At 35.9% G+C, this 62,844-nt stretch overlaps 4 protein-coding genes across 4 annotated transcripts; 1 reads left to right on the top strand and 3 right to left on the bottom strand.

Annotated features, from left to right (window-relative positions):
- The first annotated feature begins 25,106 nt into the window (after positions 1-25,106).
- On the top strand, positions 25,107-32,557 carry LOC142613010 (auxin response factor 5). The gene is made up of 14 exons (XM_075785193.1): positions 25,107-25,614; positions 25,835-25,947; positions 27,288-27,386; positions 27,498-27,554; positions 27,696-27,848; positions 27,959-28,043; positions 28,287-28,377; positions 28,984-29,148; positions 29,258-29,380; positions 29,631-29,706; positions 29,859-29,994; positions 30,072-31,384; positions 31,816-32,006; positions 32,122-32,557. The coding sequence occupies exons 1-14, from the start codon at positions 25,494-25,496 to the stop codon at positions 32,261-32,263; spliced, it is 2,865 nt and encodes a 954-aa protein (XP_075641308.1). The 5' UTR covers positions 25,107-25,493; the 3' UTR covers positions 32,264-32,557.
- A 2,939-nt stretch (positions 32,558-35,496) lies between these two features.
- LOC142624508 (putative methyltransferase At1g29790) lies at positions 35,497-37,284 on the bottom strand. The gene has a single exon (XM_075798092.1). The coding sequence runs from the start codon at positions 37,162-37,164 to the stop codon at positions 35,899-35,901; it is 1,266 nt and encodes a 421-aa protein (XP_075654207.1). The 5' UTR covers positions 37,165-37,284; the 3' UTR covers positions 35,497-35,898.
- A 4,537-nt stretch (positions 37,285-41,821) lies between these two features.
- On the bottom strand, positions 41,822-44,053 carry LOC142608896 (ribonuclease 3-like protein 3). The gene is made up of 3 exons (XM_075780573.1): positions 43,706-44,053; positions 42,671-42,814; positions 41,822-42,151 (listed from the first exon to the last, which is right to left on the bottom strand). Exons 1-3 carry the CDS (start codon positions 44,051-44,053, stop codon positions 41,822-41,824), a joined length of 822 nt encoding a protein of 273 aa, XP_075636688.1.
- An 11,289-nt stretch (positions 44,054-55,342) lies between these two features.
- On the bottom strand, positions 55,343-60,064 carry LOC142615734 (putative pre-mRNA-splicing factor ATP-dependent RNA helicase DEAH5). The gene is made up of 2 exons (XM_075788532.1): positions 56,493-60,064; positions 55,343-55,864 (listed from the first exon to the last, which is right to left on the bottom strand). The coding sequence occupies exons 1-2, from the start codon at positions 59,735-59,737 to the stop codon at positions 55,471-55,473; spliced, it is 3,639 nt and encodes a 1,212-aa protein (XP_075644647.1). The 5' UTR covers positions 59,738-60,064; the 3' UTR covers positions 55,343-55,470.
- Between the last annotated feature and the right edge of the window lie 2,780 nt (positions 60,065-62,844).

The following is a 62,844-nucleotide window of genomic DNA, read 5'->3' as shown; positions in this document are numbered from 1 at the left end:
AAAGAATTATTTGGAGTTTTTTTTGGCCATTAGTACATGACCTTGCAATTGAGCATCATCATTGATTAGATATTTTTATACTCTTAACAAATTTTCAGATTAGATATTTTTATACTCTTAACAAATTTTCAATTATAATAATAAAATCATCAATTTAGTGATATATATATATATATATATATATATATATATATATATATATATATATATCTGGGGAGTAAAAGGACCCAAGTGGGCCTTTGGGCTCTAGCAAGGAGGGCCGATCTGTTCATAAGCTAGGAATTTGTTAGTACTATGAATCGGCCCATATGCCGAGGGTCCGAAGATACAACCGAGGGTGAGTTCCTCCTCGGACCGTTCCAAGAGGACTCGGAGATTCACTACAAAGGTCAAGACAGACATGGAAAGATCGGTTAAAAGTCCCCGAACCTTCTAGATGCACTAGTGTTAAAGAAAATATCAAGAGCAAGGCCGCCGCCACCTCCGCATTAAAGACTTCGCACCTACCTCCCTGGCCGCATTAATGGGGAAGTGACCCATGAACAGTAGGGCTGAAACTTCTAGTCACTGTCCAAAAAGCATCAGGGAAGAAAGTATTTAAAGGGGGTGAAGGCCAAAGAGAGGGGGGTTCGGTAACGAATAAAGAAATTAAGAATTGTAACACTTAAAGAAAGAAAGAGAAATAATACAGAAGTAGTCCTCGGCTCACGTCCGAGGAGGTCTATTTGCAATTATCATTTATTATTTACAAGTGTTTGTAACTTTTAGCCTGTTATCAAGTTCTCAGTACTTCTAACCTAGGTTTCAAGCCCACACTCTACAAGTTTCATTTTTTAAGGCTCATTGGGCCTGAGGCCGTAGTTGTCTTTGGGTCCAGGTGCAATTGTGCACTTACAATTGGCGCCGTCTATGGGAATCTAGTTAAAAAGGAGCTGGGATACGATGGAAGGCCTAGGTTCTCACCATGCAGAATCACAGGGATCACAACCAGAGGATCATTTCGAGCGTCTTGAGCGTCAATGGGATCGTGAGGGAAGTGTCCATACAGAATACCCCAGGGCTAGCCATACTCAGGGCGGGGGTAGCACCACCCACGAGGATGGTGCTAAAGCCATGCAGAAGGAGATTAGTCATTTGAAAAGAAAGCTGCGCCGCGCCAGACGTAAGCCTTCACCGTCCTCATCTAATCCTTCTTCAGAGGAAGCCCGGGGAGGTAGTTATAGCTCAAGGTCATGCTCACCCCCCAGCACAATGTCCTCTTGTGAGGAGGACGACCACCACCTCAGACGCAAGTTAAGCTTCCTTAGGGGCTTAGGGAACGATGCTACGTAGCTCGGCGTTGCACCAACTCTCCAAATCTCCATTTTCACGGAGGATTGAGAAAGGGAAACTTCCAGAGATTCACCCAAACTTACCTTCACCATCTACAATGGCCGGATCGATCCGTGGAGCACGTGAGTCACTTTAACCCGCAGGATGGCGTGCACCCTCTTAACGAGGCTCGATGTGTAAAGTTTTCCTCTCTAGTTTCGACCTCTTATGAGGTGGTTCAACGGCCTTAAATCGGGGACTATAGGTTCGTTTGGGGAGCTCACTAGAGCATTCGCTTCGCGGTTCATTACGTGTAGCAGAGTACCTCGGCCATTGGACTCGCTGCTATCCATGACCATGAGGGAAGGGGAGACGTTGAAAGCGTACTCCGACCGTTACTGGGAGATGTTTAATGAAAAAGATGGTGACTTTGATGAGGTGGCGCTCAATACCTTTAAGGTAGGTCTTCCTACTGATCACGACTTGAGAAAGTTTTTGACCAAAAAGCTCGTCCGCAGCGTACGTCGCCTCATGGACCGTATTGACGAGTACAAGAGAGTGGAGGAAGACCAGCAGCAAGGAAAGGGTAAGGAGAAGGTTATCCCGCAGGAGAGAAGGGATTTCAGGTCGGACAGGTACCACAACAACAAGCCGAGGAGAGATTACGTTGGGCAGTCCGCCTAAGAAGACTGTGCCGTGAACACCGTGTTCCGAGAACCAAGACATCGCTGCCGGAGAAAGTTCGTAAGGAGCCGTTCTTCCCAGATGGCTCCGGTAAGATGGCAAGTGAGACTCGTGAAGAGGAATCAGAACCTCTTTGTCGTTACCATCAGATGTGGGCCACACTACCGAGAATTGTCTGGACCCTTTGGAACCACTTAGAGCAAATCGGTCGGTGAAGGAATACTAAAGCAAAGACTTGTGTCAACCCGCGGTGGACAGGGGCCAACTGCCTCCAACACGAGGAACGGTTCATCTCGGCGGTAGGAACAATCAATGTTATTTTTTTGCTGCACTGGCAGACCGCTCGGGTCCCACATGTGGTGATGAGCCACATCCTCGTGCCGAGTTGAGGAGTCAGGCTGCAGGCCGAAGAGGTTGAAGCTGAATTTTCCCGTCTTGGGATTTTTCGAGGAGGATAAGGTGGGGACTATCCAACCCCATGACGATGCTCTTGTAGTTACTCTTAGGATAATGAATTATGATGTGAGGAGGGTGATGATAGATCAGGGCAGCGGTGCAGATATCATGTACCCTGATTTATTTAAGGGGTTAAGGTTGAAGATGGAAGATCTTACTCCTTATGACTCGCCACTTATAAGCTTCGAAGGGAGAGCCGTTATGCCGAAGGGGCAGATCCGTTTGCCCGTTCAATCCGGCTCAGAAACGGTTGAGGTGGATTTCATTGTAGTCGACGTCTACTCCCCATATACAGCCATCCTCGCCAAGCCATGGCTGCACGCTCTGGGGGCCGTCTCCTCAACCTTGCATGTTAAGGTTAAGTTCCCCTCTGGGGAATATGTTGAGGAAATTCTCGGCAGCCAATCGGTGGCCAGGCAATGCATATCGGCCGCAGTGCTTCATCAGACAGAAGCCGAGTCATCAGCTTTGCCCATCCAAGAATCATAGCAATTAACAGCTCCTGATGCACCTGTAGTGGTGACAGGAGAGGAGGCTCATTGTGAGGAGTTAGAGAAGTTTTTGATAGTCGATGATCCAAAGAGGTTCTTCCAAGTCGGCATACGCTTGCCGCACCAGGAGAAGATGGAGTTGTTGGAATTTCTGAAAGACAATATCGATGTTTTTGCGTGGGACCCTTATGAGGCCCCCGGCGTGGACCCGATCTTTATTTGTCATCATTTAAACGTCAACCCTGCTATTGTTCCGAGATGGCAGCCACCTCGGTGTTCTTCCAAAGAACATTCCGAGGCCGTCAAGCAAGAGGTGCTCAAACTCAAGAGGGCTAGGGCTATTAAAGAAGTTTTCTACCCCAAATGGTTGGCGCATACGATTGTGGTTAAAAAGAAGAATGGAACGTGGAGAGTATGTGTGGACTTCACAAATTTGAACAGGGCCTGCCCCAAGGATTCGTTCCCAATGCCGCGTATTGATCAACTGGTGGATGCCACTGTCGGACATCCTCGGATGAGTTTTTTGGACGCCTTCCAGGGTTACCATCAGATTCCCTTGGCGTTGGAGGATCAAGAGAAGACTGCTTTCATTACTCCAACGGAGAACTACCACTATAAGGTCATGCCATTTGGGTTGAAAAATGCTGGGGCTACTTACCAAAGAATGATGACCAGGATGTTCGAACAGCAACTGGGGAAGACTATTGAAGTATATGTGGATGATATGGTGGTGAAGAGTAAAACAATACCTTCACACGTGAAAGATCTGGCCGATACCTTCCAGATGCTAAGAAAGTACAAGCTGCGCCTTAACGCCTCAAAGTGCTCTTTTGGCGTGGGGTCTAGAAAGTTCTTGGGATATATGATTACTCATAGAGGCATGGGAGGTAAACCCGCGCAGGGTTAAGGCTATTCAGGATTTGCAAATCGCCTCGAAACCCAAAAGAAATCCGTAAATTGACCGGGATGATTGCCGCATTGAATGATTTATATCCTGGCCACCGACCGGTGTCGTCCTTTCTTCCAATTGTTGAACAAGTGGAAAGGGTTTCATTGGACCGAGGATTGCGTGTTAGCTTTCCAACAGCCTTAAGCAATATCTTTCTCGGCCACCCATTCCTCGTCTCGCCCGAGGCGGACGAGGTTCTGTTTGCTTATCTGGCAGTGGCCGCCCACGCGGTCAGCCTGGTCCTCATAAGGAATGAAAGCGGGGTGCAAAGACCGGTCTACTATGTTAGTAAGTCTTTGAATGAGGCCGAGGTGCGTTACCTACTCTTGGAGAAAGCACTTCTGGCCATAGTTCATTCCACGCGGAAGCTTCCTCATTATTTTCAGTCCTACACGGTGGTGGTCCTGACCCAATTGCCTCTCAAGGCGGTGTTACGCAGCGCCAATTACTCTGGCAGGGTGGCAAAGTGGGGAACCATTCTGGGAGCCTTTGACGTTAAATACAAGCCCCGTACCTCGGTGAAGGGCCAGGTCCTCGCTGACTTGGTGGCAGAGTTTACTGAACCATTACTAGAAGAAACTCTAAAAGAAGCACACATGGATGGGAAATCAGTTGGTGTGATCACAGCCACAGTGCCTTCGACTTGGAAAATGTATGTGGATAGGGCAGCTAATCAAAGAGGGTTTGGTGTCGGACTTGTCCTGATATCCCCTGAGGGAATTATCTTCGAAAAATCTCAAAGACTGTCATTCTCGGCTACTAATAATGAAACCGAGTACGAAGCAGTCTTGGTGGGCATGAACATGTTACATAAGATGGGTGGAAAGGAAGTCCATACGTTCTCGGACTCTTAGTTAGTGGTCGGCCAGGTCACGGGGACCATGGAGGCTAGGGACCCAAGAATGCAGGAATATTTGGCCCAGGTTAAGCGTCAGCAAGCTGAATTTGACTCCTTCGTCTTAGCTCACATCTCTAGGAGTGGAAAGACCCATACCGATTCTTTGGCTACGTTAGCAATGTCCTCGGCTCAGGGTTTGCCCAGGATTATCCTTGTGGAGGATTTGCTAGAGCCAACTCTTACTGCTGTCAATGCGGCTCGCATCCATCTAATAAGGCTTGGACCTAGTTGGATGGACCCGGTCGTATCTTTTCTTAAGAACGACATCCTTCCTGAGGACAAGTCTGAAGCAGAAAAGGTGCGTCGAAAGGCCCCATGTTTCTGGTTGTCCGAGGATCAGAAACTGTACAAACGATCCTTCTCGGGACTGTACTTGTTGTGTGTACACCCATAATCAACGGAAACGCTTTTGGAAGAATTGCATGAAGGGATTTGTGGAAGCCACATTGGGGGAAGGTCCTTAGCCCATAGAGCCCTGACTCAGGGTTATTGGTGGCCTAATATGCAAAGGGAGGCTCAGGACTATGCCAGAAAGTGTGATCAATGCCAGAGGTTCGCCCCTAATATTCATCAACCTAGAGGGGCTCTAAACCCTCTCTCGCCTCTGGCCTTTCTGCACGTGGGGATTGGACATAGTGGGGCCATTTTCGAGGGCTGCAGGAAATAAAAGATGGCTTCTCGTGGGGACAGACTATTTCACTAAATGGGTTGAGGCCGAGCCCTTAGCAAATATCAGAGACGTTGATTCCAAGAAATTTGTCTGGAAAAACATCGTCACTAGATTTGGTATACCACACACCCTTATTTCAGATAATGGCGTTCAATTCGACAGCAAGGCTTTTAGGAAATACTGTGGTGACATGGGCATCATAAATAGATACTCCACCCCAGCTTATCCTCAGGGAAATGGGCAAGCCGAGGCCGTTAACAAGGTCATAGTTAGTGGGCTCAAGAAAAGGTTGGACGATGTGAAAGGCAGATGGGTAGAAGAACTCCCACGTGTTCTGTGGACGTATCGGACTACACCGCGCAGGTCCACGGGAGAAACACCATTCTCTATGATTTATGGAGCCGAGACGGTTATACCTCTGGAATATGGTTTTCCCACCCTGAAGATGAGTTCTTTTAGCCCGGAGAATAACGATGGACTCCTGGAGAAAGGTCTTGATTTACTTGAGGAACGACGTGAGGCAGCTATGGTCCAAATGACTTATTATCAACAGAAACTAAAACGGGGATATGATGCTCACGTGAAGCTAAGGCCACTCGCACCTGGAGATCTTGTACTAAGAAAAGTAGTGGGCACTTCTAAGAACCCATCTTGGGGTAAGCTAGGACCAAACTGGGAAGGCCTCTATCGCATTGTTTCAGTAGCTGGCATAGGGTCATATCGGCTAGCTGACCTAGATGAAAGAATTGTACCACGCCCATGGAATGTAAATAACCTTAGAAGGTATTATTATTAATAAAATGTGGTTTTGTTAGTTAACATTTCAAAGTTATAAGTACCTCTGGGGCTTTGGTAAGCATTATTCTTAAGAGTCAAACAAACTTGGTTAAGTGTAGTCCCCTTGACCACAAACCTTGTGGAAATTGATATTTTATCATTTGTTAAACAGCAACCTTAGTTATGCCTGTCCCTGATCTTCTACTTTGGGGAAATTAACATTTGAACTTACTATTCTTAAGAGTCAAACAAACTTGGTTAAGTGTAGTCCTCGGACCACAAATCTTGTGAAAATTGATATCTTATCATTTGTTAACAGAACCTTAGTTTTATGCCGGTCCCTGACCTCCTACTTTGGGGAAATTAACATTTGGAGTTACTATTCTTAAGAGTCAAACAGAAACTTGGTTAAGTGTAGTCCTCGGACCACAAACCTTGTGGAAATTGATATCTTATCATTTGTTAAACAGAACCTTAGTTATGCCGGGTCCTCGGACCTTCTACTTTGGGGAAATTAACATTTGAACTTACCACTCTTAAGAATCAAACAGAAACTTGGTTAAGTGTAGTCCTCGGACCACAAACCTTGTGGAAATTGATATCTTATCATTTGTTAAACAAAACCTTAGTTATGCCGGATCCTTAGACCTCCTACTTTGGGGAAATTAACATTTGAAGTTACTATTCTTAATATCTTGTCACTGTTCTTATTCTTATCACACGTTTTGTGGAAATCAGTATCTTACCATTCGTTAATTTGATCTTGAGTTCTATGTCTTTAAGTGTTGAACAAATTTTTGTAAGGAATGGTCCTCAGACCTTACATCCTACTGAAAGTAATACCTCAAATTACAAAAGTTCAAACCATCAAATTAGTTTTTTAACTAAGGCATTGTTTAAAATCCAAACTAAGTTAATCTCTGTCAGGTTCTTAAGTACTCTACTTTGCAAAGCAAATATGCGCATGGCTGTCTGGAGGTTATAATTGTGCGACTCCTGGGGTTAGATTTGTCTCTTCTGTTCCTCTTTAAACTATGTATTAATAAGAACTTCTATGACAAGCACAAAAAGAATAAAGTAAAGCAAAAACAACATGAATGAAAGTTGGATGGAACTGTTCTTTATTAATTATATACATAAAAAAAGGGGGGGTACAGAAAGTTCCTATACTAGGCCCTAAACTAGGGAAGGGGGGTCTTGGAGGAAGCTCGCCGCTTGCCACCAAGAGCTCTTCCAGGTTCAGCCAAAGGTGGACAAGGCTTGTTTCCCTTTGTCCGTTGAAGGAATGAGGGGCTCCACGTTTTGAATCGCTCCTTCTCGGCACCACCACACTCGTCCTTCTCTTACGGGAACCTTCAGTTGTAGGATCAGGAACAAGTTCTTGCACCACATGAGGAAGGGCAGGAGAGGCAAGGAATGTGAGGGTCTTCAATTTCCCGTATGTCTAGGGGAAGCCAAATGCTTCCTTAGCAGCTCCTAAGCTTAAGGAACCCCCGTCGCGTTCATGGCCTCTCCCCAGACCTGCTGACAGTACTCTCGGCACAAGGCCGTAAAAGCCTCTGTCAGCTGTTCTTGCGTTCTAGTCACCCCTCTTGATAGCTGGCCTTCTTCGCGGCCTCTAGTGCGTGCTTGTGGGTGTGAGCCTCCTCCTTCGCCCGCGTAAGCTCCTTTTCCAAGTCAAAGCGTGCCTGTTGGACTTGGGCGAGCTCGTCATCCTTTTGGCGGAGAAGCTTACGCTGCCCCTCCACTTGGGTTTCCATCGTCTTCAAGTTGGCCTTGTCACCATCTCTCTCTCTTTTCAAGTCGGCCAGCTGTGACGTGATCTTCCCATTCTCTGCTAAGGCCTGGCTTAGGGACCTTTCTGCCTCTTGCCTTAGCTCTTGCTCCATCCCAGCGCGCTTCCGAGAATCCTCCACGAACTTCTCGGCTGCGAAAACTTCTTGGATGGACTGCAAAGATGTCAGGAGGTTAAATACGGTAAAGTGTTTACAAATAAATATAAAGTACGAGTGCGAGGTGGAACTTACTAGAGCTAAACCCCTTTTTAATGAAAGGAACAGCTGAGGCTGACCCATCTTCTCCAAGGTTTCCATGTCCTTGGGCAGCAGAAGAGGACGCTCCAGCACCTCGGCCAAATGGTGGGCGTGGCCTTGTTGGACTGCCCTAATGCTGGAGTGGCAGGGAATTGGTGCGCCGTCCAGCCTCAAGTCAAGAGACCAGGTAGCTGGTGCTCGGCGCACCTCGGCCACGTCTTTGATTTCCCCACTTTCAACTGAGCGGGCGCGCCCTTTGCCCTTGTCCAGCTTCTGCTACTGGGCCGGCGACGGCTGCTGTTTTAGCTTCTTTGGCTTTTCGCCACTAGCCCCCTCGGCATCCACTTTTCTTTTCTTCTTAGAATCATCGGTGGGAGGTTTGGGCTCAGCTGGAGGAGGGGGTGGTGGCAAGGCAGGGGGAACTTGGGACCCTCTCGTTCCCTTATTAGCCACTCTCGCGCCTCTCGCGGTCATGAGGCCCTTAAGCTCGTCCATATCTTCCTCAACGGAGCTGTCTTCTGGACGTGCTATCACTAGGCCCTTGATCCCAGAGATCTCGGCAGGCTCCTTGTCCTCGTCGGAAAGAACAACGAACGGGTTTCCACGAGGTCGTGGGGTGTCCTCGAGTTGAAATTGATCTATCTCCTCGTCCAATGTGTTCGAAGAAGACACCTGCTCCTCTGGGACGATAGTTGCCTGAGAGTGTGTAGCGAGAGGGATCGCAGCAATTGGTTGTGAGTACAGTATGGTGTGGGGGGCGTCAGGAAGGTCGTGGTCGGCCAGGAAACGCGGTCTAGCTACGTGAATCCTCCTACGCCGCCGGTCACCGGCAATAATGGTGTTCTCTATCTCCTGGAAGTCTGAGGATATCGGATCGTAGCCTAGTATCAGATGAGCCGCTCTAAGTTGTAAATCTTCGCTGATGAATACCTCGGAGCGTAGCACGCGGTTCAAATCTGCAACGTTGCAGTGGCTTAAGCGTGGGCGCACGAGTTGCTTATCTACAAAGAAAAACATCAAAATAAACAAACATGGTCAGATTCGTAAAACATGTAATAAATTAAAGTTGGACGCTCAAGTAAATGCAAATGCACATTTCTAGATGTTAGAGGGAGGTATGTGGTGGGAAGTTAAATCCTAAGGTGTCGCACCTGGATCCCCCCACTCAACTGGGCAGTGGGGGCCGTCGTGCCAGTTGCCAGAGACGATGAGGTAGTCATCTTTCATGCCTTTATTGGATTGGGCAGACAGAAGATTAACCTACCGACACTAGAACGGGATTTGATGTAATAACCTACCTTGGTAAGTTTATGGCACTCGTACATGAAAACAACGTTGTGCCAGGTAAGGTTGAGACCCATTTGCTCATTTAGAGCGTCGACGCTACCTAAAACTCTAAAAACGTTTGGAGCGCACTAATAGCGACACAACTGGTGGTTGGGGAGGTACTCCCTGGTTACGGGTTTCATTGGGAGGGTCATCCCACCTTCTACGAAGGCGACCATTGGGATGATGACCTCTCCGGTTTTTCTAGAATCGGCCATGGCTTCCGCCGGGCAGTATTTTAAACCTACGTCGTTGGGAATATGATGCTTGGCTCTAAAACCTTCCATCCCAGCGGCGGTATCAACTAGACACTTAAACTTTCCCATCAGAAAGGAACGAAAGGCTAAGTTCTAAGAGGGAGAACGGTTATAAGGGGAGCCGAGGACAGGGTCCGAGGAGAAAGGGTTAAGAAAAAAAGGAATAAGAACTTACAAATTTCAAGTTGTGCGAATTTCCACGGATTTCTGCAGATAAAAGGTGATTACTGATGTTTTGATGGGATTAGCCTCTGAAGAAATAAATGAAGGCGCAGGTTCCCGAAGCGTCACGACGTGCGGGAAGCGGCCTCGAAATTGTATTTGTCCCGCCCAAGTTTTCATGGAGTAACAAGGACCGTTGGATGCTCATCTCACCGTTGAACGTGGGAGACAAGATGTAACTTACGGTAATAAATGCGCGTGTTTTTGAAAATAAAACCGCCAAGTGGCACCCTCTAGAACGCGAAACGGTCTCCACACGTGCAATTATTTACAAAACTTGTGGGGAAAATTCTCGTTGGATCAAAACCCTATTTTTCTCCTCAGATGCTGAAAAATAGAGTTTTGAGGGGCTATTGTGGGGAGTAAAAGGACCCAAGTGGGCATGTGGGTCTTTGGGCTCTAGCAAGGAGGGCCGATCTGTTCATAAGCTAGGAATTTGTTAGTACTATGAATCGGCCCATATGCCGAGGGTCCGAAGATACAGCCGAGGGTCAGTTCCTCCTCGGACCGTTCCAAGAGGACTCGGAGATTCACTACAAAGGTCAAGGCACTCGAAAGACTGTTGGTTAAAAGCGGAGGCCCTGGAACCTTCTAGATGCACTAGTGTTAAAAGAAAATATCAAGAGCAAAGGCTCGCCACCTCCGCATTAAAGACTCGTACCTACCTCCTGGCCGCATTAATGCCAAGTGACCCTCTCGAAGAGGGCTGAAACTTCTAGTCACTGTCCAAAAAGTATCAGGGAATGAAGTATTTAAGGGTGGTGAAGGCCAAAGAGAGGGGGGTTCGGTAACGAAGAAAGAAATTAAGAATTGTAACCTTTAAAGAAAGAAAGAGAAATAATACAGAAGTAGTCATCGGCTCACGTCCGAGGAGGTCTATTTGCAATTATCGTTTATTATTTACAAGTGTTTGTAACTTTTAGCATGTTATCAAGTTCTCAGACTTTAACCTGTAGGTTTCAAAGCCCACTCTAGTTTCATTATTTAGTTATTTGGCCTGAGCCCGTAGTTGTCTTTGGGTCCAGGTGCAATTGTGCACTTACAATATATATATATAATAGAGTTGTTTATTCTTAACTCAATTTTGGATCTTCAAGAGATGGATGAATCTTTTTAGAATTGATGATTTTTTTTTTGTTAGTAACAAATTTTATATGCAAAAATTCACAAATTATTAAAAACTACAGCTAGAAATGGAACTTCGCAATTATTAGCATAATATAGTTCGACATCTTGACTTCAAAAAATTGATAACTATTTTTGAATAATGTCTAGCTAGTAAGAACTAGAAAATCAAAAGCCTACTAATTAATTTATGAAGTTATAAAGTGGTTGTAATTATCCTTCCAGCACATATATATTTTCACATCCGGTGCACCTCTAGTTATAAAGGACTAGAAAATCAATAGTCTCTGTACGTCTCGCGCACATGATACATGCTTCTAATATGGTGGGACTAAAATTCTTCCTTTCTTTATTTTATTTTTCACCTTTAGATTAAAGGTCCATGATTTTTATTTGACTTTTTCTTTTGGATAAACATTTTGTTTTTGGATTTTTTTAATAGGATAAACATACTTTTATTTGACCTGCAGAGCAATTGCAGCAATGAAGCTAAATAGTTATTTTAGCTCCACTCAAACACAAAAAATTCTCCTGCAGCAATAGAGGTAAAGCAAAAAAATTTAGCTAAATACATGAGCACTGTAACTGAGAGTTATAAATAAAAATAAAAATTTATTCACCTTTCAAATTAAATTGTGGTTGAATATTTTTTGGGTAGTGAGATATATTATTTTATTGTAGTAGATATATTATTTTATTGTGATGTTTATATTATTTTATTGTGTTGAAAGCTTAAATAGATTCACTCTTACAGCATGTTTTGTAAAATGAGTAGGTAAAATAGATAAAGTAACTTTTTGTGGAGCTAAGAGCATCCACAGCAGTTGAGCTAAAAATTTAGCAATTTAACTCCACCAAAAGTTACTTTATCTCTTTTACCTACACACATACTACAGCAGTGGATCTATTTTAGCTTTCAACATAATAAAATAATATAAACATCACAATAAAATAATACATCTCACTACAATAAAAACACCACAATAAAAAGGTAATGTGAACACAAAATAAAAAATTAATTTTTTTTTAGCTCTCATGAACAGTGCACATCTATCTATAGATGTGTACTGTAGCAATGAGCTAAACAAATATAGATTTAGCTCCACTGTTGCATGCTTCTTTATGGTGTTTTGGTGGAGCTAAAATAGCTATATAGCTATTTAGCTCCACTGCTGCAAGTGCTCTAAATTGCTAAAATTTTAGTTCTATTGCTGTGGATGTTCTAAATATAGTATATAATAGCTATATGTTTTATATGGCAATAGGAAGCACAATCGTCTGAAAAAAAAAATAAAAAATTAATTGCAAAATTAAATAAATTCGCCAAACTCGGTAGCGACCAAGTAAGTACATACGTGGAATAACTATAATGCAAGTAGATCTGGGCAATAGTGATAAACATTCAATTACAATTAGTGACACGGTTACATAAACAACTGCGGTAAAATGTGTATGAATTGTGTGATACTAAAAATTATTATATCTTTTTTATATAGTTTTAACTTTAAACTTATAGTGTTCGCTTTTGATAATTGTGCTTTTTATCATGAGATCAAGATGGGGGTGGCAATTCGTGTTCACGTGTCAGGTCCATGTCATGTCAACTCATGAGTATTCGACTATATGGGTTAACCCTAACCCGACATGTTTATTAAACAAGTCAGGACTCCTCAACCCTAACACAATCAATTTATTAAATGGGTTAGTTGTGTCGATCTGTTTATCAAATTTTATCAAAACGAAAAAAAAAACTAGTTTCAGTATTAACCAAATTGATATGAATTCTGCAAACTAAACAAATAAATATTTTTAATATAAAATTTAGAACTGGTAATTGCATTAGAAATAATAATTTAAAACTAAAACATATCTCAATATCACAAATAATCAACCATAATATGTCAAATAAAATAAACCACAACAACTAATAAGTTTATATACCTAGAGTTTGAAGCAGTGGCGACGCCACTCAGAAGCAAGGGTGTTCCTAGGAACACCCTGGCTTGAATTTTTTTTATTTTTATATATATAATAATTTAATTTTTTTTATTTGTTTACCATTTAAAAAAAAACAGGAACACCCTAAAGCAATATCAGGAACACCCTCCAAATTTTTATGCCAAACAAATTTTGAACTAAAAGGCATGCAGAGGCAGGGATGTGTGCACACATGAGGTGTGTGCTTACGCACAGTGGGGTGTGTGCTAGACTCCTAATAGTTAGTAAAAAAAATGAATGAAGCAACTAAACACCAATAATTAATAATTTAATTAACCAATACATTATAAAAGACAAACAAATTAAATTATGTTAGGCTAAACAAAAATTAATAATTTTATAATTTAATAATTAATGAAACAACAATACAACAAATTATAGTTTATAAAAGACAAACAAATTTATGAAACAACTAAACAACAATAATTAATAATTTTATTAATATTTCAAATGAACTTATAGTTTATTGTACCGGTACCTTTGTTCATTAATTTATTTTCTTTTTATTTTTTTTATTTTTTTTTTTATTTTGAGGTTTTTCGATGTGCAGAATGCAATTTTGTTTTGGTTTTAAGAATTTTTTTTTAAGTACAAACTTTATACTTGCCAAATTTTGAATTGCGGCCAGTATTTACCGAAATGTCCCGAAACACCTGAAATTGACCGAAATGACCCAAAATTTTTTCAAAGTGGAATAGGAATACCCTGAACAAAATTCCTGGAGACGCCACTAGTTTGAAGGGTATATTGATGAAATGTTATTTAATTAAACAGGTCAAACGAGTTTCATGTGATGGACATTAATCCAAACCATTTATTAAATGTGTTAGTTGTGAGAACCCGAATATAACACGAATCTATTAAGCCTCAATTTATAATTTACTAATTTCGTATTGTGTCGGATTCATGAATTTTGTCCAATTTTGCCACAACTAAATTAAAATGCCAATCAATTTTTAATATGGATGAAAATCAAATATCAAATCTCTTATTTAATTGTTAGAGACTTTTTTAGTTGTCGGGTTACAAATTTTCATATAGGCATCGGCTGTAATTCACCTTGACCCCACGTCGCTACTGCACATTGTTTATTGTCCTGTGTCGGTGTCTCCTACTGTCCTGTGTTGCATTTTCAGCTCATAGTCCCCTGGTACCGTCACCAGTTGAGCGACACTACACTACAATAAGATTGCCCATGGCAGGCTGTATGCCCAACAATAATATATCTTGTTAGGTCCTACCTATTTACTCTAATGGTATAAATACTGGAATCTCGATTATTGAAATTATAAATGACGGTGCACTATGTTTTTTTTTGGATGGGACCGTGCACTATGTTGTTGTTGTTGTTGTTGTTTAAGAAAAATGTACGATGTTATAGTATATTGGTAGTTTTGTTATAAAATCAAAAGGGAGGTAGTAGTTGTAAGAAAATAAAGTTAAAGAGTAATAGAACTTTTGTATTTTAGTAGTCATTAAATTTTCTTTCTTATTGTCAAAAGTACAATGAGTAGTTGTTGTCTTGAAAGTTGAATATCTCTTTTTTTTTTTTTTTTTTTTTTGGTAAACGAAAAAGAAGTGTTTATGGTTGTATTAAACCTCCAGACAGGACACCGCGTCATACATATTCATAAATGCATATGAGAGTCACCTTATTTCTGAGTACACCCCTCACTAAGGATGTCCACCAATAAAAGGCCGTTGGCAGAACTCGAACCCAAGCTTGACAAGCAGGGAAGCAAAGTCCTGACTAACTCAGCCAACCCCCGTTGGCTAAAGTTGAATATCTCACTCTTTACAAAAATGCTCTTATCTATAGCCTTTTGCATCGTTATATATCTCACTTTTTTAGTTGAGTTAATTAAAACTTCCCCTTAAGTCCAGCTATCAATTATCCATATTTAATTTCCAACAAGTTTGATGCTTCAATCCGCTTTAAATTCTTAATTGATGGTTGTCAGGGCTCAAGTTGGACCAATAAAGCTTGAGAAAAGCTAATGGATGCCGACATTGGTTTAAAAAAATATGAGAAAATGAAAATGTAACATTTTTTTTACGACTTTTAAATTTACTGCATGAAATGGTTTATTAACGAGAATCATATTAATGAGTATTAATGGCAATTGTTAATAAAATATTTTATAAAAATTTTATATTATTTTTATGAAAAATTAAAAAAGTTTGTCAATACATTAATTACATTTTTTTATTTTTCATAAAAATTTTCATAAAATGCTTCACTAACAAATGTTTTAAAGGTATTCATTAATTTTTCTTTATTAACAATTATTCTAAAGACATCATTAACTTGACATATAAAGTTTTATATTATAACTTAGGAGTGATCAAACATCACCGCCTTCGGAAAAATACAAATAATTTGTATTATAAAATTGAGCTAAGTTGTGATGAAGTACGTCAATCAAAAAAACCAACCAATTTAAATTTTGTAGTTCTAGGAATAACTCAGGAGAGATATTCCATCGAAAAAAAAAATGAAGAAGAGGAGAAGATACACTTGTAAAAATAAATAATTAAATCATTTACATATAATTTAACAGGTGTAAACGATCAACGGTGTTTAGAAAAGACCAATAATTTGTGAAAAGCATCAAAGGCTAGCTAAAGAAATGAAATAAGTGAGGGATAAAAAAAAAAAAAAAAAGGGCGAGAGACTAGGCAGGGCGAATTTAAGTTCCAAAGTCAGTCATTGGAGAGCGTGCAGCTTGAGAATCCAATTTCCCAGCCTGCGTGCCGACTCGAATTCGGTGTCAGATCTGGACCTTCCGATCGTATTCCCGCATCCACACGAACTCATAAATGCATGCGCGAGCTGCATAATTATCATTATCGGATTCACACCATGTGGAATCAATGGCTTTGCATTATCAAACTCTACCTCACGCACGTCCTTGCGCGCCTAATACGCCAACGACCTGCGGACGCAATTTAACTAGCCTCTCTCCCTCCCAAAGGTTTAACTCCTCATAATGTAGGGTTGTTACAATTTTTTAATCATAAAAGTATTTAGGAATATGCTGATATGTAATACATATATTATTATATAAATTTTATCATTCCATCGATTAGGGTATATCTTAGTAAATTATTTTATGAACTTTTTAGGAAAAAGTGAAAAAATTAATAGACTTTTGATAGTTTTTTCAATTTTTCTTAACAAGTTTTTTAAAATGTATGATTAATATATGCTCTGAGAATGTACATTAACCGGACCTCATGTTATAAGTACATCCAAGTTTATAAATTAATGAGTATTATTTGATATTTATATTATATTAGATGACTGAGTATTACCAATCACACTTATGGCATGTGAATTTATTAGTATTTTGTAGTAAAACGTTGATTACCTTAAGATAGTCAAGTCATATTATTAGGGTTAGTAAAATATATTCAACCTACCCAGAACATGACCTAACAGGCACACATAATTTGACTTTGTCACGCTGATTGCCATCCCTTACTATGTACTGTAAATTACTTATACCATCTTATGATCTCCTATAACATGCATTGTAAATTGCCAGGATATTCGTTAAAGTTAAAAAGAATAACGACTGTGAAACAAATGTCAAAAGGTTTGAGGAGCAAATATATAATTTAATATAAAATATATATTAGGATATGAAATATTGAAGGTGAGAAATGTTAATTACTGGAAATTGTTTAAAAAGTATTCATTTAGAATAAGATAAAAAAAATGACTATTATTATAATAATAATAATAATAATAATGATAGGGAACTGATTTAGCCTATCTTTGTCTCGTCCATACAGGTCGTCCATGACCCACCTACCACTGTAAACACCCTCAGAAACTTGCCTACAATTATCTCGTCCAAGGAAGAAGAGTTCTGGCCGAAGTAAGCACCACCAGTGATACACTCGTCCAGAGTGCCGACAGCCTCGTCCTGAAGGAGTGACTGTTAGACGAGGCAGCCTCTGCGCGTGTACCAAAGCACACCCAACTAAGGAACTCCAGGACGAGGGTATCGTACTTAGGAAAATCTCCGAATAAGATGTGATGATCCCTTATCCCACGCATAACCGCCAGGTATCCGTTGTGAAACAAGAGCATAACTTCCAAACGGTTATGCAAGTTACGTTTGATTTCTACCTCTCATTGGATCCATGAGAAGTTCCAATTTTGATAACCGTCTATAAGAACACTATATAAAGGCTGTTTCAGACAAGGCCAGGGTATGTTCATTTTTTACTCCAAAAAAGTTGGAACTCAGATAACGTAAAGAGAAAAACTAACTTTGCCATCGGAGGATTTTTGGCCGGCAGCCCCGGTCGCCTTTGATTCGCTTTTCTTTCTTTTTCAGGCCGCAGAAAGAACCAGTGGTCCTTTGAAGTCTGAAGCATCCAGCCTACTGATCTTCTTGGCATCATCAAATAATAATAATAATAATATATTTTTTAAAATAATTATCTAGTTACAATTGGGGGAGAAATTTTTTCAGAATCTTGACTCTCCTAGTAAAGGAGAGCGTGCCACGACATTGAGGTACAAAACTTTTCTTTATTATCATATAAAAACTTGATTCAATTTAGACTTTTATTTATTTAAATGTTGTTCATTTAAATTATAATATGAATTCAAATTATAAACATAAAACAACATAAAAAAGTTAAGTCCTGAAAATTCTAAAGAATAACAACTGTGAAACAAATGTCAAAAGGTTTGAGGAACAAATATGTAATTTAATATAAAATATATATTAGGATATGAAATATTGAAGGTGAGAAATGTTAATTATTGGAAATTGTTTAAAAAGTATTCCTTTAGAATAAGATAGAAAATGACTATTATAATAATAATTTATTTTTTAAAATAATTATATGGTTACAATTGGGGGATAGAAATTTTCAAAATCTTGACTCTCCTAGTAAAGGAGAGCATGCCACAACATTGAGGTACAAAACTTTTGTCTATTCTTATATAAAAACTTGATTCAATGGAGTCTTTTATTTATTTGAATGTTGTTCATTTAAATTATAATATGAACTCAAATCATAAACATAAACCAACATAAAAAAGTTAAGACCTGAAAATTCTAAAGAATAACAACTGCGAAACAAATGTCAAAAGGCTTGAGGAGCAAATATGTAATTTAATATAAAATATATATTAGGATATGAAATATTGAAGGAGAGAAATGTTAATTATTGGAAATTGTTTAAAAAGTATTCCTTTAGAATATATAAGATAGAAATTGACTATTATAATAATAATAATATATTTTTAAAAATAATTATATGGTTACAATTGGGGGAGAGAAATTTTTAAAATCTTTACTCTCCTAGTAAAGGAGAGCATGCCACGACATTGAGGTACAAAAAATTTGTCTATTATTATATAAAAACTAGATTCAATGGAGTCTTTTATTTATTTAAATGTTGTTCATTTAAATTATAATATGAACTCAAATTATAAACATAAACCATCATAAAATAGTTAAGTCCTGAAAATTCTAATTGTTTGTTAATATAAAAAGTGAAGTCCCGAAAACACAACCCTAATATCTTTAAAAGATAAGAAGTTTGCCAATATTTAAACTTAGTGCATGCTTGGCAGCATGTTTTTGAATAAACTAACTTTATAGTTACACCTTTAGTATAAAAGCTATTAAAAACTTTATTGTTATCTCTTATTTAATAAATACAGAAAAAAAATAGTTAACACTTTTAACTTTTGGGCTAATTCTAAATAAGTTTAAAATTTTTCAAAATTGATCAACTTGATCTCTAATCAACGTGAGACAAATGACAAAAAATAGTAACAATTTAGAGTTTAAATAAGGTTTAGAGGCAAAATTAGTCAATTTTGGAAAATTTTGAACCCAATTCACATTACCCAAAACTCGGGATGTTAACTGTAACCAATAATTAACCTACCGAAAACTGGGGATGTTAAACTTACACTCAATAGTCAATACTCAACAGCAACCAAATCAGTTCTAACTTCCTTCCTATACTATATATATTGCTGAGAAATTACATTGTCTAACTTGGTCAAAGTCTAATGTCGTTATCATTTTGGCTTTGGAGGCAGATGTGTGGGACCGACAGAAGTAGTTGGTCCAAATTCCAAATTTTCAGCGAACGGTGAGACCGTATTGCCCTCCTTCTAGCATCCACTCATTTTCCTTCTATTTTGTAAAAAAAAAAAATATACTTTTTCTACTTTATACATTCAATTTTACAAAACACTCATATTAGTTTATCTATTTTACATATTTATTTAATAAAATATTCATTCTTTTACCATTTTTTATTATTTTATTCACTGCCTCTCTCTCCCTCTGAGACCCAACCACCATCCTCATCATTACCCCGATCGGCGAACCATTCAATATCAAAGCAGCCCAAGATCAGAAAACCATTCAAGATCAAACCAACCCAAGATCAGAAACACATTCAAGCCGAAACCCACTCAATCCGAAAGCCAAATCATCATCCACCCAACTTGAAACCCACTAATCAAATAACGAGAAATCGATGAGTTGATCGGCGGTGATTTGATTAGGCTTCGTGCAGTAGTAGTTTGATATTGATCAAATGAGAAAAACAGAGAGTGAGATGAGAGTGATCGGCGGCAATTTGATCAAGTTTCGTGTGGTTTGATGTTGATCGGCAGTAGTGGTTTGAAGTTGATCAAACGAGTTCTTCGTGTGGCAGTGGTTTGATGTTGATCAAATGATAAAAACGGAGGGTGAGGTGAGAGGGAGAGAGAGGTGAGAATGAGAGCAACAAAGACAGAGAGAGAAAAAATTACTAGAATATTAAATGCAAGTATTACAGTAATCATGCTTATATGCACGTTTATTGTAGCAATTGTGCATTTATGCACATTTTTACATCCACTAATGTGCCACTAATGTAAATGTTTTTTTGGTCAAAATGTGTAAAATCTAGAGTTTTTTATATTTTGCAAGATTTTGCACCATTGATGTAGATGCTCTCATACCTAATTTGAGGGACTAAAAGTCTAAAACGACAAAATAACTGTTTAAATCGGCGTCAGCTTGGCTTCGCAGTACATGCTAATCTGTAAAAATTGCCCATTCTAAAGTCTAAAACCGATTGATCCAAGGCCTTCTTGGCTGATGTTTAAAGACATATATAATGAGGAGATCTTTCAGATGTTTGAAGATAGCCGCAGACGTGGTCCCACGTGGCCCCATTTATTGGCATTTATCCTGGTCTGCTTAAAATTAATGTCAAGGCTATAGATTCTAATGGGGTAGCTATAGATACACCCCTTTAACTATGTTTTTGTTTGGATATAATAATAGGGAGATGCTGTGAGAGACTAAATTTAGATTATTTACATTTTTAAAATTCTATTTGTTTATTTGTTAAAGTTGATATATATATATATATATATATAATTTTTTGTTCTACATAAAAAAAATGGCTAATATATTTGACATGTCTAATCAGATTGTGATCTACAAAATTTCCTTAATTTCGACTATGAGAATAATAGAAAAAACAAAGAAAGTCACGAGTACAGATTTGGCCTCCTCAATCAAATGACCATTGAAAGTGAAGGAAGCATCATTACTTGTTCAAAGACTTGATGTTATTTTTAGAATCACCCTCAAGAAAAAGAAAGATAGAAGAAAAGCGGATGCCCTGAGCAAAGAACACAACTTCCACAGTTCCACTGTCTTAGAATAACCCTTGTCAGACAACTGCATCTCTTCAAAGTATAATGGTTTTTTTTATATTGAATAGCTCAAGATGATGGATTTTTTTTTTTTTTTTTTGAGAGAGATGAGTAAGGCAGTTCAAATAAAAATTTTCAGTAATTAAACAATTAAAAATGTAGGCAATAAAAAAAAAACATGTTTAGTAAGACATTTCATTTAGTAGTGTTTAAATTACGTTTCTCATTTTAAAGTGTTTAAATATTGAATTTAGAAAACTCCTTTAAACAATTTTTAGTTTTCAAATAGCATTACTCAATAAAACTTTAGTAAATATTTAGAAAAGAATAAAACTCACTTGATAAGACTAACATAATTACAACTCTCTCTCTCTCACATGCACACCTCATCTTTTATTTATTTATTCTTTCTCTCTTTTTCTCCCTCCTCTCTCAAGTGTACTCTTCTAATAAATATTAATAAAATAATTGTACTTATTATAAAATTACATGCATTATCATTACGGCATATTTTCACAACACTTTTTAAAACAAAATTATCACATTATTTTGAATAACAGTACTTAAAAACTCCTACTAAATAGGCCAAGACAGTTGAAGCTGATACTTGATAATAGTATAATTGTATAAATATATAGTATTTCTTCAAAATGAAACTTTAAAAAGGTTGTGTATTACAAATAAACAATAAAGCTTCCCATAATAAAAAAATAAAAAAAAAGCTAAAAAGGAAAAAAAAATTACAGAGCACGACGCATTTACGTAAATGACGCACTGTAATTTTGGGCCATGCGAGTGGAAGTGTGGAACCATAAAACATTGGCCGAAAAAGCAGCTTTCTTTTATCATGTACTTGGCATGATCCATCCAATTGCGGAAAGATCACAGTCTGATCAGGTAGCCTATCTTTCTTCTTCTTCTTCTTCTTCTTCTTCTTCTTCTTTTTTTTTTTTTTTTTTTTTTTTTTTTTTTTTCAGTTGAGTTCTCATTCAAAGTGTTTCCAGCTAAAATGAATGATGTCACTATCTTTTAATGCGTAATTTGGTCTTCTTCTTCTTCTTCTTTTTATTAAAAAATCTGTTCACTCTTGATGGCTCTGTAAAACAACCAGTAAATAATCTGAGGTTTTGCTGCTTTGGAAAATTGATGGAATTGTAAGGAATCAAGTGTATAACAAAATTTGCCCATGATTGATGCCTCTATAAAGTATAATTTGCTAGTGTAAGAATCCTAAAACCCAAGTATTTTTGTAGAATCCATAATCTGACTAGATAAGTACAAGAATAGCCAAATTCCATGCTGATTTTTTTTTTTTTTTAACAATTTGTTTGCGTTACATTTTCTAAATACATGACAATTACTTTCACACCGTCCATTTTTAATATTATTTTAATTCTTCATACTATTGACTTGCCTTATTAAAAAAGAAAAAGGAACGGACTTGGTGAATTGGAGACAAAAATTGTACCATTAGATTTGTTCAAATACATAAAAATATTGCTTTTGATTTTGATTTTATTTTTTGAGAAATGTCAATGAATGTCCTACCGGCATTGGTTTATGAACAATTTTTAGAAACATTTTATATGAAAATGCTAAAACAATGAATTTTTTTACAGCTTTTTATATTGAGAAATGATATGTCTACAACATTTTTACAACAAATCCTAAGTGGCAGGATGTTACTGGTTGTTATTGTTGGGGCAAAAAAGTAATCTTAGTGTTAGGTTCAAATTTGAACCAATAACAACTAACCACCTATGATTTGTTGTAAAAATGTTATGGACGTAACACCTCTCTTTTATATTTCTTATAAAAATGGTGTTAAAACTTTCCTAATATAGTTTATAAACAATTATCCCAAGGACATCCATTAATATAACGGTACTTTAATTGAATTCATGACTTAACACTTATAAATATCATTGATTTATTGGAATTGAGTCCTTCTAATCCATACTAGTAAGCGCATTGATGTCCATTTTCTTCTGTGTTTTTAAAGGTGTATATGGGTTGTCATTCTTCCTTTCTAAGCAAATTTTTTTATTACCAAAAAAAAAAAAAAAACTGTATATCATTGATCCATTTACTCAACAATATTAATGTATTGATCCATTTACTTAACAATATTAATGTATCTCATACGGCTAGTTTGTTACATGCTCATATCTCTAATTGAGGAAGAAGTATCGTAAATTTGAATAAAAAGTAAAACTCATCTTTAATTACTTTGAAGTTATGCACTGTCTGTAACTTTAAAACAACTGCATAGAAACGTTTGCAAATTTTTTTATTATTTAAATTTGACATTAAAAGAATAAAATATTATTATTGATTCATTGAAACTTTGGCAAGTATAGAAGCATGCCAAAGAGCCATGGTAGGAAGTTTGGTATCTATTCCAAGTGGTTAAGAACCCAAACCAAAGCAAAGGAATGTGAAAAATAGAAACTGCGCCGTGACCGCCCAGTCAGCTCTGTAACACGTGTCAGTGAGTTAACGTGTACCTCCTGGTTTTAGTTGTTGTGACTGCACGCGTGCCGAAGGGTCAAATGACTCAAATACCATAGGCAGAAGCTCAGAAAGTTCAGAAATAACTTTAAATTTTTTTTAAAAAAAATTCAAAAATAAAGTAGAAACAGTGTATATAAAAAAAATGCAGAGAAGGTGAAAAAACCTATTTTTTATAACAAATATAATTTACATTATATGATAATATAATAAATACCATTTTTATATTGATGCTTTTTTTTTTTTTGAGGAAGTTTTCAAATTGATGCTTGGTATACGAAAATCTTTTTATTTTATTTTCTTTTTAAATTGATAAGTTACACGTGTATCTAATGAATCTTAAACTTGAGGTTTTACTATTTATTTAATACTTAGCAAGTGAAGATATGCTAGCTGAATTCAAACTCATTGACAAATTTTATTAAATAAGTGTTACAAACTTATGTTTAAGTAATCTTAACGGAAGAATTGATAATTTATTATATTTATCATACGAGAATAAATATAGAATTTCATTTCACATGTCAATACTGATAAGAATGAAATTTATAGAAGGAGAAAATCCGTGGACTCTTCCAATTAGTCCATAAGAATCGAGCATCCATATTCCAAGATCATACAACCCAGCAAAAAAAATTAACAAATGCTCTAAAGACATTGGTTTATAAAATGTCTTTATAAATTTTGTATGAGAAAAGAAAAAAAAAACCTAATTCTTTGACAACGTTTTATATTTTTTCATAAAATAGAAAAAAGTAACTTTTTATGCTCAATTAGATAATTTTTTTCTTTTTACACAGTACGGGTATTGAGAACCTAAGTTTTTTTTTTTTGAGATCAAGAACCTAAGTTTAAATATCCTCCTATCATTGTACTTATCCAAGAATAATGTTACCAATGAAATAAATTTATAATAATTTTCATAATAATTGAAATGTCATTAAAAAAGAAAGAAAGATGTAAGTTTCTAATCACTTATCAATCGTCAATTTTTGTATGAAATTTGTCATTACTTTAGAAAAACCAAAAAATAGAATGAGAATAGAAATACTATCAAATAAGAACGAAAACAACCGTACAAATCCTCGTAATCCACGTAATAAAATAGTGAAATACGCCACACCTTTAACAATCTTTTAAGTATTTCCTGAAAAAGAACAACTCAAAAGTCCTAGCTCCCTCCTTTTTTAAAAATAAAAAGGTTTCTCTCTCTCTCTTTCCCACTGTTTCTTGTACTGTTTTCGTGTTCTCATTGTCTTGCTCTGCTTTTATTACTATTATTATTATCATTTATTTCTTTTATAAAAATTAATTTCTCCCTTATTTTTAAAAATTCCCTTTTTCAGAAATTTTAACTTTTTAAAGCTGCAATGGAATCACTCATAATACAAAAGTGTGTCCACTGTGCAAAGCTTAGCTAGCTGACGATTTTAGAGAGCTTGCAACACTCTTTCCCGTTTTAACCAAACCATAGAGAGAAAGAAAGGACTTGTAGAGAGAGAGAGAGAGAGAGAGAGAGAGAGGCAAAGGAGGAACCAGTGTGATGAGTGTGGGGACTATAGGGTGTGTTCATCGAAAGGTCGGTTTCTTTTGGTGTGTAAAAACAAGCACTCGATTATTATAGAGAAAGGGCCACTGTCTCTCTCTTTCACTCATGCTTTGGTCCGCGTGCTTTGATACAAACTCATGGGCTCTGTTTTTTTTTTTTTTTTTTTAAAGTCTTTTGGGGCTGAGCTCTGAAGCCCCACCTCTTAGATTCACAGTCTCTTTTTGCAGTATTTGTTCCTTGATTTTGGATTCTTGAGTGGCTGGTCTCTTGGCTCTTGCTTTTTTGGCCTGATTGGATGTTTTTGTTTTTTTCTCAGTGTATATGTATTCTCTACTAAATTTTGAGACGTGGGTCAATGGTGATTTCTCACCTTTCTGAAGAAAAGGAGTGAGCGTAATGGGGGACAGGGAAAAAGACTCTAGCTTGGACTTGTTTTAGATGAGAAATGAGAATTTGGGTTCTGGGAATTAAGGGGTTTTGGGATTCGAGGTTGTGGGTGTGTGTGTTGTATTGAGCTTGTAAATGAGGCACACATAAATGGGTTGTGTTGAAGAGAAAGTCAAAGCTGGAGGAAGTGGGTTCATGGGTGGAAGTGGAGCACACACAACATGTCTGCTTGAGGAGATGAAATTGTTGAAAGAAATGCAGGATCAGTCTGGTTTGTTCATTTCTATTAAAAAAAAATCCACCTTCTTTCTTTGGTTTTTTTTGTGTGGAAGTTTTGGTAACTTGGAGTAAATTTAATACACTTCACTAGGCCATTAGTGCCTCTTTTATGGTGTAGTTTTGTTTGTTTTATAATTTGAATGAAATTGCTTTTTGGTAGAATCTTGAAAATGATCAGTTCTTATTAAGGATTTTACTGTTGGGATTTTCAGGGGCCAGGAAGACTATAAACTCTGAGTTATGGCACGCGTGTGCTGGTCCTCTTGTTTCATTGCCTCAGCTGGGGAGTCTAGTGTACTACTTCCCTCAAGGTCACAGCGAGCAGGTTTGCATTTATTTCCTTCGCTTTTTAATGCTACTGACCTTTAACATTTAATCTTTTGCTACAAATTTCTTTTGTCCTGTTTCTACTTTATAGTTTATACTGTTCCACAGTTTTGTTCTATGACTTTTATATTTTTTTGAAATTTCTGTTCCTTTCTATTTTTTGGGGTTTTGGCCAACGTTTGAGTTCCCAGTGCATGAACTTTTGTCTCAGCGATTTCATTGTGACCTTTCTTGTTAAGTACTAGATGCATATCTCTTCAACTGTTATATTAGATCCTAAGTAAGATTCTCAGTGATCAATTTGCCTTTTCCGCCTAGATTTATCATTTTTAAGGGAAACAAAACACCATTTGCAGTAATTGGTCACGTTTTTGGGTCAAATTAGTTTATCTGTATCTGGTTAATACATACAGCTTCCTTGGGAGTCTTTGTAATTAAGGAATTATCTTGCGAGGAAGGTGGTGAGAACAAGTTGGGAGTTTTTTTAGAACAGAGAAATAGAAGCTAAGGAGCGTTTATGAGATGGAGTAATGGAATTTTAAGCAAGTGGGAGAGGATAATCAAAAGGCTGACGGCTAGAGGCAGCCACCTTTCTTCCCCATTAAGTTGTTTCATAGCAAAGTACCTCTGATCCTAGGTAACTAGCTCCTGTTTCACCCTAGGAAGCATGGATATGTCAAAATAGTAGGTGTATCCATATCTGATTTGTACTCGATGCAGATCTGATGCATAAACAGCACAAGATAATGTTTTACACATCTAATTTGTGTAAACGTTATGACTTGAGTGTTTAAAAGACCAGTATTGGCCAAAATGTTTTCTTATGCTGAGTCTACTTTGTAGAATTTAAATGTGAGTGCTATATGGCCTAATAAAAAATGAAATTGGTGAAACGATGTAATGATGCTGTTGCATGGATTGAATGTTATCTCCATACCCTTTTTTAAGCAAATCAAGTGTGCATTCCCGTCAATTATGTCACACCTACACATTTTGGGGTGCTCTAGAGATGTTTGAAACCTAGCCATAAGACTGTCCAGGAGGCAGGTTGCTATATAATGCATAGGCATCTCCTTCAAGTGATAGTACAAATTGTTGATATTGATTGTAAAGTCAGTGCATTATAATTTAACTACTGCACCTTTTAATGGAGAAATTTGTATATTTAAGGTTTTTTTATCATAAAAAGAAAGATCTCAAATATAATATAAGAAGTGTGGTGGGAGCTTTTTGTAAGTGATTTTCCTGATAAATATTGGCAGCAATTTCAGCGCTGAGTTTTGCTGTTTATCTCATTGTAATTAATATAAGTAACGTACATTTTGTTTCTTGGAACAGGTAGCTGCTTCCACCAAACGGACAGTAACGTCACAAATTCCCAACTATCCGAATCTTCCATCTCAATTGATGTGCCAACTTCAAAATGTTACATTGCATGTATGTATTTGTCAGTTATTATTTGAGACCAATCCCCCTAAATAGGGATATAATTGCAAAAAATGTCATTAGAACATCTATGATTTATCTTTTCTTTACATTTTTTGATAGGCAGACAAAGATACGGACGAAATTTATGCTCAAATGAGTCTTCAACCTGTAAACACAGTAAGTATAGTTACCATTAGATATTGTCTTGATAAAAAAAAATATTGTCCAAAAAGCAAAAAGAAAAAGAAAAAGGAGTAAGTCTGCAAGAGTTCTTGATATTGGATGCTGATTCCATTTATGAATTTACCTTTGGCTTAGGAAAAAGACATCTTCCCTGTACCAGACTTTGGACTCAAGCCCAACAAACATCCAAGTGAGTTTTTCTGCAAAACTTTAACTGCAAGTGATACAAGCACACATGGTGGCTTTTCAGTACCACGCAGGGCAGCAGAAAAGCTTTTTCCTCCTTTGGTGAGGCTTTAAATGTTTTTGGTTGATGACTTGACGTACCTTTTCATGCTATGATGATTTTGTGGTATATTTTACATGTGTATTCAAATTCAAATGGATAACCATTCCAGGATTATACAATGCAACCACCAACTCAAGAACTTGTTGTCCGGGACTTGCATGATAACACGTGGACGTTTCGCCACATATACCGCGGTGAGGTTTCTGATATATGTATCTATTTTGATACTATACAGGTCTCGAACTTTAAATTTGGCTTTCTTAGCTTTAAGAGAATGTCCAAGATATTAGTAATGCAATATTTATGGTGCAGAATTATCCAAAAGATGGAATTCTGCACCATAAACTATTCCATTCTAAATATTTTTTCAGTTTATACATTTGCAATGTGTTGGATTTTGTTTTCCTGAGTATGACCTATTATTGTCTTTTATTTAGGCCAGCCGAAGCGACACCTTCTCACAACTGGATGGAGTTTGTTTGTTGGTGCCAAAAGGCTTAAAGCAGGAGATGCTGTCCTGTTTATCAGGTAAACTGTAGTTACATAGCTTGAAGTCTTATGGCAATTGGCAAGGCATAAAATGATATTGGATACTATCTCCCGTTATGTGCATCTGCTGTGAATATGCTGCCTTAAGTTTGCTTATACATCCTCAAGGAATTTTTTTGTGGACTGTTTTTGTTCTGGTTGCTGCAGCTGTTTTGGGAAAGAATTTTTTTGAAAAAAAGAGTGCAGATTCTCTCTGTTAGTTGCAAACTTGTAGGAATGATAACTGGGCTTTGTGGTAACAATCTGTGAAGTCATAGTGATATGCCAGCTTTGACCATTAATCATATTTACATGGTGTATTGAGATTCATATAATTTTTTGGAGCTTGTAATCCAAATAATAATGGAAGTCATCCTAAGCATGGTGCTATATACTTACCAATTACTTGCAGATTATTATGTAGTCACTATATGGAAGCTTTACCATTTGCTTTGGCAATTTATGTTATATAATAAATACAAAAAAGGTTAGAATGATTGTCTGTTGCCTGTGTGTGTGTGTGTGTAAATGTGTAATTCTACCTGGCATATATGATTTTTTAATTTACGGCCACTTTTGATCACACATTTCAATATATTTAATCAGGGATGAAAAGTCACATTTAATGGTAGGTGTGAGGCGTGCAAACCGTCAGCAAACAACATTACCCTCATCAGTTTTATCTGCTGATAGCATGCACATTGGTGTCCTTGCTGCTGCAGCTCATGCTGCAGCGAACCGAAGCCCATTCACAATATTCTACAACCCAAGGTTCACAAATATCCAATCTTTCACCTATTTGTGGTTTCTATAGTCTTTTCCCACTTCTCTGGATTTTGAATTACTTCTTGACCTTCTCATTATTTTATCTTATGTGTAGGGCATGTCCTTCAGAATTTGTCATTCCTTTGTCAAGATTCCGTAAATCTGTCTTTGGGACGCAACTCTCTGTTGGCATGAGGTTTGGGATGATGTTTGAAACAGAGGAGTCCGGTAAGCGGAGGTAATTTTCTGAATGACTAGATCCTGTTACATACTTATTTATAGCCTGTGGGTATTGTGATTACGTTCTGGCTAAAAGAGTTATCATAGTGGTGAATTAGTATTTATATTCGTTAATTTATAATCTAGTGGACAAAAAAATTTAATACATTTTTTTTGCATGACAAAGGTATATTGTTGCCAATGTTATTATCATGAGTTCATTTCTTGAATATGCAGAAAAGGGTTGACATCTTTCTTCTTTTCTACAGGTATATGGGTACAATAGTTGGCATTAGTGACTTAGATCCACTGAGGTGGCCTGGTTCCAAGTGGAGAAATCTTCAGGTGGACTAGATACTTATAAATATAACTAAATAACCAAATGGTTCTTTCATATTATTGTTTGTTTGTTGTTCCTGTGAAGTAAAAGAAGCCAGAAACTATTTTGTCATGTGATAGTCTAACAGCTAAACTACATATTCCTGTTTCATTAACAGGTGGAGTGGGATGAGCCAGGGTGTTGTGATAAACAGAATAGGGTTAGCCCGTGGGAAGTTGAGACTCCCGAAAGTCTTTTCATTTTCCCTTCTCTGACTTCAGGTCTCAAACGCCCGTTTCACTCTGGATTTTTGGGTAAGTTTATCTTTTCAGTGTTTCTTACTGTTCAGGTTTGTTAAATATCAATCTTATGGCCATTTTTATGCTCCCAGGAACCGAAACCGAATGGGGAAATATGGTTAAAAGGCCCCTTGTCCGGGTTCCTGCTAATGGAAATGGGGATCTTCCATACCCGATACCTAATATATGCTCAGAACAACTAATCAAGATGCTGTTGAAACCTCAACATATGAACCATCCTGGAAACTTTTATCCTACTGTACAACAAGAATCTGCTACAAAGGTGGATCCATTACGAGATATGAAGACCATGCAGCAGGGCACAACCAACCAAAAATCTCATATTATCTGTTCAGAGGGTACACCTTCAATTCAGCCTCAGTCATGCCTTGACCAACCTGATGCCATGAACTTAAATTCATCATCAAAAGCAATGCCACCTGGAAAATTTAACTCTCTAGCTGAATGTGAAAACCGAACACTGGCTGGAATTAATACTGAAAAGCCAATTATAGAACCTGAGATTTCAACAGATGAGTTAAGCCAGTTGACTTCAACAGGAGAGTGCAATGAGGAAAAACTGGTTGCATGCCCCGTAACTCAAAACCTTGTGAACCAGCCAACATTCATTAACCAGAACCAGGAGCCATTGCAATCACAAACAAGTTCGTGGCCTATGCAGCCGCAATTGGAATCATTGATCTACCATCCCCAACAACTTGATGTTCCCCAGTCCGATTGTTCGAATCCAAATGGCTTTCTTCCATCCCTAGACCCTGATGAATGGAAATTTTACCCCTCTTGCCAACCTCTTGGTGGAATGTTTAGATCTCCTGGACCTTTATCTATGTTTGGATTGCAAGATTCTTCGGCATTGTTTCCTGAAGCAGTTAATCCTGCTTTACCTCCAATGGGTCAGGAAATGTGGGATCATCAACTAAATAATTTAAGGATTTTATCCCAAGCTGACCAGCTCACTTCATTTTCTCACCAAGACTCACGTAACCTTAGTTGTATATCCAATTCAAGTGGTCTAAGAGATTTGTCAGATGAGAGCTACAATCAAAGTGGGATTTACAGTTGTGCTAACATTGATGTTAATAATGGTGGAAGTACTGCAGTAGATCCTTCTGTTTCAAGCACCATTCTGGATGACCTATGTACAGTGAAGAACACTGGATTCCAGAATCCTTCTGATTGTTTAGTTGGCAACTTCAGTTCAAGTCAGGATGTTCAATCTCAGATTACCTCAGCAAGCCTAGGAGACTCTCAAGCTTTCTCTCGGCAAGAATTACCAGACAGCTCAGGAGGTACATCTTCAAGCAATGTGGATTTTGATGAGGGCAGTCTTCTACAGAATAGTTCGTGGCAGCAAGTAGTTCCACTTGTGCGAACCTATACAAAGGTATGAATTATTTTGAATTTATAGAATTTAACCCCACATATATATATTGTGAACTTGAAGTATATGTGTATTATGTAGTTAAAATAAACTTTCAATCTGAAAAACGTATATTCTAGATTGCCATGAGTTTCAGCATTATTGTTCATTGAGTACACGATGCCCCTGCTCAGATTGCCAAATTGGCAAAGAGTGGTGCACTGGCTAAATTGGTTTAAACTCTCATGTTTCCTAGGTTCAAACGGTGGCACTTTCGTTAGATTAAACTGTCATCCGTTGAATTGTTCAATAAGGTGTTCATTGTTTCAGTTGATTTCCTAGCTTAGTTGTATTATCTCATGGATTATAAGCTCTCTGTGCTTGTGCCTTGTGTGTTTTATGAAGGTGCTACATTTGTTTAACCATGGGTGATGGATTTGGGTTTTGGCTGACAGGTTCAAAAAAAAGGATCTGTTGGGAGGTCAATTGATGTCACAGGTTTTAGAAATTATGATGAACTATGTGCTGCAATTGAGTGCATGTTTGGACTTGAGGGGCTGCTCAATGACCCAAGAGGTTCAGGGTGGAAACTAGTCTATGTGGATTATGAGAATGATGTTCTACTCGTTGGGGATGATCCTTGGGAGTGAGTTTTCTTTCATCTACTTGATGTTTCATGTTTTCTCTGCTTAAAGATTCTTTTTAGGAGTGACAATTAGTCCTACAGATCTCCATTTTAAACAAGCATTGTGTCCATGCAGGCAATTTGTTCGTTGTGTACGCTGCATCAAAATTTTATCACCTTCAGAAGTTCAGAAGATGAGTGAAGAGGGAATGCAGCTTCTAAACAGTGCTGCAATGCAAGGGACTAACGGCCCCATGTCAGAAGGTGGATATGCTTGACACTAACTTAACTGCAATGCTGCATGTGATTACACAAGTCTGATTTGCTGCCATGTTTGGGGGGGAGATCTTAGCTTCTTTGGACTTGAAATATTAATGTCGTATAATTTATATAACCTCAACCATGGCCACTTAATGTGAGTACTTCTACTTGCTTTCGCCTTGTAACGGTGAAATGTGCTGTTAGACTTGCAGTCACCTTTGTAAGAACTTGAAATTAGGTGAAGAACCCTTGTAGTGTAATAGAACTTATGGTTCATAGTTATAATGAAATTGTTAGATGATTCTATAGTTTGTCTAATGGGATTTTTTTTTGGTTAATAAAAAAAATGGTTCTTAGCTAAAGACCATAGTAGCACCCTAATAGCTCCCTAGCTAAGACCCCCACATCACAGTCGTTGATGAGTTAGGTGGATAGCCAACAGGTAGGGTATAAGTAGCTGCAACATGCCACTAGTGGGGGAACTTGAACCCATGCCTTGAGGCATGTTGGCCAAAGCCCTTATCACTAGGCCAACTAATGTGTTGGTTCATGGGATTTAGTGCTATCATTGCAAAATCTGCACGTGGGACAGTATGATTAAGGCTTACTATGATAGCTTAATTTGCTATAATCGAGGCGGTAAATCAAGATCTTATTTTTGAGTGAAACCATATTGAAAATGTAAGTTTCAAGAGTGTAGGGCCATAAATACGATATGAGTGACCAAATGAGATAAACCAATATGCTGAAAGCCATTTCCCTTTATGCCAAATTAGTTGGAGAGAAAAAGGGAAGAAAGAAAACACATGGCTGACCGAATTAGAATAGTTAAAGAGGAAATATATATCCCATTATTAACCTTTTTCTGACTAAACAGCTGGCTAGAGATGCCATCTTTTTTATAATGCTCTAGATCTATCTTTGTGCTGGGCTAGGGAAAAAAATAAGCCGAAAGAAAGAAGAAGGCCCATGATCAAAAGGTCTAGTAAAGTTGCAAATGCCACGACATCCAAGGTTGAAATTTCTTATTTCCCATTGTAACTAACAAATTATTATAAAAAAAAAAAAAGTAATTTTGCAAATGAGTTGTGGTCTACCGGCACCTCCCAAGATCTCAGAAACCCCTATTTAGTAGAGTTGATTCGGGCAACCATTTTATGGTGTGTAATAAGTACCGACTATGACAATGGCATATATGTCTCGTCCTGTATCAGTCTAATACAATTTGTTGCTAATCCTCACTGGTTGATCATCCCCTATGTTGCATTAAGTGCTACTGCATAATGCCTCTATCAGTACCCAAATTGGCTTAGTTCTTTCCTACATGTCTGCTGGTTTAACAGTAATGAAATAGCTGAAACAGTTTGTATCCTATGCTTCCACACATTAAGGAACCTATGCTATGAATCCATTTTGGAATTACTAAAGAAAATCGAGATAGTTGTACATCTTTTGTATTTGAGAGGTTGAACAAATTACAATGATAAAGTGTTTTGAAGTGGTACTGATAAAGAGTTTTTAGATGCAAGAAATGACAAGATATGGTAAAAGCGAGCTTTTTCTATTTGGGTAAAAGCTTACAAGGACCAAGGGACAAGTTATTTTTCCCCTATAAAAACACTCCTAGTCGGGCTCGTAAACATGCATGTTAATTTGTTCGGAGTTGATGGAAACAAAATAATGTAGCAAGGAAAGGCAGTGCAAATAGGGCAAGTTTATGAAGAAGAGAGATGGAATAGACAACAAATCTCTTCACCATGAGGGAGAGAGATGTAAATAGACAGAGAGGGTCGATCTTTCTAACTCATTGAAAAATCAACAAGATTAATCATATGTACATGAAAATTGTTTAGCAATATATATATATGATAATTGGCATTATGGTTGGTGGGCACTACCATGAAAAAAGCAGAACGATGGCAAGATGTATAAGACTGATCTGGTCCCCATTTTCACAACTGGACCATGACTGAATTAATTCCTACGCCTCCATCATAGAGATTGATTGGCAGCAGTCCAGTTCAGTGTGTTTGAGGCCCAAATTCTAGGACATAAGCATCAAAGGCCATGCTTGTCTTTCTGTCTATGGCCTCTCTCGCTCGGCGCAATATTGGACAAATAATGATGGGTAAAGCCGCCTACCAATCACCCCTCTCAATCCTAACAACATTAATAGTTTTGTGCCACTGTTAAAGATTTTTTTTGAGAGGTTGAACTTGTCTAATAATACTCAACAGAACTCAGCATTTCTTGCTTTCTTCAGCATACTCCTCATGGGTTCAATGCACTAAATTAAACATTGCTGTGCCAAAAATACACATGATAGATACCTTCCTCAGCACTGGTAGGCATTGAGAGAGAACTAGGAAATCAAGGCCGCACTTCAGCAAGTACCTTCTTCAGTAACCAGAAATTTGGGTCTCCACAATTTTATATAGAACCAAAACATGTACAAGTGAAACATCACCTGATGTTTTATTTCAACAATTTGATATGAAACTTTCTCAGTGTATTAGAAGATCAGACATCTGCTATACCAAAGATGAACAAAGTAGCTCAATTGGTTTTCTAATTAATTTCACAGTTTACCCCAATTAAACAGATCAGGGAAAGTGAAGTAAATGGATGTTGTGTTGTGTTTTTGATTAGCCAAATTTGGTGTACAGTAGCCCATGGTAATTGTACAACGGGGATTAGGTCTGGGTTGAGGAAACAGAAGTTGATAAAGTGGGTAACATGCAATTTTTTGATAGTGATAACATGCAATATTGATTCAGTAAAATACCCTATCCATCACTGCATAAGGCATGGGGTTCTGAACTGAAAAACTATGGTTTATGCACTAAGCATTATCAACATAAGGGATCCTCTCAATTACAAGTAAAATGGAGTCACTGTTAAGATTTTATTTCTTGGATCTACAAGTGTCACATCAATTAAAATTTTAAATTTTGTAATGGATACACCTTTGAATTTTTAGTATTTAATTTAAACTATGAAATTGATACATTTCAAGTGGAGATAATCCTTTTTTGGTCCATAAAGCAGCCAATGTTTCATTTATACAAGGTTGACTAGTGGATATTGACATTGTGCAAACTCAAACATTCCATAAATACAAGCACTACAATTCCTGCTGAAAAGGCAAATAACTGTACGAGTGGTTTTAGCATTTGAAATTCAGTCACCACAGAAATTATTGGTGAGTAATTCTTCAATATCCGAATGAAAAGTCAGAACTATGCTTAGCTTTGAGGATCAAAGAGCATGAACATCCTGATTCAAGTAATAGTATTATTCAGAGGACAGCATATTTCAACACTAAAAACCTACAACATAAAAATTGCAAAAAAAAAAAAAAAACACTATGATTCTTTCATTTCCTAACAATTGATTGTCCAAATAACCAAGCTAGCTACAATCCCCTAAAGTACCAAATAAGAGATATAACAGCCTTACTAAGCTACAGAACATATTATCCTTCACTGCTGATTTGCAGCTGGGAAAAGAAACAGTTGATGCACTTATTCTGCTTTTGAAGCAATATCATGAGGATGATAAGCAATTAACTCACACGATCTCTGTGCGAGCAAAGACGAGATTATCACGAGATAACTTACCTCTTGCAGTTTCCTACTGAAGCTTCTCAGTATCATACTCTTACCGGCTTTTGTAAAACTGCAGACAAATAGATCTCCAGTTTCCCTGACCCAACTGCGTCCACCTTCTCCCCCACAACCCATTTCATCTTTTTATATCCAAATCTTTCAATCAACCTTGTTAACTCCCTTTTTTTTTCATCAGTAGCACAGTAAAAATTATCCAACCAAAACAACCCACCAGCCCTCAAAATGCGATCAATGTCAAACATCAAGAACTCCAGTTTCTCAGGTTTAGCACCGATATCCAATCCACTCGATGCGTGAACCAGATCAAACACATTATCATAGAAAGGGAACCGATGGTCTAAACTTAAGTATAGAGGGAAAAGTCCTCTTGCAGCTATGAATTCACTATAAGGGGCATCAATATTCAAAGTGTTGGTGATCACAGTTACCTTCCTCTCTGCCATTCTAGCAGCAAAGGTCCCAGACCCTCCTCCAATATCAAACCCAATTCTTATCCCTCCATTTCCTAAAGCTAAAACATCATCAACAAGAAAATCATTTTTGCTTCTAGCCTTAACAAATCTCTGATTCTCATACCCATTAACCAAATCAAAACAACCCACACAATCTCTAGTACTAAATTTCTTGTTATTCAAACACTCAAAATTCTTACATCCAAGTCCACTCCAACTAACAATCTTATCACTAAACGGTTTCCAAAGCGAAATAGGAAAAGGAAAAAGACCCACCTTGGGAATAGACTTGGCAAAGCATCTCCTTCTGGGCAATGGCTCACATCCACGCAAAATTAGCTTCTGGGCAACGCTCCAATCATCAGGGCAAGGCTCAGAGACCTTGTAAGTCATATACTGAGACAAAAAGTCCACAGATTTCTCACAGGAATGACCCACAGAAGCCACCATTTCAGTGATCCCACTTTTTGAATCCTTGCCTAATGGGAGCTGGTGATGGTGGAGAAAGAGTTTGAGCTCGTTTGCAAGGTTGGGTCTTGAAAGATCGAAGCTTTCATAGCCAAGAAGCTCTTTTTCCATCTTGGCAAGCTTTCTCTGTGAGGCAGCGATCTCACCGAGGATTAGTGAGACCTGCTCGGATATGAGAGATATGTTCTTGTGAGTGTGGTGAAGTAGTTGGTTTTGGTGGTCCTTCGGGGAAGAAGTGAAAGCGTAGAGAGCAAAGAGATTGGTGGTGAGGACAGAGAAGAGCATGAGAATGTTGAGTGCTGAAGAGCACAGAGTTGCTCTTCTGAATCTGGCTGTTCCATCACCTATTTTTAGAGATACAGAACCCATCTTGGTTCTGCTGCTTCTACTTCCAAGTCCAAAGCGGTGTGTGTGTGTGTGTATGAGAGAGAGAGAGAGAGAGAGAGAGAGAGAGAGAGTTCTGTGAGAGAGTGAGATTTGCAAGTGGAATTGATGAAGGAAGGAAGACAAAGGAGTGCAATTAATTCATGTGTAAAGTAAGTAAGACAGTAAACTTTGTGGAGTTGTTAGTTGTCGGTTGTGCACTGTTTACTGTAGGAATATTTACTAATTTCCCGTGGTGTCTTGTAATTAAATCTTAATATTTTTATACATTTGCTGAATTTTGTATTTTTTATCAATTTAATAGTTAATTTGGGGGGGGGGGGGGGGGGGGGGAGGGATTTGAATACCAATTGAGTTACAAAGATATTGACAAAATTTTTATGGGAAATGCTAATGAATGCCCTAAGGTCATTGGTTAATAATTTATTTAAATAAAGTTTTTATGGAAAAATGAAATAAAACAATTAATATTTGGACAGCTTTTTTCATTTCTCATAAAAGTGGTATTAAAACTTTCTTAAAATAGATTGTTAACCAATACCCTAAGGGCATTCGTTAGCATGACCCAATATTTATTACACTAGCGATCTAAAATTTTTGGAATCCAACGGAAGATGTTAATAGACCAATAAGCCCTAAGCACTTACAATTGTTGAAGGCATAATAAATAATGAGTCATGCTAACGAGTGTCCTTAGGGCATTGGTTAACAGTTCATCTTAGAAAAGTTTTAACATTATTTTTAGAGAAATGATATGTTCACAATATTTTTACAACAAATCTTAAGTGGCAGATTGTTACTGGTTTTTATTGTTGAGGTAAAAAAGTAATCCTAGTGTTAGGTTCAAATTTGAACCAGTAACAACTAATCACCTATGATTTGTTGTGAAAGTGTTGTAAAAATATTGTAGACGTAGCACCTTTCTTATTTTTATGGGAGATAAAAAAAACTGTCAAAACATTAATTGCTTTTTTTCTTTTCCAATAAAAACTTTTTTTAAATAGATTATTAACGAATGCCCCTAAGTGTTAACTTGAGTTTCCATAACTCTTTTATCACATTATTAAGTGTTTAATTGATTCTCAAATATGTCAAGAGCCTGACACTTTTTAGTGTTTTTAAGAGAGACCTTCAGAATTTAAATATCATTACCTTTAACTAATGAATTACAAAAAAAAAAAAAATTCATTCTCTCTTCCATACACATGATAAATTACAAGGAAAAATACTTTTGTAGTGATTCCAGGATATTAACTAGTAATTTGAACATCGAACCTTCTATTTTATGAAGTTTTATTAATCACTAGATCAACCCTTTGATTGGCACAAAATGATTAAAAATGTTGTCGCAATGAAACTTTTTTAAATTGGGGACTTAAATTTGATGGCTTTATCTTTCTTTATAAAAAATCATTGCTTTATTAATAAATAAAATAAAACTAAACATGGTAATAATATTATTATTTGAAGGGAAATGCTAACGAATGCTTTTAGGGTATTGGTTAATAATCTATTTAAAGAAAGTTTTTATGGGAAAAGAAAAGAAAAAACAATTAATATTTTGACAGTTTTTTTCATTTCCTATAAAAGTGGTGTCAAAATTTTCTTAAAATGAATTGTTAACGAATGCCTTTAGGGCACTCGTTAGCATGACCCTTATTTGAATACTAATACTATGATCAAATACTAATTAAATAACAAATTATTAGGAAAATAACCCTAAAAAAATTTAAAAAATTCCCATCCAATCTCCCATTTGTCATGAGCAGAATAATATAAAGGTCATTTCTTAGCCCGAAATCCACCTCGAAACGCAAGCACAAACCCCGAAAACAGAGAAGTAAGGCTAAGATGGGTCAGCATGGGACAACAGCGATGGATCTGTGGCGGCTGGGCTTGTGCAGATCAACGTGGAGGAAGAAAGAAGTAGATGGAGAGGTAGTGAGGAGAGAGACATGGAGAATAGATGCACATATATAAATCGATGTGAACGCAAGGTTTTACAGATGGAGAGGTAGTGAGGAAAATGAAATGTAGAAAAAAGAAGGAAAATAAGAAAAGCAATGTGAACGCTTTGTTTTACTGATATAAATCGAGTGTTAGAGACTCGATTTTCAAGTAGACGTCACGTGGAAAAAATGTCAACTCAGACTTGACCAGAACATGAAAATTGACCCTCAAAGACTTGATTCTTAGGCCCAAAATCGACTCTTTTAAACTCTAGATGTTAATAAAAAATATAGTTTTGTAACAGTGCCTACTAATTATATTGTTTGGCAAATTGGGTTAATTTCCAATTTTGGCCCTCCACCTGACCTTCCTTTGCAACAAAAAGAAACTAAATTCACATACATACACACAAATACGCACATAAATGATTTTTTTTTTTTAATTTATGGGTTTGTGTTCTTAGATCTGGGGTTGTGTTCTTGTTCAAGATACATTTAGATCCAAATTCATGTGATTTTTGGTTTTTATTTTGTTAAAATTAATAAATTAATTTTTTTAATTTAGATGCTGACGTGGAGACTTGTGGACATTATTTTAATATGTTTAACTTATGCCGTTTGCCACATGTGTAATTTCTGTCTTTGATGTAACGATAGGGACAAAAACGAGACGCATTTTTCAAGATAGAAACTAAAAGCGGTGAAAAAAAAAGTTAGAGACCAAAGTAAGAATCGTGTAAAAATGTAAGAATTAAAATGAGTTTTTCGCCAAAATTAAAAAAGAAAAAAGAAAAAAAAAAGTAGTTTAAAAAAGTTAAAAGCTAAAAGTATATAAATTAAAAAAAAAAAAAAAAAAAAAAAAAGAAGAAGAAGGAGGGGGGGGGGGGGGGTGTTAAAACTTAAAACTGAGGCAAACTCACTTAGTCTAACTAGATCTGACTTTTGAAAAAGTTGAGATTCCTCGTGAATCTGTCTGTCTGTCCACGTGTAAGCATCCAATATATGATGGACCCACTTCTTAAAAAAAAGAAAAAGAAGAAGAATGGTGGGCCCAGTATTTCAAAGTCTATAGAGACTCTAGAGTTTATCCTCGGTAAAGAACCTGATGATGATCATATGGTCAATATTAAGTATGATGTACAGCACTGAAAAGTCCAAGCTCAAAGAAAGATAGATGTCATACAACTTATTTTGCTGTATTTTCAAGCACCTAGGCCCAATGATGCCAATGCCAATGCCAATGCCAATGCCATTGCAGCTGTACTAAGTTTTGAATGCTTAAATGGTAAGTAGTAACTACACAACATGATTGCTTACCAAAAGAAAAACTACACAACATGATTTGAACTCAGTGTGAACATGGTATTGATCTTATTATTATAATCGAAATGCGAGGAAAAGCAAAGACCCATAAAGACTGGGAGGAGAGAAATTTGAGTTTGTTTCTGTTGAAATCACGAGGTAATGATAAACGGCCACCATTTTTAAAAAGGATAATTATATATATGCTTTAATTTTTTTTTTTTAATAGTTTCATCGTTTCTAAAATAAACCAATATAATTATTGGTGGCGCAGTGGTTAGGCTGGAGCCTTGGACCAACAAGACTCCACAATATAGACTTGAGTGAATCTATTTTTAATATTACAACATTAGTGAATTTTTGTATAAGTTCATAAACAAAAGGATAAAATATTATTTTGATCTCTAAAATTTATCAATAAATTTGTATTCGTCTTTAAACTTTAAAATTTAAAATTTTTGTCTTTAAATTATTGACAATGTTTCACTTTATGTCCTTCAACTTTTAAAAAGATCTTTTTTCATCCCTAAAATATTTTAAAAAAATTTCATCCCTATTCTTTGCCTCTAAACTATTGAAAAAAAAAAACATTTTTACAGAATTTAGGAATGAAAAAAAAAGAACATTTTAAAGTTTAGAGATTAAAAACAAACATTTAGTAAAATTTAAGGACCAAAATAATATTTTAGTATAAATAAAATCATTTTATTAATTAACGCAAATAATATAAATTTATATACAATTTAGTTATTTATCATTACTATAGATTTGTCAAGGTATAAACAATTTTAGTGTTGAAGTTTATTGTAAATGGGGAAAGAATAAGTTTATCAAGTAACCATGAACAAATTCGAACTTGTTTAACAATAAAATAAATCAAGTTTGGACATAAAATTTAATTTGGTGATGAAACCCAATTTAGCTTGTATTCGAGTAAAGTTAAATGAACAAATTTTGAACTTTTATTACATATGTAGACCCGACTCGTTTACCACCGTACCATTTTCCTTAGCCTACCCCATAGCTTAATTTCCCACCCCATGGGTCATATATACTGACATCGCCTACTAGGATTGGAATTAGAATATCATATAGGAAATAATGAAGTTTGTGAGATTGCTTGTTGTAAAATCAAACTAAAAATAATATAAGGGTAAATTTTGATAAGAGAATAAAATAGTGACAACAACAGCAAACGATTGCCGTTTGCTCTTTCACAATTCATTTTATTGCAGAGTTGGGTTTAATTAGGCCCTCTCCAATGACCAAAATGTTTCAATGCACCCCAAATCATGGACTTCATCCAATGTGGGTGTGTTGAACTACTTTGATCAAAATTCATCCCAAGAAAAAAAAAAACTACTCAAATTTCATCGAGGCATTTGTCCCCTTTAACTATCTTCATTATTCTCCTCCTCAGAAAGCACTTCATTTGATGATTTTTGATCCTTTTCTTGCATGGAAAACACCAAGTAAGTTTGATCAATGTTGTCTAGTGCATCCTTAGCTGCCCTGTTGATTGCTATGTCTTTTTTTCCAAACGTGGCCTTCCCAACTAAGCAGTCCTTCACATAGACTTTAGCAGTTTGGTCTTTGTCCCATGAATCTGTATCATATCTAGGCTTGCATCCATTCTTCTGGCATATCTCCAAGAGTGTTGTAACAGGGTTCTCTCCAAGCTTTTCCAAACTAATGAATGGCTCCAACACATGCTCAAAAACCTACCACATGATAAACAATGTAATGTGCAGTCAAGTACTGCTATAATATGAAGCCTATCATGAATTGCTTACTTATCTAAGTAAGTATCAGACATAATTAATCGATTTTTCTTTTTTTTCTTTTTCTCCAGAAGGTATGGTTTCAAGCCATGGTTCGGCTACATCAATTAAATTCAGTAAATATGTTCATAAAATTATTCAAACAATAGTTGCAAGTGCAAGATATAGGCGCATGCTAAAATTTGGTTGTTAGGTCAATTATTACAATTTTTAAATTATGCTTACAGAAAATAAAATGCTACAATGTTGTCAATGATCGCAACCATAATTCAATCTAGACCCAAATTTCAATATGCCGATCTCTTTCTTAATTGTCATCTCTCACCTAAGGATGACAAAATGTTTTGAGTTGCAAGACACAAGTGGTAGTGTAAATTTATGAACGAAGCCTTACTTTTTGCACATTTACTCTGTTAGGCAAAGTTTGATTATGGAGATCATGATTGGAAGGGGAAATACCTTCCACACAGTTTCTATTGAATTGCTATCGATGAATACAGCCCCTATTGCAGCTTCAAGAACATCAGCTAGGATCTTTGGCGCACGAATAAGGCGATGGGAATGCAGAGGATAATCCACCATTGCTTTCTCAAATTCTTGAATCTGATACAAGTTTACATAAAGTTAATTGAAAAATCAACACATATAAAAATATGTCCTTGCATTGATGCTCAACAAGTAAACAATTCTTGGTTTTAAAATCAATCTTTAGGTGATTCTTAATAACTAAAATCACATCAAAATCAAACTTGTAACTAATAGTGCTAAGCCATAGTTAGCCTTTGGGATTAATTGTCATTTTGACTAAATTTTAGGGGAGTACCATTTCATAAAACCAATTTCATTTAATCTGAATGGTTTTTTTTCCCTATTTTTTGAGCTCACCTTGAGATTAGTTTAATTGAATATTTATGTTTATTTTGGAGCCTCACCTCTCTGCTTGACCTTATACAAATTCAAGCTAGAAACTTTAGTCCCATTGCTGTTTTCACAAAAGGAATTGAAGACAAAAATAGAAATAGTCTAAAAGTATGCTTTGGTGAGATTAAAGCCCCTTAATTGTTAGCACTACTCTTTTTCTTCATTCCATGCAAAGATTTCTGTCTATTGTAGCATAAGAACTTTCTTTTTTTTTTCCTATTTTATATACTCACTCTTCAAAATACCCTACATCAGATTATCTATTTTACATTATATTTTATTAAAATATCAATTTTTCTTTTTAAAATTATTTCATTTTCTTCATACACAACAGCTACTATTCACTTTTTTTTTTCATCTCAAGATTCTTAAAGAAAGAATAAACAATTAAATACAAAATGAATAGTATTAGTAAAAATTTACATGATTATCACAATAAACTTATAAATTTTTTTAATTATACACAAATTAATGTAGGTCATTTTTAGGTAACACTACGTAAATTTTATACAATTTTTCTATTATGCAAATCTTTAACCTTTAAATGGTGTGAAATTTTTCAGAATGACTTACGCTTTGCTCAAGACGAGGCTTCTTGTGGCGTAGAAATCGATGCAAACCCTGTTTGAAGGCCACACGTGCAAGTTTTTCATTGTCGGTATTATCTGAACGAAGATAAGTTAGCTTTCCAGGAGAGAGTTTCGGATATAAGAAGAATAGTTTTCTTATCATTAATAAGTTGAGTACTGAGTCACCCATGAGCTCCAATCGTTCATAAGATGTGTGCTTTTCTGAGTACTTATCTGAATCATGAAATGAAACATGAGTAAAAGCTTGCAGTAATAAGTTTTTGTCTTTAAACTGGTATCCTAGAATCAGCTCAACTTCTTCAAGATTTGATTCAGAGACCATTTCCTCCATACTTGGGATTCTTGTCAGTTGTAACTTGCAACAAGCTAATTGTTAATTTCTTGGTACTGCCTTTTGATTTTGTTTATATTAGGCAATAATAGTTCTTTAGCAATTAAAACCATTTGGAGCAAATCTAAAAAGCGTGAGATAGTATTGATGACTGTTGATCAATCTTTAGGTGATTTTTAATGAGTAAAAATTTGCATGCTTTTGAAAATTAATATTACAAATATAATTATAATTATATATATGTAATCAACTTAAAGAGATCTGGGGTTTAATCACCGCTTACACCAAAAACTGATTGATATTTTGGTCTGATGAAAAAGAGTCATTATCAGAAGCGGACGTCATAGGTTGAAACTTTCTCTTAAAAAAAATAATTCATATTGCATTATAGTCCAGCAAAAAGAAATTAGACTCATTCCCACAATTTTATTGCATTGTGCATGTCATCTTCGTGCCTGATGATATCAAATAACTGCAATAAATATTATCCATGTGCAATTAAATCCTTAGTTTCCATTGTCATGTTCGTATTTATAAGTCTATCCGCAAAATTATTTTTAGTTTCTTTTTTCTTTTTTTTATTAGGATTTTTTCCTAGGGTTAATAATTTCCTCTATAGTTTATCATTTACAACATTATTTTTGAACAATCTACATTTATTCTTGCAACATCGTCAAAAAAAAAAAAACATTTATTCTTGCATATATATAAGAAAATAGTTTTCTTGTCATCAACTGTCCCAGTTGTTCGTAAGATTTGTTCTTTTCCTAATACTTATCTGAATTGTGGAATGGGCATGAATAAAAAGTAAAAACTTCCAACAGTAAGTATTTATCTTTAAACTCATATCCTAAAATCAGCTAAACTTCTTCAAGACTTGGTTATGACACCAGCTCAGATACATTTTCCTATAAACTCGTGATTCTTTTTTTTTTTTTGAGAATGTATAAACTCGTGATTCTTGTAAGTTGTAACAAGCTAATTATTTAATTTTTCCTTCGTACTACTACATGGGTTTGTTTAATAAATTTTTAGCATGAGATAATATTGATGATTGGTAAACAACCTTTATGTGATTGTTAGGGCTTGTTTGGTTTGTGGGTATCTCATATCTCACTACTCTAATCTCATCGCCCAAAACTCATAATTGTAACTTGAAAATATCCATGACCCAAAGCCAGGTCCGTTTGGCTTAAAATCTGGTGGAGTTCTCATTTTAAAAACTAAAAAATTTTCACTTCACGTGAGACCCACCCGTACTGACTCACTCAAATTAGACAATATGTCAATCAGCCGGGTTAGGCTAGCCCAACCCATTCTTACTTGGCCAATGGGCACAATGAGCTAGGTATAATTGGCTATTAATTAGTTAACGGACCGGGTCAGACTGGGCCAAAAGAGAAAACCCTAATCTATGATTCTGCTCATAGGTAATGCCCATTTTGTCTTTAGCAGGTTGGGCTATTGGGTTGGGCCTAATGGGCTACCCATGGACTTATGTTAACATATTATTTTATTATTTTTATAAGAAAAGAATCAATTTTTTATAAGGGAATAATTAATTAATTTTTTTAAAGGAAAAAATCAAAGAATTTAATACTTCATTACAATATTTTTTCAGTCAAATTTATTTAATTCTTTGTTTTGTTTATGGAAACCTATTTAATTTTTTTTATTAAGGCTTTAAATGGTTTTTTTTTTTAATCTTAAATATGAAAAAATGTCAAATAGTTAGTTCAAAGTTGCTAGACTACTAGGAAAAAATATATATAGTAAATTAAGTTTAGCACAATCACTTTAAGTATCTTAATGGTTGGCACTTAGAGGAGTTCTTTTAAGAAATTCCTCTATAATAGCTCAAGATTAATCTTTTATACCCCTCCAACATATTTTTGTTATGAATTTTAAGTTTTTGGGTTGGGCAAAAGATTAGGCCAAAGGGTTGGGCTACTGGGCTAGCCCACCGAGTGCGTATAGGCATAAAAACTAGCCCATAGCTTGACTCACTAGGCTAGTGGGCTACCCATGGGCTTTGATGACAACGAGTCGGGTCGCCCATTAGCCCAGTGGGCTGTCGAGCTTTTGGGTCGGGTCGTGGACCATGGGCTATTTGGTGACCCTCACTTCTAATTTCCTCTTTGATTCCTTGTAATGATCGAAACCAAGAACTTTAGCTGATTTTAGCTTCTAGGCCATCGAGATGATAGAGCACAGATGCTCCACCATGACACCTTTATGTTGGAGTCCCACAGCCAATGGGTTGGCAAGGATTAGACAACAAACTGACCATGGGCCCCATAGCTTGAGTGGAATTACAACATTGTCACCATTACTCTGTTTGCATCACTCGGAAACACCAAAATGTTGTTTTCATTTTTACTCACTCATCACTCATTTTGTTGAGTTATGGGTGATGAGAACTAAAAATGGGTACTTGGCCAAACACACTTCTTAGACTTGTCTTATCAAATTATAATTAATATCAATTAAATCTAAATTATTCACTCAAAACTAGGGTTACATCTATGAAATTGCTAGGATTGTTATGAAGGTTAGAATGGAGTCACATCTATGTTTGACTCAACACATTTTATGGTATAAGTCGATAATTTAACAAGAGACATTTTTACGAAAAATTATTAGTTTCTTCCAATATCCTAAATAGTGGTACTATTGTTAAACATTTCTTTACAAAAAGCCATTACTTTGATTTTTTTTTTAACAACTTTAAACTCTATTGATTTTTTATTTATTTACAAATATCACAATGATCATGCCAAAATTATGCAATATTAACTATGTTATTGGCATGCTAAATTTCTTTCATGCAAAAAATATGGCCATATTTTTATGAAGATTTTTCATATGTGTAAAGTATTTCAAATAAAAAACAAAAAGCTCTAAAAATTTGTAGATTATAAATGGTGTTGTTTCTATTAAATACCTAAATTCAATTTCAAATAGATTCTTTTCATATATCGCTCAAATTTACCATTCGTAAAAATAGAGTCTAGTCTAGGGTTGACTTAACACATTTTGGGTTTAGACGCAAATGTAAAATGTATTATAGTATTACTTAAAATTTTATAAGCGATACATGAATTAGAAACATATTTTAAAACTTAATTTAATATATTAATTAGACTATTCTCATATATTTATAAAACATATTATAAAACTTCTAATTCTTAAAATATCGAAACAATTAGTATTAGAATAAATACCATATTTTAAATAGTCATTGTCTCTCTTGACAATGTTGGGCCTTAGTTATTGAACAATGAATTTTTAGTAATGAATTTGTTCCAAAAACTATTAATTCTAATTTTAATTTTGATAGAGAGAGAAATGAAATGTAAAATTTTTGGAAAATTAATTTTTACTCTTAAACTACCACAAACTTAGTAAAATGTATTAATAAAATGTTGAATATTCAAAAAGAGTATTTTCCATTCATCTCAATTTTTAGATTATGACATAACCCAAAAATTAAATTAAAAAACCAGTGAGTTTTGATAAAGTAAAAAAAAAAAAAAATTGAACATGGTTTTGAAGGAAATATACAAAGTGGAGTGAGAATTTTTTTTAAAAATAAATTTAGGATAAGTTTGTTTTGAAAACATGGATTAGTAGGGGAATGTCTTATTTTGTAGGCATTTTAAGTGGAGTTTGAGATATATTTTTACCAAGTTGTCCCCAAGTTTTATTCCGGTTAAACCTTAGTTTTAAGAGTATTTTTGAATAACATAAAAAGTTCAGTCTTAAGAACAGTTCAAAGAGTTAGGGGAATCATTTTATAGATAGTATAAATAATATGAATGGACACTTCATCTTTAAAAAAGAGCAGAAGAGCAAAGAGCCCAAAAAAATTTTCAAAAAAAAAAAAAAACCTATAATGCTTAAAAAAACAAAAAACAATACTGGAAAAAAAAAAAGAAAAAAAGAAGAAGAAGAACGAATAGCTAATTAAAAAAACAAAATAAAACTGTCAATAAGAAACAAACGGCTTAAAAAAAAAAGAAGCAAAACAAACGGCTAAAAAAAAACAAAGAGGAATGAATAGCTAATAAAAAAACAAAACAAAACAAAACTGTCAATAAGAAGCAAATGACTAAAAAAAAAAAAAAAAAAAAGCGAAAACACCATTTTGGTCTCTATATTTTGGAGTTGCAGTCAATTTAGTCCCTATATTTTGATAGCAATTAATTTGGCCTCTGTTATTTTCATACATTCAATTTGGTCATTACCATTATCTTACTAACGGAAAATGCTTATATAGCAAACGGTGTACATAGCTGGACACTTAATGCTGATGTGGTTAAGAAAAAATATTTTTAATAAATATTAAAAATTCATGGAAGAGTTGTACTGGGCGATATTTACTGGGTTTCAGGGGATTGACAGTCGGATGTCAGTTGTGTTTTCCGAGATCCAAGCGGATGTCGGCGGCGGTGCACAGCGGCGCCTCCACCAATGGTGCTCAGCAGTGCTTAGTCTTTTTGTCACTTTTATTTATTCTTTGTTCCTTACCTATTTTATGTTCGAGTGGGGGGTGTTGTCTATTTGTACAAGCTGTGTGGGTGACTTGGTGGGCGTGACTTGATTTGGGATTTTGGGGATTTGGTGTAAATGGTGGTTGAATAGGTCACTGGGTTCTAGGTTAGATTTGTGTTTGTAATGGCAACCACCACAAAGGCAATTCAATTTTTTTTTTTTTTATTAAAGATTGATTATTACAATGCAAACCTTAAGCTTTGGCTCAGTGGTGCAATCATTTATAAACAAACATGCTTGGACGGGTTTAAGTCTAAATTCTTGTTTTGAAATCACTTATAAAAACCCATGAAATCCAAATCATTCCAAACACACCTAGAAACGTGAATTGAATCAAATCCAGCAATAAAACAAGAATTTAACAAAATCTAGAAGCCCAAACTCGGAAGAAAACGCATAAAAAGTAAAAAAGCTTGCTGGGTTTGAATCGAAAAAACGATATAGGTATGATTTTGGTAACTGTTTCAGTGTTTATTCTTGTCAATTTGTGTGGTTTATTTGGTCGGTGGTTGATATGGGTGACTTGAAACTTGAAAGTGTAAGAATAGCTAAGTTGATATTGGTGTTTCTAGGTTGTGTTTGGTTGCCAAGAAAGTGTAAGAAAAGCTGGGGAATTTTTTTTAATTCATCCTTTCAAAATTTTATTTTATTTTTTAATGTGGCTTTTTTCTTCATAACAATTAACTTTTTTATTAATTTATTAGCCACATGTGTGCCAACTATGAACACCGTTTGCCACGTAAACTTTTTCTGTTAATGATTTAACAGTAAGGACCAAATCGACTGCAAGTTGTAAATATCAAGGACCAAATCGATGACTACAAAAATGTAAGGACCAAATTGACTGTGACCTCAAAATGTAAGGACCAAAATAGTATTTTTGCCACAAAAAAGAAGAAGAAGCATAACCTTGTAATATTGGAAGGGGGGCATTTTAGTCTAACAATTTGCCCCCTATTTTCACTCCAATTTTCTTCCCATTTTGGAGAGATTGAGATTTGGTGGGCTTATAGAGAAAATAGCTAGCCCCCACTACTTTTCTCTCCTCCTCCCCCTCCCAACCAAACACTCCTCCTACTCATTTTCTTTCCTATTTTCCACTCATTTTTTCCATTATTCCCAAAATCCACCCAACCAAACATAGCCTTAATGATTGAGCCACTTGTTACACCCATAATCAACTAACAGTAGGCTTAAGCTATTCAAGCCAAAAAAGAAAAAAGAAAAAAAGTTTTACACTGAACTTCCTACATTAGCAATTATTAGTAGTTCTTAAGGTTTTATGATATTTATTAAATCCTGGATTTGAAAGCTCTTGTCATCATCTTAGGACCATCCTAAGGGACTCCTCCCTATATTACCCGGTGTGTGTGGGACGAGAAAACTGCACATGCCTAAGGAGATAGTTAGATGTTCAAACAAATCTAAGCACCCTTGTTATCAACCAAAAAAAAAAAAAAAAGTTCTTTACTAGGAGAGGATCCAAGTTAAGTAGTTGTAATATTTATTTAACCCAAGTAACTTTAACCCAATTTTATATGAACCTGGTTAATAGGTACTCATAAAAAATTTCCCATAAAAAGTTTTAAAAAAATGAATGATTAATAAATGTCTTAAAGGCATCCATTTGTAAATAATAATAATAATAATAATAATAATAATAATATATGGTAATTCAATTGTTAGAATAGGACAATTTAAAATCTAACAGCTGTTAGGATTTTTTTTTTTTTGCTGAATGAAAAGAAGGGGGTCTCCGGTGTGGGCTCATCGATCCCACGCCACGTGACGGCAATAAGTAATACTACGTTTACCACACGAGCCTTGTTAGAGTTATCGCTCGAACCGCTCCTCTTTGGGTGCAGAACAAGGACTCTTATCATCAAGCCACACCCTCGTGTGGTAATAGCTGTTAGGATTGAACATTCAAAAAGCAGTGCGATAAAATCATCAATGCGATACTTGGAAAACAATGGAATCAAAAGCTTGGCTATACTACCGTTGGTTCAAAAAAAAATTGTCTGTATTATTGAAAATTAATTACTGGAGACGTCGTTTAGGATATTATATATACAATATTCATCTATGGAAAAGATATGATTTTGATACTCTCAAAAATATATGGTAATCTTTATTTAAAATTTCATTCCACCATATAAAGAGAATAATTACTTGAATTGATTTAAATGGAGTGACACCATACACCTAGTTTTTTCCAATGATTAAAACTTTGTCATAAAATAAAAGAACCTCTATCCACTTGTATTTCATATATAGAGGTTCTGTGTAGGGGTGAGTAGAAAGTCACCAGCATTGATCCAACCGACTGGTGCCAATCGTCCCGCACCGCCATTGCAATCAACCGATGAAGTCGATGCCGACGATCAGAGCACGAAGGGAATCCCAATGCCAATGCGGTGTAGTCACTGGAGCTGGAAATTTAAAACCGATACATGCCGAACCGAACTGATACATGTATGTATATCGTTCTTCACTTCTCGGCTTCTCCAGTTCTTCTGATCTGAGTCCAATTCTAATAAAGACGATGATGCTATGAATCTATGATCCTCATTTCCTAATATATGACTTAATGAAACGGAACATTTCAGTTTAATAGGGCTATTTAAAAATAAAAATAAAACAATAAAACGACATAATTTTACTTTAGGATTATAAATTTTAACAAGCATATAAATGGTTTTTTTCTCATAACCTATCTTAGAACTCTCTCTTTCTCTCTCGTCTCTTTGTTGCTGCTGCTGCAACACTGAAGTTGCTGCTCAGTGCTCACCCCCTACCAGTCCACCGCAACACCGCTGGTGAGTTTCATAGTCACAAACAATTAACCCGTTTCTTCTCTCTCTCTATACAAGTCCACGAGAATTGACATCTTTTTTTTTTCCAGCAATTTGATTTTGAGGTAGACTAAGAGAGCTATTACTCTTCAATCATTCACTAAGAAAGATTTTGAGCTATAATCACTAATGATTCAACATATTGCTTAGTATTTTCATTTTTTTTTTCAGTACTTTTGTATTTGTATTTTTATATTTTTTGACTTGGGGATTTTGAGCTACTTAGTGTAACTACTGTGGTACTGCCATACTACCTATTAGGCATTGGCTTTTGTTTATTTGTTGTAGTATATATTCATGGTAAAACATTTCTTTGGTAAAAAAAATTAATTATTTATTTATTTATATATGGAAGTTGATATTAATTTTATTTGCATTACATTCTGATTATAGTTGTTTAGGTTATATATATTGAGATGGAGTAATACATATTGTTAGTGTCTGATTGAGTAATGAGTAATTATGGTATAAGTATGCATTGGAATATGCTTTTGTGTGTTGGCCGGACGTAGAAAAATATTATTTGGCATTTTTACTTCTTTTTTTTTAATTTGACTTTTCTTTTGCTTCTGTTTTATGTGACTAGATTTCTTATGGCTTGCTAAATAAAAAATCAGTTTGCATTTACTTGAAATCTTGAACAAGTTGATATATTGAAATTGGGCTTGAAAGCCCAATTTTTTTATTATTAAAAAAAAACAGTTTTTTTTTTAATATTTCAAACCAACCAAACCAACTAAACCGACCGCAAAAAACCGTACTGCTATAAGTCAAAAAACCAACCCTTGGCAGTGTGCATTGGTTTCAATTATGAAAAAACCGATCTCTATCGGTTTGGTAATAAATTTGAAAAAAAAACCGCACTGACCAAACCGTGCACACCCTAGTTCTGTGCATTATTCCAAGTGTGGAATATAGAACGCTCGCTGTGATACCAGAGTTACTGGGTTGTGTTACTTTGCTCAAATGATGACAACCACAGAACAATATCAGGGACCAATGATGATTTTATGGGAACAACATTAAGCTTGACAATTTTTTGTTGACAAGTAAATTTTAGAGTAATGAAGACAAAACAAAGAAACATACCATCAACAATGAGCAGAGGATCATCCTCGAGTCTCAACTCTCAGGCAGAGCAGTCACTGGTTAACATCCTCTTCAGGCAAGAGCTCTGGCTTGTATACAGCTAGAGAGGCTTATTATTGTATCTGTGAATTCGAAGAGCATGCTCATCATCCATGATTCTCTTGCAATCAATACCAAGCATCTTAAATTGAAGTCCTTTCTAAGCTGTTCTTTTCTTTTTTTTGGTCAGGACCAGGATTATAAATATTTCAAATTGAAAATTATTCAACCAGGAAAAGGAACTTCAGGTACAGTTATTTCAAGATTTATGAATAATAAATAACTACGCAGAAGTAATCTGAAATAAATTTAGTAAGGGAATTACTTCATCCAAAGCAGTAATATCTTGAAATAAAAAGCCACCATGACAATTTATTTACATAAGGTGATCTGGTTTCTCACAATTACGATGGAAGACACTGACAATGAAGTTTGACAGAGCAACTTTATAGATCCAAAGTGACATCATTGTATGTTTCAGTTCAGAGCATTATCAATGATAACGCAAAAGTCTTAAGATTTGCTCCATATTTTTTAAATTAGCCTGTTATTTTAAGTTAGCATAAGGATATCCTCTTAGTCATGGCAAAAACCCTAATATAAATATGGGCTAGAGAGCATAACGCAACCCTATACCTTCTCTCAAATCTTTCTCTCTCTCCACTTCTTTTCTCCTTCTCTCTCTTTTAGTCCTAATAACTCACATTTTAATACGACTCAACTCAAAGTAAAAACTATTAAGCATACAAGAGAGATTGGTTATTTCAACTTCCAAGCAAGCAAATAGTTCGGTTTTTTTCCAACTTCTAGTGACTCAGTATCAAACTTCAAGCTGTAAAAGCTTTAAGATGCAAATACGCAGACAGTGCTGTTCCATATACCAAATCTAGACTTCAATTTTTTAACATGGCCAAATAATTAAATAAAACTATTTCCAACATGAGCATACAACTCAGGACTTGATGATAAACAACTTCAGCTTCCTATTTGATTACTTTTTTTTTTCTTTTTTCTTTTTATAGGTAAAAGTGATTGTTAACTCTGAAGTGATTTAACCCGCACTCTCTCATTCAATCATCAAAGACTTTACCAATTGAGCTAATTAGAATCCAAAGCTTCCTATTTGATTACAGATGATAAAAACGTCCATCCATCCTCAACAGAGGTTATCACATGCCTATGTAATGCACATATCAATTGTACAGCAGGTTCTACACAGAGTAGAATTAAGCAATTTAAAGAAACTCAATAAAATGGAAACAAGCCATTACCCTTACCTGTTTGAGTAAATCTATGGCAGACAACACAAGAAGATCGTCTTCTTTTTTCCTTTTTTATTTTTTGATAACTACCCTTCCCCTCAGCATCATCTGAAGAGGTTTTTTTCGTTTAATTTAATTATCAAACCATATACAGAACGCTGGGATTCATTGAACATATGGCATTCAAAAATAACAAATAATCACGAGATAATACCAAAATAACATATACAAAACGCTGCAAATTTCTTAGCTTACTCTGAATCAGAATTCAAAGGTGAAATCAAAGCCACTCAACATGCTTCTTCAGAAGAGAAATTCCCCTATTTGTGTCTGTCATACCCATCATCAGAGGCTTCGATTCGGAGTAACACGATTCAAATTCATAGAGACTGAGTTGAAGGGAGATCGGGAAAGGGAAGTGCAACAAAGAGAGTCAATACTCGAGGCAAATTGGTTTAAAGGAGAAAGGAAGGGCTGAGAGGGGGAGAGATGAAATCATATATAGATAGATATTGTAATATGGAGTGACTCCTGCATGGAATGTTACACTGGTTCATTTGGCCTTCAATTCAACGCCTCAAAGGTTAAGATGGATGAAAATTAAGAAGGGACAACATTCTGCAAGCAAAGAGAAAGGGAGAGGGGTGACAAGATTTTCATACGTCTGAAGTGGCTTAATAGGAGGCTAAGCTGAACTTATGGCTATGCCTCCCTTATTAAATATGTATAGATGAGAGATTAACATTGGCATACACAACACATAATAATGAATCCTAGGATAGCTGAAGAGGATGCATATACTTAAATTATTTAAGTCCAACCCCGTAAAGTTCGTAATGAAGCAATAAGAAATGATGATTATGGAGTAATTAAATATAGTCATAATAGGATAAAAGCCAAAATGATAATCCTGACTGGTGAACTAAACAAATGAGGAAACTGACAAAATGCATGCGCAAAGGTAAAAGAAATACTCTGGCTTTGTAAGGAAAGATACCTACCTCGACAGATTCTTGGATACTCATGCTCCATCGTAGTTTAGATTCCACAACTTGAAGCTGCAAGGACCAGTTCACAGCTTTTGCAATAAATATTTGCCTCACATATACTCAAAAACCTAGGCTGCAACATCATAGAGTCTTGGGTCTTCACTGCAGCAGATAAAAGAACACCCCAAACTTCATCCAAATTCTGTTCAGATAAAGAATTCATATAACTAAGAAAAATGTAAAGCTACCAAGGACTGAATCTGGGGGAAGAAACCATAGTCAACCAGAGTCTGACAAGTCCATTTTAAAGATTTCAGCAAGTATTCTTTGCATATCCCCTATTACAGAAGCAAACCACTTACAGACTAAGAGGATAAGTTCCTTAATATTTTGGATTGAACAGACAAAGTTAAGTCAAGAGTCATAACTTCAATTAATAGCAGTAATGTTAAACTAAGATAAGTGTTAACTGAAAACCAGCAAATGACCCAACCTCTAAAATTTGGGAAAACTTTTGATCATTATCATTTCAAGGGTCTCTAGCAAGTCAAAATATAATCAGAAAATTATACAAGGAAAACAGCATTTACAGCAATACTCATAATCAAAATGAATAACGTTAATACATCTCAAGCACGGCGTTTACTCAAACGCCAAGAATTCGGCTCATGATATCTGTCATAGAGTGGCTCAATCCTTTCTTGTCGTTTTCGCTTGCTCAACTTTGTAGAATCTGCTACTTTGAAAAATCTAGGTGCCAGTTCCACGAGCCATTTAGGATCTATAACTGTGACCTCTCGCATGTACTCCTTTGTAGTCATCACCAGCTCATGGTAGATGACCCAGTCAGGTTGCCTCTGGAAAAGAGCACTGCTTGGATGTATATAGACCGGTTGGTTCTCTACTAGGGTCCTATAGCCCTCTTGTGGGTCCTTTCTAGATGCATGGAAAAAGAACCCTGCAGTAATCGCCTTTCGGATCTTTGTAAAATTTCTCCCAGCAGCCACTACGTCCAATTTATATCTGCAATGGTTTAAACTTCATATATCAGTATAATTGTGTCAAGTAAGCTCCACAGACAAAAAACTATAAACAATAATCACCTATTGCTTCATCAACAGAACCAGTAGAACAGATATGGCACCCATAAAATTAGATATTCAAAAAGGTACAGCAATGATTAGCTACATCAACAAATTAAAAATTTTCTATAGCATTTGCTGCCAATTTTGCAAGTAGTTAAATGGATAATGAGGGAAAAAGTAAACTTCTCTGCCAGCAAGCATGAGGGCTCATGAAAAGTCCTGATATTACACAGATTGAAAGCACACAGACACACAGTTTGTTACATTTTAAGTGGGGGAGGGGGGGACTCAAACCCTGGAAGTCTCCCTTGGAAAGGCCAGGAAATGCCATTTGACCTATTTGGTGCATAGGGACCAAATATCATAATTGTGGTATCCAAACTAGGATGGACAACAAACACTATTCTTTCAAGCATGAAAAGAAATAATATTCTCAATTTACACAAGGACACCCAAGAGATTAGTCTCAGGTGCCTAAAATTTGCAGAAGATATGAAAGCAGCACTTGGAGCAAAGATAAAGGCAGAAAATAATAGAACAACTTAAAAAGAAAATAGAAAGCATACTTGTCCATGATGGTGAGCAGCTGTTTTCTGACATCCTGTGCCCTCCTCAAGGATCTAGACTGAACAAAGTTCTCAAAACACCAGGGCCCAGAAAAGTTATTACTTTTCCAAGCCTCATAAACCGCAAGTAATGTCAGATGGTCTCCCTCTGGCTGGAAAAACTTGGCCCTCTTCTGATCAGCTTGTGCTTGTTTCTCCCTAGGCCTGTAGAAGATATTCCCTGTTTGAATCATTGCAATGATAGTCAAAATCTCATCACTGCATCCAAGGTCCACACTGGCAAGCAGCATCTTAGATAATGGTGGTTCAAGAGGAAATTCTGCCATTTTCCGGCCCAATTTGGTCAGAAGCCCCTCCTCATCAAGAGCTCCTAGACTGTACAGCTGTTCCATGGCAGAAATGAGAGCTTGGGGAGAAGGTGGATCCATGAAATCAAAAGACAGAAGATCATTTATCCCCATAGCTTTCATGGTAAGTGTAGTTAACCCAAGATTTATCCTCTGTATTTCAGGAATTGAAGTAGGGGACATCTCATTGCGGTATGCACTCTCTGTGTAGAGACGATAACATTTCCCAGGTCCTGTACGCCCAGCACGCCCAGCTCGCTGCTTGGCTGAAGCTTGTGAAATAGGAGTTATGACCAGCGAATCAAGCCCTTGCTTTGGGTTATACACATTCTGCTTTGCAAACCCAGGATCAATAACATAATAAATTCCATCAATTGTCAAAGATGCCTCAGCAATATTGGTAGCAACTACCACTTTCCTCTTCCCTGGAGGTGCAGGCTCAAATATCCTTGACTGCATTTCACTTGGTAGCGCACTATAAACCGGTAGAATAATCAATTCTGGAACATTTTTACCTAGCCCCTTCATCCTTTCATAAAGAGACTGACATGCAAAATCAATCTCCTCTTGACCAGTCAAGAAGAGAAGGATGTCTCCTTCAGGTTCTGTCAAGTGGATCTGTAGCACAGTAATTAGGGATGCATCCAGGTAATCACTTTCTGGCTGTTTGGTGTAGAGTATCTCAACAGGAAAAGTTCTACCAGGAATTGTAAATATATTACAGTTAAAGAAATACCCTGAAAACTTCTCCGCATCCAGTGTTGCAGACGTGACAATCAAGCGAAGGTCAGGTCTCCGTTTCACTAGTTGCTTGAGTAATCCAAAAAGAACATCCGTGTGTATAGTCCTCTCATGTGCTTCATCAAGCATAACAACAGAGTACTGAGAAAGGTTTTCATCGATCAAAATTTCCCTAAGAAGCATACCATCAGTCATGTACTTGATGACAGTATCCGGACCAGTACAATCTTCAAATCGAATAGCATATCCAACTTCCTCACCCAAACGACAACCAAACTCTTCAGCAACCCTCTTAGCCACAGACATTGCAGCCACCCTACGGGGCTGAGTACAGCCAATTTTACCATTGGTTGTGTATCCAGCTTCTGCTAGATATTGAGTTACCTGAGTTGTCTTACCCGAACCAGTCTCACCAATTACAACTAGGACCTGATTTTCATGCACAGCCTGAACGAGTTCCTTCTTTAATTTGTAGATTGGCAAGCTCTGCCTCTGCTCCTGAATGGACAGCTTCGATCTCTGCCCAAAGCTAAGGGATTGCCCATAAGCATCCTTCTTCCACTCAGGCATATCATATGCCGATAAACCAACACCTCTAAGCTCCTGTGCTAGATGCCTCTCACCCGTCTCCGGCATAGGGTCTTCCCAAGGACGATTCAAATCCTTAGGAATAGAGTCAAGCATAGTTCTCTGCTGCTGTTCTCTTACTTCTCTACGCTCCTTTATAAGCGCAGACTGAAGTGCCGCTGCACGACTCAAAGACCCTTCTGGATTCTTAAAAATTTTAACAGGTGACATATCCATTGAATACCTGCTCTGCCCATGTAGAAACGCTGGTTCATCCTCATTCATCTCAATCTCAAGCTCCTCCTCAGCACCCTCTTCTTGATATAACAATCCATCTCCTTCCTCATCATAAGTGGGATAGTCTGCAAGAGTCAAAACACCTGAAGCAATCAACTGCTTGGCTTCCCACTTCTCTGGCGAACTCATCCTCTTCAGCGGTCTACGGGAAGGAACAGCATCATCCTCCTCCACTATCCTAATCCCCGAAAGGCCCGTCCTTGTTGTAGGCCCCTCCCTCGTCCCAGACGGGTTTGCCCTATTCAAATCATCCTCCGGACCCTTCTTCAGCGGAAGAAGATCCTTACCAGTATGCTGGTCAACATCCCTCATTGAAAGACTCATCTTCTGGTTCGAAACAGAGATCACCTTCACAAAAACCTCCTGATCCCGTTTCACAACATCCTTGGCATTAGTAATCCGCCGAGTTGCAATCTGCGAAACATGTACTATACCCTCTTTCCCCTTAAAATCACTCAATTGCACGAAGCAGCCAGAGTCCATCACTCTCGTAACCCTTCCCTTGTAAACCTGATACACTTCCGGCTCATCCGAGTGGTTCCGCCGATCCCTATTGCCTCTCCTATGATCAACATTACCACCATTATCTTCATTCTCATCGTCTCTCCTATGCTTCACCACATCATCGTCTCTCCTATACTTCTCATGGCGATCACCATGCCTTCCTTTACTCCTGTAATCTCTTCTATCATCATACTCATCATCTTCAACATCCCTTTCTCTACGCCTCTCGTCTCTATCGTAACCACGCCTATCTCTTCTATCTCTATCTCGATCCCTTTCTCCGTCTCTGTTTCGATCTCTATCTCTGTCCCTATCTCTACCTCTATCTCTATCTCTATCTCTATCTCTGTCCCTATCTCTACCTCTATGCCTATCTTCTGCTTCTTCTTCTTCTCCCCTCTCTCTACGCCGCTCTCGGGCCTCCATTTCGATTTCCCTATTGAGCTCCTTAGCCCTTTCCCTACTATCCGCAATCGCTAGGGCACCATACTTAGGTTTCTCACCGTCCACAACGCTTTCCTTCTTCAATTCCTTCGGCTTCGGAGGAAGAATAGCGTGGATAATCGTCAAAAGCGTACGGACAAAGTAATCCGGCATCTCAGCACCATTCTCTTTCAGCTTCGAGTCGAATTCATCGACGGTCTCGCAGTTTCGGCCCAAATCGGTGATGAACTCGGCGAGAACTTTGTCTCCAAACCCTAAATGCGTTTCGAGTTCAGAGCAAACCTTGGAGACGAGTGACAGGTATTCGAGCTTCTTCAACCCGTCGTCTTTAGAGGCGGGAGCCATTGTTGAAGATACAGATATAGCAGAGATTCAATGAAGGAAAAGAGACAGAGAGAGATTTGAGGATTTAGGGTTTATGCGTACCTGATTTAGGGATTTTTGATATGCGAAGGCGAAACCCTAGTTCCACTGTGTGAAAGTTTAAATTGTTGGTACTAAGGAAATATATAATTAACTAAAACTCACCTCTTTGAAATCAGAGTATATATGCGAAGTAACAGAGATTTAATTTGAAATCAGATTTTGGACTTATATCCTTCAGAAATTATACATCGCCGCCATTGAAGGATGGACGGGACTCTATTCTCTATACGTTCCATTTAATTGTAGTTTTTATCTATTCTTCTGTTTAAGGGTTTTCTTTCTTGGATCGGATTTTTTTTTTTTTTTTTTTTCAGAATACCCCCGCACAGTAAAGACAAAACTAAAGATAGTCCTAATTTGTTCTAATACATTACTTACAAAATAAGAATACTCTTTCACTAACTCACTTCTTCAATGCAGTTATACATTTATCGTTTTTTTTAAAATAAAATAAATAAGTTAAACAAACACGTTTATCCAAAAACAAATCTAAATATTAAAAAAAAAACTAAACTAAATAGATAGAGAGAGGTGATAAGCCTACAACATTTTTAGAACAATTTCACAACAAATCAGAAATAGTTAGTTGTTATTGGTTTAAATTTGAACTTATCACTGAAATTACTTTTCTACCCCACCATTAACAACTCGTAACAACCTGCCACATAGGATTTGTTGTAAAATGTTGTGAAAATATTGTGGACATAGCATTTTCCATAGATATATACACTTTTTTTTAAAATATATATCTACACTACTATTTAAGTGGCTGCACTTGTTTGGACCGGATTTTTTTTTTGTTCTAAAATACCCCTACACCCCTAGGTTTAAGTAGAGACAAAACCAAACGATCGTTTGGTAAAAATACATATCTAACTTGCACTAAAATATTGTCTACAAAATAGAAACACTCTTTTGCTAACCCACTTCTTCAAAGTAACTATACATTTATTGTTTTTTTTAATAGAAAAATAAGTTAAACACTCCATGTTTATCTAAAAACAAATATAAATATATATAAACTAAAGGACAATCTGAATTGTTTTTGTTCTTAAATACCCTTACATTTCTATGTTTAAGTAGATACAAAACTAAAGGACAATCCGGTAAAAATAAAACCTTAACTTCCACTAACACATTACCTAAAAAATAGGGTCACTTTCTTATTGATTTTCATATTTATTTATCCAATTATAAATTATATTCTCAAAATAAAAATCTATACTACTATTTAAGCGGCTGTACCTGTTTGGACCGATTTTTTTTTGTTCCAAAATACCCCTACACCCCTAGGTTTAAGTAGAGACAGAACCAAACGATAGTTTGGTAAAAATACATGTCTAATTTGCACTAAAATATTGCCTACAAAATAGAAACACTATTTCGCTAACCCACTTCTTCAAAGTAACTATACATTTATTATTTTTTTAATAGAAAAATAAGCTAAACACCCCATGTTTATCTAAAAAGAATCTAAATATATATAAACTAAAGGACAATCTGGATTATTTTTGTTCTTAAATACCCTTACATTCCTATGTTTAAGTAGAGACAAAACTAAAGGACAATCCGGTAAAAATAAAACCTTAACTTCCACTAACACATTGCCTAAAAAATAGGGTCACTTTCCTATTTATTTTCAAATTTATTTATCCAATTATAAATTATATTCTCAAAATAAAAATTATATAATAATAAAAAACATAGATTTTTTTTTTTTTTTTTGCTTCTACCACTCAAAAAAAAAAAAAAAAAGCCTCATCCCACACGCTTCCCCTGTTTGGATGAGGCTAGTACTATTATTTAAGGGGCTTTCCCTGTTTGAATTCCTCATTTTTTTATTCCAAAAATGCTCTTACACCTCTATGTTTAAGTAGAGACAAAACTAAAGGACAATTTGGTAAAAATACAACTCTAACTCCCACTAAAACGTTGCCTAAAAAATAAGACCACTCTCTTATTAATTTTCAAATTACTTTATCCACTTATAAATTAGATTTTCAAAATAAAAATTATATATATATAAAATAAAAACACAGAGTTTTTTTTTTTTTGCTAAAAAAAAGCTTCATCACACGCGCGTGCGATGAGGCTATATATAAGTAGATATATTTTTAACTCTCACTAAAAAATTGCCTACAAAATAGAACTATTTTCCTAAAAAATTTCAAATTATTTTATCCATCTATAATAAAAAAAATTAAATTAAAATAAACACACGTCTCTTTATAATAACACATCAACTGTATTGATAACCAAAAAAAAAAAAAAAACACATCTACCATTATTGAAAAAAAAAACCAACCGTACACCCGTATTTTAATCACACAAACAACTTCAAACTTCTACCCAATAAATTTAAATCTCCCCATTATCACCCTTACGTATTTTTGTGATTGAAAAATATAGTAATCTCAAATTATAATGGATTCAAACTATTAACCTTTATATAAAAAATAGAAGAGCCTCTGAAAAAACAAAAAAGTCTATACCTATATCGATTATACTATTGCTATATGTATTTTTTTATTTTATAGTTTTAGAATCATTTTTAGCACTAAATTATGTTAGTTTTTTTTAGTTGTAAATTATGTTAGTTTAAATTAATTAAAAATTCCCTCCTCTTCTACCGTATTATTTGAATTATAAAAAAAATTAATTAGAACTCACAAGTCTTTGTAGATAAAAAATCTCAATATTAAAATAATTTTATATCATTTAAACAAATTAAACTAGTGTCATCACACGTGCGAATATGCTTTTTTTGGGTTTAATGTCATAATTTTCCATTCATCTCAATTTGAGACGTTTCTTTTTTCTATCCAATTAAACCACACACATCAAGTTTTATTTTGGATATAAAAAATACATTCATTAAGATGAAAAAAAAAAAAAAAGACAGTACAAACAGATGTGAAGATAAAACAACTCAAACAACAAACACCAACATAAATAAATCATTAAAAAGAAAAAGGGAGTACATTAAAAATCACTTTTTTTTAATAATTCAAAAATAAAGAAGAAGT

Source organism: Castanea sativa, chromosome 1, assembly GCF_040712315.1.
Source record: "Castanea sativa cultivar Marrone di Chiusa Pesio chromosome 1, ASM4071231v1".
In the NCBI taxonomy this organism is placed as follows: domain Eukaryota; kingdom Viridiplantae; phylum Streptophyta; class Magnoliopsida; order Fagales; family Fagaceae; genus Castanea; species Castanea sativa.
The sequence above is the reverse complement of the archived record's forward strand: the minus strand, read 5'-3'. Positions and strand labels throughout refer to the sequence as shown.

Bases quoted from the DNA above. Each gene is read 5' to 3' on its own strand.
- LOC142613010 (XM_075785193.1), top strand. From the start codon at position 25,494: ATGGGTTGTGTTGAAGAGAAAGTCAAAGCTGGAGGAAGTGGGTTCATG. The intron at 29,707-29,858 runs GTGGACTAGATA...TTTCATTAACAG, and splicing joins CCAAGTGGAGAAATCTTCAG to GTGGAGTGGGATGAGCCAGG. The intron at 31,385-31,815 runs GTATGAATTATT...TTTGGCTGACAG, and splicing joins TTGTGCGAACCTATACAAAG to GTTCAAAAAAAAGGATCTGT.
- LOC142615734 (XM_075788532.1), bottom strand. From the start codon at position 59,737: ATGGCTCCCGCCTCTAAAGACGACGGGTTGAAGAAGCTCGAATACCTG. The intron at 55,865-56,492 runs GTATGCTTTCTA...AAACCATTGCAG, and splicing joins CTGCTCACCATCATGGACAA to ATATAAATTGGACGTAGTGG.
- LOC142624508 (XM_075798092.1), bottom strand. From the start codon at position 37,164: ATGGGTTCTGTATCTCTAAAAATAGGTGATGGAACAGCCAGATTCAGA.
- LOC142608896 (XM_075780573.1), bottom strand. From the start codon at position 44,053: ATGGAGGAAATGGTCTCTGAATCAAATCTTGAAGAAGTTGAGCTGATT. The intron at 42,815-43,705 runs GTAAGTCATTCT...AACTTGTATCAG, and splicing joins AGCCTCGTCTTGAGCAAAGC to ATTCAAGAATTTGAGAAAGC. The intron at 42,152-42,670 runs GTATTTCCCCTT...ATCATGTGGTAG, and splicing joins CAATAGAAACTGTGTGGAAG to GTTTTTGAGCATGTGTTGGA.